This window comes from Juglans microcarpa x Juglans regia, chromosome 7D (genome assembly GCF_004785595.1).
Source record: "Juglans microcarpa x Juglans regia isolate MS1-56 chromosome 7D, Jm3101_v1.0, whole genome shotgun sequence".
Taxonomy (NCBI): Eukaryota; Viridiplantae; Streptophyta; class Magnoliopsida; order Fagales; family Juglandaceae; genus Juglans; species Juglans microcarpa x Juglans regia.
Window position 1 is genome coordinate 4,676,467 of NC_054606.1, and position 60,948 is coordinate 4,737,414.

At 34.9% G+C, this 60,948-nt stretch overlaps 7 protein-coding genes and 1 long non-coding RNA gene across 17 annotated transcripts; 5 read left to right on the forward strand and 3 right to left on the reverse strand.

The window, feature by feature from the left end:
• The first annotated feature begins 13,517 nt into the window (after nt 1-13,517).
• Nucleotides 13,518-15,100, forward strand: LOC121239947 (dCTP pyrophosphatase 1-like). The gene is made up of 3 exons (XM_041137361.1): nt 13,518-13,618; nt 13,817-13,966; nt 14,528-15,100. Exons 2-3 carry the CDS (start codon nt 13,844-13,846, stop codon nt 14,801-14,803), a joined length of 399 nt encoding a protein of 132 aa, XP_040993295.1. The 5' UTR covers nt 13,518-13,618; nt 13,817-13,843; the 3' UTR covers nt 14,804-15,100.
• Nucleotides 15,101-18,542: 3,442 nt separating this feature from the next.
• On the forward strand, nt 18,543-22,489 carry LOC121240054 (B3 domain-containing protein Os04g0386900-like). 7 transcript variants are annotated; one of them, XM_041137501.1, is made up of 4 exons: nt 18,543-18,710; nt 19,651-19,834; nt 20,323-20,593; nt 21,994-22,489. In XM_041137501.1, exons 2-4 carry the CDS (start codon nt 19,697-19,699, stop codon nt 22,050-22,052), a joined length of 468 nt encoding a protein of 155 aa, XP_040993435.1. In that variant the 5' UTR covers nt 18,543-18,710; nt 19,651-19,696; the 3' UTR covers nt 22,053-22,489. The 7 variants fall into 7 exon arrangements, with proteins under 7 accessions (XP_040993435.1, XP_040993434.1, XP_040993436.1 ...); XM_041137500.1 differs by having other exon boundaries at nt 19,666-19,834; XM_041137502.1 differs by lacking the exon at nt 18,543-18,710 and adding an exon at nt 18,723-18,979.
• Nucleotides 22,490-24,384: 1,895 nt separating this feature from the next.
• On the forward strand, nt 24,385-27,328 carry LOC121239722 (ylmG homolog protein 1-2, chloroplastic-like). The gene is made up of 2 exons (XM_041137024.1): nt 24,385-25,220; nt 27,050-27,328. The coding sequence occupies exon 1, from the start codon at nt 24,489-24,491 to the stop codon at nt 25,179-25,181; it is 693 nt and encodes a 230-aa protein (XP_040992958.1). The 5' UTR covers nt 24,385-24,488; the 3' UTR covers nt 25,182-25,220; nt 27,050-27,328.
• A 1,979-nt stretch (nt 27,329-29,307) lies between these two features.
• On the reverse strand, nt 29,308-33,164 carry LOC121238308 (abasic site processing protein YoqW). Its single transcript, XM_041135144.1, has 8 exons — nt 33,018-33,164; nt 32,637-32,793; nt 32,429-32,514; nt 32,117-32,229; nt 31,736-31,801; nt 30,803-30,912; nt 30,621-30,686; nt 29,308-29,874 (listed from the first exon to the last, which is right to left on the reverse strand). The coding sequence occupies exons 1-8, from the start codon at nt 33,110-33,112 to the stop codon at nt 29,467-29,469; spliced, it is 1,101 nt and encodes a 366-aa protein (XP_040991078.1). The 5' UTR covers nt 33,113-33,164; the 3' UTR covers nt 29,308-29,466.
• Nucleotides 33,165-33,396: 232 nt separating this feature from the next.
• On the forward strand, nt 33,397-42,624 carry LOC121238309. Its single transcript, XM_041135145.1, has 5 exons — nt 33,397-33,721; nt 33,815-33,975; nt 34,278-34,308; nt 40,160-40,262; nt 42,098-42,624. Exons 1-5 carry the CDS (start codon nt 33,410-33,412, stop codon nt 42,202-42,204), a joined length of 714 nt encoding a protein of 237 aa, XP_040991079.1. The 5' UTR covers nt 33,397-33,409; the 3' UTR covers nt 42,205-42,624.
• On the reverse strand, nt 36,482-55,417 carry LOC121238310. The gene is made up of 3 exons (XR_005935101.1): nt 55,407-55,417; nt 39,734-39,736; nt 36,482-36,574 (listed from the first exon to the last, which is right to left on the reverse strand). It is a non-coding gene; the product is annotated as an uncharacterized LOC121238310 (long non-coding RNA).
• Nucleotides 43,008-56,244, forward strand: LOC121238306 (AUGMIN subunit 3). Of its 3 annotated transcripts, XM_041135142.1 has the most exons (19): nt 43,008-43,337; nt 43,809-43,845; nt 44,324-44,427; nt 45,757-45,952; nt 46,907-46,973; nt 47,532-47,635; nt 47,931-48,012; nt 49,013-49,070; nt 49,534-49,665; nt 50,264-50,333; nt 51,162-51,219; nt 51,341-51,396; nt 51,649-51,801; nt 52,525-52,636; nt 52,753-52,894; nt 54,197-54,272; nt 54,797-54,892; nt 55,552-55,695; nt 56,105-56,244. In XM_041135142.1, exons 1-18 carry the CDS (start codon nt 43,162-43,164, stop codon nt 55,681-55,683), a joined length of 1,851 nt encoding a protein of 616 aa, XP_040991076.1. In that variant the 5' UTR covers nt 43,008-43,161; the 3' UTR covers nt 55,684-55,695; nt 56,105-56,244. The 3 variants fall into 3 exon arrangements, with proteins under 3 accessions (XP_040991076.1, XP_040991075.1, XP_040991077.1); XM_041135141.1 differs by lacking the exon at nt 56,105-56,244 and having other exon boundaries at nt 55,552-55,804; XM_041135143.1 differs by lacking the exon at nt 56,105-56,244 and having other exon boundaries at nt 49,016-49,070; nt 55,552-55,804.
• Nucleotides 56,245-58,364: 2,120 nt separating this feature from the next.
• LOC121238311 lies at nt 58,365-60,329 on the reverse strand. Of its 2 annotated transcripts, none has more exons than XM_041135148.1 (5): nt 60,145-60,329; nt 59,833-60,036; nt 58,833-58,997; nt 58,549-58,642; nt 58,365-58,516 (listed from the first exon to the last, which is right to left on the reverse strand). In XM_041135148.1, the coding sequence occupies exons 1-4, from the start codon at nt 60,148-60,150 to the stop codon at nt 58,586-58,588; spliced, it is 432 nt and encodes a 143-aa protein (XP_040991082.1). In that variant the 5' UTR covers nt 60,151-60,329; the 3' UTR covers nt 58,365-58,516; nt 58,549-58,585. The 2 variants fall into 2 exon arrangements, with proteins under 2 accessions (XP_040991082.1, XP_040991081.1); XM_041135147.1 differs by having other exon boundaries at nt 58,549-58,645.
• Between the last annotated feature and the right edge of the window lie 619 nt (nt 60,330-60,948).

The window sequence follows — 60,948 nt, forward strand, 5'->3', positions numbered from 1 at the left end:
GTCCCACTTGCCAAGTGTGTCACAAACAAGACCATACGACCCTTACATGCTACAACCAATTTGGTCATAGTTTTCAATCTCCTGCACCACCCTCTCTCAGCCCACTTTACCTCTGTTCCTAACCACCCTCAACCATTCCACTCATCTGTCGACAATCACTAATACCCTAACTCCGCTATTCCACATCACTTTGCACATGATTTCATTAACATTTCTCTTAATCCATCTGAATATAGGGGTGAAGAAAAGCTTCGTGTAGGTGATGGTAATTCTCTTCCAATTCATCATGTTGGCAGTTCAACCATTCCCTCTACAACTGGCAATTTTCTTCTCTCTAAACTTTATCATGTTCCATCAATTTCCAAGAACTTAGTCTCTGTAAGAAAATTTTGTAAAGATAACATTGTATTTTTTTAATTTCACTCTTCCTATTTCTATGTGAAGGATTTCCAAACTAAGAAAGTCCTCCTCCAAGGCCCTACTAAGATTGGAATGAATACTTTTCCTCAACCATCTCCACCTCCTCAAGCATATGCTCGTGAACGTGTCTCTCCTTTTCAATGGCATATTCGGGTAGGTCATCCATCTATGCAACTTGTTCACAAAATAATTCTCAAGTTTCCCTTCCTGTCAAATCGTCTTCTCCATCTGGTTTATGTTCCTCATGTTGCAAAGCCAAACTTCATCAACTTCCATATGATCGGTCATCATCTCGATCCACAGCTCCTCTTCAACTCTTGTTTTCAAACGTCTGGGGTCCTGCACCAGTCATATCCCGTGGTGGTTTTAGATACTATCTATCTGTTATAGATGACTATAGTCGGTTTACATGGATTTTTTCTTTGAAATGTAAATCTAATGTAGTCACTATTTTTCTCTCTTTTAAACGTTATGTAGAAATTCTTCTTAATACTAAAATTCAAGCATTACAATCTGATTGGGGTGGAGAATTTAGATCTCTTAATACTTTGTTACATTCTTTCGGTATTTCTCATTGTATCTCATGTCCATATGCTCACTCTCAAAATGGTTTAGTGGAAAGAAAACATAGACACATTGTTGAGACTAGACTTATACTTCTCACTTCTTCTACACCTCAAACTAACTGGTCAGATGCATTCATCATTGTTGTTTTTCTAATTAACAGACTTCCAACTCTAGTTTTACATAACAAATCACCTTTTGAAGTTTTGTTTCATCAACGTCCTGACTATACGATCTTAAAAAATTTCAGTTGCACATGTTGGCCTAACCTTAGGCCTTCTAATCAACATAAAATGAGTTTTCGGTTCCTCCCGTATGTATTTCTTGGTTACAGTTCTACTCACCATGGTTATATGTGTTTCCATGTTCCTTCTTCAAGAATGTATATCTCAAGGGATGTTTTGTTTGATGAAGATAATTTCCCCTTCTCCTTTTCTTCCCCAAGCCCATCCATTTCTTCTCGGCTCAACTCTTCTTCCAGTTACCTCATATTTTCCCTTTTCATCCATATGGGCCTTCAAGACAACTCTCTACAAATTCTATTCGGCCCAGCTCCCCAACAACCCACTACCCCTTTTACTTCATCCTCCTCCTCTCACACAAATCCAATTCCTGGCCCAACTTCTCATTCTTTTACACCCACTTCTATCATTCCCGAACTCACTCACGACCCAGGCCCACCTATTGCCTCATCTAAGGCACACTTTTCTTCCCCCTCATCTGAATCTCTTTCCCCCTTGAGCCTCCTCCCTCCTCAGTCCACCCCATGCAAACCAAAGCCAAATCCAACAAACATTTTCCCAAAATTTAAACTAACAACACCATTTACTGGCCTCTACCCCACGCCCACGTTATTTCCATTGATGTTCCTGATGAACCCACCTCTGTTACTGAGGCTTCAAAATTTCCCGAATGGAGACATGCAATGCAGCTTGAATTTGATGCCATAATGTCCACTAATACATGAACCTTGGTCCCTCATGCTTCTACTCATAATATTTTAGGCTGTAGATGGATTTTCAAGACGAAGCATCTCTCGGATGGCTCCATCGAATGGAGAAAAGCAAGACTAGTAGCCAAGGGGTACAATCAACTTGAATGACTGGACTGGACTATTCCGAAACATTTAGTTCTGTGGCAAAGCCTACCTCCATCAGGTTAGTCTTATCTATTGCAATTTCTTCTGGTTGGTCGATTCACCAATTAGATGTCCAAAATGCATTTTTGGATGGGACTTTGGATGAACATGTTTTTATTACTCAACCACCTGGGTTTATTCACCCTCAATTTCTCCAATTTGTTTGCAAGATCAAGCTTTACACAGCCTCAAATAGGCTCCTCGCGCCTGGTATGCACGTCTCAATTCTCTGCTCTTAGAATTGGGATTTATTGTCTTAAAGTCAGATACTTCACTTTTTATCTATCAACAACAATATGTGATCATCTATTTTTTTGTGTATGTTGATGATATAGTACTCACTGGATCACATCCGAATGCTCTAGCTCACATTATTTCTATTTTAAGTGTTGATTTTCCTCTCAAGGATCTGGGGTCTTTACACTACTTTTTGGGTCACGAATGTCACCATAATACTACTGGCCTTGTGTTGTCTCAAAGAAAATACATTTTGGATTTGCTTAAAAAGACCAATATGTTGAATTGTAAACCTGTAAGTAGTCTCATGTCACCTTCCACTAAGTTGTCTGCCTTTAACTCCACTTCTATGGAAGATCCCTCTTTATACAGAAGTGTGGTGGGTAGTTTGCAGTATTTGCTATTTACTAAACCCGATCTTGCTTTTTCTGTGAATCACGTCTTCCAGTTTATGCATGCACCCTACTTATCTCATTGGCAAAGTGTTAAGGATATTTTACGCTACCTAAAGCATACACTTAATTATGGCCTGTTCATCACACCTTCTCCTACTCCTCTTCTGGTTGCCTTTACCGATGCAGACTGGGCAGGATGCCCAGATGATAAAATTCACTAGTGGATATTGTGTTTTTTATAGCAAGAATTTGGTTTCGTGGAGCTCAAAGAAACAATCTACCATAGCAAGATCTAGTATGGAGGTAGAATAAAAGGCTCTAGCTCATGCTACATGTGAATTGTTGTGACTGCAATCTCTTCAATCCGAGTTGGGCATTTTCTTATCAAAGCCTCATACTCTTTATTGTGATAATTTGGGGGGCACATACCTATCAGTGAATCCTGTGATGCATTCCCGTACCAAATATGTCGATATTGATTATCATTTTGTATGGGATTGAATTCAAGCAAAAGCTCTTCAGGTCTCTTTCCTTTCTAGCAAAGATCAGCTTGGCAACATATTTACAAAGCCCTTATCCATTGCAAGATTTTCCGCTCTTACATCAAGCCTCACAGTTCTTCCAAACATGCTTGGCTCGCGAGGGCATATCAGTAATATCATCACCACACTTGATCAAGACTCAAAGGACAGCTCATCAAAGAATATCTTAGATGTGACAAGCTAGAATCATCCAAAATAATTACTGTTTCATATGTGTCATATTTCTATTGTATTGATGAAATCTGTTATAAAGAATATTCCCTCTTTTGATGTATAAATATTTTCCCTATACCGAATACCAAATCAATGAGAACCATGCAATTCCTTTTCAATACTACTATGCTGTACCGAATACAAAATCAATTAATGAGAATCATGCAATTCCTTTTCAATATTACTCTGCTGTACCGAATACAAAATCAATGAGAATCATGTGCTAAAGGAAGGGAAATAGAAGGGGTCATCGGAAAGAAAGAAACGGAGAAAATTTGCCCCATGAGGTATTCGATCAGTCGGCTAGTGGCTCAAAATTAAAGATAGGCACGCATTGGGTCTCAATATTCAACTTGACATTTCGTATTCGAGAGTGGTCCAGAGGGAAAGAGAATCTCTCCATGCATTCCCTTCTGCACTCCACCGACTACTGTCTTCTTACGTACAAGGAATTAAACACTCTCTCTTTCCTTCCCTTTTTAATTTCTTCCAAATCTCCAACCCTATTCATTCATTCTCTTCTGAAACAATCGAGTGTGTGTGTGTTGATGAATGTGTATCTACAAGATGAATGCAAATTAATTTGCTTTTGTGTCGACTCCGAGAGTCCAAACTCGATTTGTTCAGAATTTCTGCTAGAAATCATTCATTATGACCCGAAAACCATTTCTAACATGATCATAAAAACGCAATGTACTACATATTTTGTTTTGGTACTACATCATATTTGGACTACGAACGTACCAAGTTTACTCAGTATATAGGTGTAGTTATTGGCCACACCAAATGCTTTTTTTTCCCATCCTTTTTACCCTTTTCACTCAAATATTAATGCTGACCTTAGAATATATTCACCTTCTGCAACAAAGCCATTTCTTTCTTTCTTTCTTTAATTTTTGGTGGCAGATACAACGGCTTTACGGGAAACAAATTATCAGAACCATGCATGCACAAGTACTACTGATCACATGACGTGTTTCCTGTGAGCGAGGCACTGAAAAATATAGTATCGATCCTTTAATTTTTCCAGTTTCACGCGGTTTCTAGGGTCGAGTTCTGCATAAGCCATTGAACACAAAACTGTCCTGATCTTTGATCCTATTGATCATCTTCCTTCCCATGAGCCCCACACTGGCTACACGATTCGGACATGTCGAAATGACTATAATTCTAGCTGACATTGACGCATCTAGCTTGCCAGCCAGGGCTCATTGGGTCAACTGCCACCCTTGCCATGCAAATAATTTTTTAAGCTTTGCTTTTAACTACTACTTTTGTTCTGAAGCCGAAAATCAGTGTGTCGATGATCTCACATTCCTATATAGCTAGCCCCAACAGATAGGATCTTTGAAAAAATTTCTCACGGATACTTGCAATTCAATTAAAGTTCACTTTCGGCCACGATAACGTTTTAGATTTTGATAGTGACATGAAGATTTGATATCTTCCTTAAAGATTATGAGCGCAACTTTGAAAGGATACGTGGAATTAATATATAGAAAGCAGAGACAGCATATTTAGCAAAGGGCTAGTGGCTTTTTTATTTATTTTTATTTTTATTTTTTGAGGTATCTTCTAGCTAGCTAGTGTATGAGAACATGTCTGCATGATGACATTCTCGGTTTTACATATATATATATATATATATATATATATATATATATATATTATAGAGTGGTGCTAGATATTTTACAATTTTACTTATAAGACTCATTTTGTTAGTTTTCTTTTAAAATTTAAATTTTATAATTTTTAGCATATCAATAACTGAAATATAGAGAATTAAATTTTTTGTAAGTTTTTCTTAATTATATTTACTATTTTTCATATATATATATATGTGTGTAGGTTGGAATTAAAAGTAGAGAAAGTCAATTTTGCCTCCCTAATTTGACACCTAGTCAAAATTTATTTTTTTATTTTATTTTATTTTTACTTAATGGTTAAGGAAGTGATTTTAAGTGTATTGGTGTATTTTTTTTATTTTTTAAATATATTTAAATATGTTAAAAAAATATGAAAAAAAAAAAATTTACGCTGGGCGGTATGCCCAGCGGTCAAAATGGGGCGGCATAGTAGCCGCCCCCTTAAAAGTAATATAATTTTTCGAGAGAGTGATTCTATGCATAAGTCGGAGTGAGAATATACCATACATGATCTATATAATTGATATGGCACGATTGATTTATAAGATCGTTTAAACTTAAAAATTTAAATTCTTATAAATCAATCGTACGAACTGATGCAGTAATTTAAGACCGAATTGTGAATAGAACGATTTATTCTCAAAATTTTATAATAATCTCTCTAGTTTGATTTGTGTGTTGCAATGGGCCCGTGAAGTTAGGAAATTAATAAAGAATTTTGGGAAGGGACCACATGCAAGAGGTCCCCATTAATGGTCGGCCTTCTCAGATTTGCTAGTTCCCTTATAACAGCTTCTTGATCATAAAGATATTTTTATAGCTAGGTAGAGTCATTAATGTTCTTTATTTAATTTCTGATAGAAGGATTAGCAGTCGGCCTACGCACATTTGTTGAGTAAAAAAAAAATATTTATTTATTTTCTCTCAGTATGTGCGTGGTGTAAAATTATCGATTGAGTATATTTTTTCTTTTATTTATCGATTAATATGCATGCCTTATGAATAGGTTTGGATAGGTTTGAATAAAAAAAATATTTCATTTTGTCTCATTTTATCTCCCTCGATTAATTCGTAATGTCCCATTTTACATGCATATATACTGATGATCATCAGATGCCTGACACATGGCCGACATAATTATATTGTATTTTTTCAAAGTGGACCAAAATGATTATAATGTTATCGCCGAAAAGAAAATGGATCGAATTGATCATGTTATGAATCATCCAAGATCGATATGATCATTACTTAAGCATTGAGATTAATTAGGTTATATTATATATATATATATATATATATATATATATATGTACGTATGATTTTTTTTTTTTTTTCCATTGTTTGAGTTTTCCCAGCGATAGTGAATCGCTGGTAAAAGTGCCAATCCTTATAGTGCTATTTGGTTTTTTCTTCTTTCTTTTCTGCAATCCCAAAGGTATTGTTAAATATTTATGCATGTTTTAGTAAAGGTTTTGAAGATCCGTATGCATATCTTGTTAAATTATTAACAATGACAATAGTTTAAGGAAAATGCCTATCGGACTGATAGTGCATTTTGCCTCCTTTTTTTATATATTAAGCAGGTAATTATAAATGACTAAGAAATATTACTGTTTATTAGGAATGTATTGCTAGTCATACCAATTGATGTGGCACAGTGAAAGTAACTTTTTATGTCAACCATTCAAATAAAAAATTACTTAAAATATGTCATATATATTTATTAATGTGACTGAGACCAGTGACAAAATCTGAGATAAAAAAGAAAATCATTTCCATAAAATGAAGATTTAATCACGAACTTAATATTTAGTGCTCACTATATAGTCGAATACGAACCTTTAGTTTTTAGAAAAATAATATTCGTAGTCTTAAGATACTGTATATGTAATTAGCTTTGTAAATTAGAGCGCTAGTAGTGGAATAAACAAAATTTGAATAAATTAAATTTGGCTAGATAATTCATTTTTATAAATTTAACTAGTCACTTTTTAACAATATCAAATAACAGACTCAATAAATTTATCACTATTTTATTAAAATATTAATTTTGACATTTTCATTTATTTTAATTGTAATTATAATTTAAATATTTTTTTTTATTAAAAGAGTATACATTAATTTTATAAAATTTTAATAGCGGACATAATTTTCTAACGATAATTTTTTGTTTTAACAACGGTGATATTCTTTCAAAACTCTTGTCACACACTTATCATCTAATGAATTGAGGATGTGACCCAATTCAGTCAAACATGCCCACCACCAGTATTTCGTAACTAGGAATGTTTTCTAAAAATAACCATACAGTACATACAATTCAAGAAACCACGCAACAGATATTTCTTTGGTATACAAATAAAATTTCAGTATTATGTATAATCGAATACCACGCGGGAAAGATAAGTTTTTTATGATAAAATAATATTTGACTAGCAAGAGGGACTGGCTAGATTTAGCTAGTGAAAATAATAAAAGTTATAATTACTATTTATTTATTGAGTCTATTATAGTAAATTACTATGCAACCTAACTAAATCTTATTCAAATTTTGGCTAAGTTGAGTTTATTACTAGTACTCTTATTGTCGGATCCAACTGATTAATTTGGAGTCTATATAAAAAATTTATATTTTAATAATAGACTTTACTTTTAAAAAAAAAAAAAAATTGTATGAAATTATCCCTAAAACTGTTTGCATCCCATGTGCTTCCCAATTAAATCTCATCCAGCACAACGTACGACATTGAATCTGTACACTTGATCGAACATGTCTTGTAACTTTCGAGCCCAAGCATGATGTAATTGGTTTATACCCTTTTTCCCTACACCTTTGTCGTGAATGCTGAAGAAGAAAGAAACTTAAAAGTAAATAGCAATTAATATTGTCGTCGGTGTACATGCAAAAAGTGTAATCACCGAAAGAAAATTAATTGTCGGTCGATCATGTACTGTGTACGAGATTAATGGCAAAATCGTTCAACACTCTTGATGTATTAATTTTTTATTTATTTTTTCTTTGGTTAGAACAAAGATTTAAGCATTGCGGAAAAGCTGTACTGGATTAATTGTGCTAGCTAGCTTATAGGTCTTCGATCTTCGGCTCTCTGTTTCAAACATGCATGCATGTTTTCACGAATTTTTCAGTGGATTTAGGTATGGGCTATATATATCCTATATGTCGACCTTAATTTGGTTCTACTTCTACCAAAAAGTCACGGTCGTCTATGATTAGGTAATTATAGCCAAATTAATAAGTAATTGGAAGCAATCAGAGATCATGAAGATCGTCGATGATCTGGAGGGTGCATGCTGATCATCCCTGCATGCACATTCCAGCCATGCAAATAAATGAATGACATGACTGCACACAGTTCATTCATGCATATAATATATATATATATATATATATACACATAAAATCTATACAGAAAGGACTTGAAGTCTTCATGAAGATCGTCGATGATCTGTTAATGATAATGTTTACTTGTTTACAGCTTTGCACCAGCTAGCTAGCTCGCTAGCCAAGAACATTAACCGACCATTAATCAAATACCAACTGACCATCGAGACGAAATTCAACAGACAATTAATGCACAAATTTAACGATCGAGGTTTCGTCAAAAGTCAAATTACCTAGGTACGACGTCGTCCACAGATGCTGCACTGAGAGCTACAGCTAGCTGCTTGTTTCTTCTTCATCTAGTATTAACGAAAAAAAGTTATTCATGTAAGTTTTTTTCTAATCATCATTTTAACATTTTTTAGTTAATATCAAATGATTATAAAATCATTTATTATTTTCATTAAAGTACACCATTTAATTGATAGATAGTACATCAGAATTAATGATTAAAGTAATGATATTTGAAAAGATTACAGATTAATAAAATGATAGGATTATTATTTTCTTATTACTCTTTTTGTTTTTAATTTTTTTTTAAAAAAAATTATTTTACTTAATAGTTAAAGAAGTGAATATTAGTAAAATTATATATTTTTTTAATTTTTTTAATCATTAAGAATATTAAAAAAAATACTTAAAAGAAAATAATAAAAAACTTTCAAATACATATAAATAGTAAATAGATAATAATAGAATACTAACCCTAAGACTATCCTAAAAATTATATCATTCTTTGAGAGAAAAAGAAAATGTTATCCATAAGTCTTTTAAGATCATGATAATTATCCTTTTAACATCATTTGACGTGGCCGGATCGATATATAGTTAAAATACAATTTATTATTTTTCACAATTTGTTCTACGTTTCCTATTTCTTTGTCAAGTTAATTAACCTAGCAGCTTGTAGGCTTGTACTACTCTTTGGTATAATGTAAACGTCTAATAAATTAATAATTACGAGTAGCCTTTATATTTTTATAATTAACTTTCTCAATCTTGACGCTCGTGGTAAAAAAGGAACAATATCGATTCTTCCCGCTTGCTACAAAATTCTTCCATCGAATACTTTTACGCACGAGGTATAGGCCGCTCGTAGAACCATTTCAGCCCTCTAAATTCATGCGTGCACGATTAACGTCCGTTTAGATTGAAAGATGGGATGAGTTGAAATGATTTATAAATAATAATAAGATTTGTAAATTGAGATGAGTTGATATAATTTTTGATAATTTTATGTGTTTGAATTAGAAGTAAAATGAGATGATTTTAAGTTATTGAAGAGGAGATAGATGTAGATCTCACAAATGATTACATAATATTTGTAATAATTTTATTTTATCTATAAATATATTTATAAATAAATAATAATTTATAAATTATATATCCAAAATTTTTTATAATATATTTTATAATAATATAATAAGATGATAATATATATAAAAAATCAAATTATATAAAAAAATGGTATTTTTATCTGTTTTCAACATTGTAAGTTGCTCTCTCTCTCTCTAAAAAAAAATCAAAACCTACAGATCTGGTTTTCATAAGAGGGGGAGGAGGCCTCGGCTTCCTCTTCCTCCTCCTCCCTCTCGATCCCTCTGTTATTCATTCACCTACCTTGTCTATTAAGATTTCTTTTGGTTAGTTTTGTTTTGCTTTGCTTTCTTCAAGGTCGAAGAAGACAGATCTACAACTTTCGACAACTCCTGAGAGACACACGCAGCACAAACAGATTCACAAGTCCAAAATCGTTTAGAGGAAAGTGGTAATTTTGCGAAAATCACCGTGCGTGGTTCTCGCGCGCTGCCCACATCTGTGCGTGGTCCTCACACGCCACTCATCCCGGCAACTCTTCTGGACACACTCACCAGATCACCGAATTCACCACCACCAAACCTTTCAGATCTGACCTATGTGGCTGAAAAGATACAAGTATGTTACTTTCATGGGCCGTCATAGATTCCAAAGCCTACCATAATTTGTCCAAATTGTAATCTGTCCTTTTCATATCTATCTTACTACTTTTATTTTTAGTTTCCTTATTGTTAATTTTTTTAAAACAAAGCTCGTCTCTTGGACTTTTGTCTGTAGAGGTTGAGCCATCTCTTTCTATGAAGGGTGAGATTGAGTCTCTGTTTAGGTAGAGAGTGTTATCTCTTGAACGTTTGCCTGTAGAGAGTATCAACAATAGTGAAAATCAGATCAATCATAAAAGAAAATAGTGTATTAGTGAAACTTCAAATGCATTATTTTAGTTTATGATGTTATGCTTGATTATGAAGATATTCAGAATGTATCTGATCATGAATGTAAATTTTTCTCATAAATGAATGGTGATAATTTTATTTGAAAAAAAAAACATTAATGCAAGTCGCTGTTATGCACAAAAGTGGTAGCAAAGGTTATTAAATAATTTGCCTTTTCTATGTTTTCTAGTGGTATTTTTATTATTATATGGGGCATGGCAATCAATAGGGGCATATAGTAGGCAAAAAGTATCACTTTTGTCGTTAATGAAAACATGTGAAAACATCTCAAAATTGAAAAGGAAATGCTATTTTGAAGAATATTTTACCGTACGAAATGAGATAGATCTCAACTCATTTCAATTTAAATTAGAGCTAAACCTTTATTTGAATCTTAAGAATATATCTTATATTATCTATAAATAATAATAAAATAATTTATAGATAATAATAAATAATTTAAAAATAATAATAAAACAGTCTAAAAATATTTAAAAGTAATTATATTCTCACAGGTAAATAAATTCGATCTCCACACATAAATGCCACACCAGCTCGGTTAGCCATCACGTATATATGGAAACTTTTTTTTTTTTTTTCGAAAATATATTATATATATAGCGCACAAAATCTTCCAAATATGTAGTACTTTCTGAGATGGAATCATGACCATTCATTTCCTAGCGGCTAGCAAGGCAGTGGAAAATGGTAGAGTTATATCCTTGGAATTAAAGACAAAATAATAGTAAATGAAGAAATTTGGAAGGGGACGTTTTGGATTTTCATGAAAAAGTGATGCTATTTTTTTGTTTTGAACTTTATTATTCTTAATTATATTGACTAATAACTAATGTATCACGTCAAGTGTTATCTGAAATAATAAAATTAATAAAAAATGCTAATTTAGAAAGTCATCTTATAAAATTAAGCTTAAAAGTTAAAAGTTGATATAATTTCGTGTAATATATGATACTTACTTTACAACAAAAAAACATTTATAATAAAACGTGTTATATCAAGTTATAGTTTTTATTTTATAAAAGTTTATACGAAATAAAGATTTCTCTAAATTAGAAAAGGAAAGTATTAAATATACTTAAGAAAAAATTATTTTTTCATATGGTAGTTATTAATATGCTGAAAATCATGAAATTTAAAATTTAGAATGAGTTTAAAACAATAACAAAATGAGTCTTGTAAATAAATTTTTAAGTAAAATTGGAAGTACGTGGAGAAATCTTCTTAGAGCATTCACAATGTTTTATTTATCTTGTCCTTTAAAATATATCACTAAACTCTATTTTTTCTATTTTACATAATGATTTTTACAATATATCATATATCACCTTATCTATTTTTTCTTCATATCATTTAAATAATTTTTTTGATTCTTTTTAAATATTTCATTTCTACCAATAAATTTACATTTTTTTTATATTTGAAATATGTTTTTATATACAATGTAATATAATTTAGTCCTATACACACAAAATAAAAATATATAAACCAAATAAAATATAAAAAAAAAATCAAAATATAAAAAAAATGGTTTAAAAAGATTTCCAATATATGTTTTTAGAATAAAATGAAATATATGTGTTTTAAATAAAGAATAACAAAATGAATTTGTTTACATAATAAAAAAAAAAGTAAAAAGAAAAAAGAAAAAAAAAGAGAGAGTAAATAAAATATAAATAATAAAAAAATATTTATAGGATGAACGTACCCACTACATATAGAGGGTTACTGGAGCTAATTATATTTTATATTTCTTTTTACATAATTGAATGTAACTCCTTTTTAAAACAATTATTTCAATAATTTACATGCTCTTATTAGTGAAATACGATCAGCAATACTCTAGCTACCACACTCACAGGAATATAGTGATGACATGGCGGATACAGACGTCACCGAGTGCTTGGAACTTTCAGGAGGGAGCAGGGGAAGAGGTCCCACCTCCCAGATGGATGGATATATAGTAGAGTAATATTAGATATAAATTTTAAATAGACAAATCTCATACAAATTTTTTATAAAATAATAGGTTACATTAATAAATAATAATTTTTTTTACACTTTTTCAAAATGAGGTTATTTTTTTACAAAGACTTGTATGAGGCTTATCTATTTAGAACTTGTATAAATTATTTCTCTATATAATAAGACTGCATTTTGAATTTTGATGTTGAGCTGAATTGTATCAAGTGTTTTTTTCTTTTATAAAAAGTTGGATTAAATTGAATTCATTATAAATAGTAGTGAGTTAAAATGATAAAATAAGTTTTATAGAGTCTAAAAATAAGTTTAAATATATTTAGACGCTAAAATGAGTTTAAATATATTTATGAGAAATTAAAAAAAATTGTGAGTCTCACATATAAAAAAATATTAAATTAAAAAATTAAAATTCCATGTGTAAAAAGATTTTAAATTAAAATAAATTTAAAAATTTAAAAATTTAATATTTAAATATTAAATTCAATTTAAAATTAATCTAAACCCACTTATGAATTTAACAACCAAACTGAAACTCACTTGATGAATTTAACATCCAAACTGATGGTATATTCTACATTTTTTTAACAGCCAATAGAAGCAAAGAAGAGGCAGAACACGTGGTCCCTATAATCTACTTAGCCACAAGCCTCACCTACTCACCTAAGATCGAGCCGAGAATATATGGAAACTGACACGTGTCCTTCTACTTATGCGGGAGGTTAACCGGCAATAGGCGGTAGTTACAGCCCCAAAGAAAAGCGCAATTACCAATCTTCCGTTGCTCCTCCAAAGCAACCCTTTGTTTTACAGGTACTCTCCGAGGCTGCTCTTTTTATATTCAAAGTCCCCAAGAAAATTTGAGGGCAGCCTTGTCTTGGTTTTTGGGGTTTGAGCCAACCGTCGCCCAGTTTCTCTTTCTCTTGGTCCCTTTATTTTGCTTTCTTTTACTGTTATTTTCTTTTGTTTTTATTATTTTGCCTCGATTTTGTTTTGTTTGTTCTTGAGAAGGGAAAAAAGAAGAGAGATTATACAGAGATGACTGGGACTCTAGAAGGTGAAAGTGTTACTCTCGATCTTCTCAAGAAAAAGATGACTGAGTTCGCCAAGGAAAGAGATTGGGAGCAGTTCCACAGCCCGAGAAACCTCCTTCTGGCTCTGGTATGTGCAGTCTCCCTCAAACGCACGCAAAGTCCAAACTCTTCTGAAATTATCATTCCTCTCTCTTATGGCTGTTTGGTTTTTCAAGACCATTTCTTGCATGAAGAGGGATGATCACAGAGATGGAGAATCATTGCATATTTTTTTCTACTCGATTCTTGAAGATTTGACCCAAAAAAATACAACTTAAGTTAGTTGGATTGTCAGGGAAGTACTAATGATTTCATGTTTCCACCATATATTTTCTAATGGGGTAGCTTGCTGCTGCTTGCAAGTGGGCGAGCTTCCATTTTTTTTTTAATATATATTAATATTTATACACCTTCTCCTTTTAAAGTCTCAATTAAGTTCATCAGGTGAATGCTTTTTAACCAGAGTCAAACTTGACCAACCTTGCAAAACATATCTTCCTTTTTGTTTTGTTACCTATGATCTTTGGAACCCACTTTTTTTTTACAGTTTCCCTTTTGCTTTTATGTCGTACCATTTGCATAAGAAAATTAACGGTCAAAAAGGCGGTTTCATGTTTATGGGGTTGTGATTATTTATCGTCCTCGCTAGGTGGGTGAAGTTGGAGAACTCTCTGAGATATTCCAGTGGAAAGGAGAGGTTCCGAAGGGACTGCCTGGTTGGAAAGAGGAGGAGAAAGTGCACCTGGGTGAAGAGCTTTCAGATGTTCTGCTCTATCTTGTTCAGCTCTCCGACATCTGCGGCATCGATCTCGGCAAAGCTGCACTCAGAAAGGTAGAACTTAACGCTGTCAAATACCCAGTTTCGAAGAAGAAAAGCCAGACCAGCATCACATGCACCGACAATAATGTCACCGGGAGCTGTTGATTTTCTGTGCATTAAAAACACCCACACCCAGACACATATATATACCTACATATAATTCTTCATTGAGCTAGCTGTATGGGTGTTTTAGGTGCGGTAGGGGTTCATGATGCTAGGAGACCGAGGATAGACCTAAAAAGGAAGGGTTTTCAAGTTTCACTGCATGGAGACTAATGTTACAATGTATATGGGTGGCGTGTTTGGCATTTATTCTCAGAGTTTTTTCTTACTGTTTTGGCCAGGTGAATCGAATCCGATCTGACCAATGAGATATATAATATATATTCACGTTTTTCTTAATTTATTGACTTCATATTCAGAACTTATCCCATATGAATTTCTTTTACTTTTCAATAATGGTGTCCTTTCTTCGAACAAGAACATTATGGAGATCAGATGATGAAGTTCATCCACAGCATTGAAAGCTACAACTCACCTCTCCACACCATATCATGTAAGCTAATATACATTTTTTTTTTTTTGGAAAAAAAAATGCTTTTCCTTTTCCTGATCATCACTAAATAATGTGAAAGAAATATATCACTATAAAAAAAAAATAAGCATATGTGATGAATTATTTACGATAACAGCGATTATTTGAGATAAAAATAGACTTATTTTTTCAAGAAATAATCATTTTTCTTGAAAATAATTGATCACAAAATAAAAAGTTTTTTTTATAATAATATCGTGTCAAATTTTGCAACTTGGGGAAGCGTCTTTCCAGCTTCGACGGCCGCCGTCTAGCTCCCCAACATATTGGGTATCGGTTTTGGTTGCAAAATTATGGATGGAATCATGTCAATCCATTAATATCCCTCAATAAATATTCTCGAAGGTTTCAAAATATTAAATTATACGTATTTAATTTTGGTTAAAAAATTCAAAATAAAATATTAATGTAAGGTTTATCTCAAGTGGTTGTACGTTTATCTCATTGTAAACTCTCAAATTATTAAAACAAAAATTTACGATATTTTTTTCTTGAAATTAAGGCTCAAAACCAATATTTATAAAGTTATAAATTGGTCATAAGTTTCTAATAATAGGCCATATATATATATATATATATATATATATATATATATATATATAAGTTTAGATACGACGTGCCAAAACAAAAGATCGACCACTTAAAACGCTATCCGATCATTGTAGTTACAAAGTTGTTTCATTTGGTACACTTTTCATTCAATACCCTGGCCTTCAGAAACTTGCTATTTTTTCTTTTTAAAAAAAAGAAAGGAAGAAAGAAAGTAGAAGAAAAGGAAAAGAAAAATCTCATGAAACTTAGGAAGATTGGGTTGAGCTGACAATTGCACATGCATGCTCCACGAATCAAAGAGCTGGGTTGGTATATATCGCAGTACCGGTCATCATCATGTTGTCCTAACGATTGTGGAAATCAATGCAGGAATCATGATTCTTTGCTTGGCTGATTCAGATTGCCCTCTTCTACGTATGTACCCCTCTAGTCCTGTAATATAGTTCTCTCTTATAGTACCAGTGCTGGACAAATTTTTCCGACCCAATTTATAGGGTTTGTTCAGAAATTAAGAGACATTTCCTTCTTAAAAAATTAAATGGAGAAAGTTTTTTACAATTTAGATGGAGATAACATAATATGTGGACTCTTATTATATTAAGAGAAGTTCTACAATCACAAAAATATCTCATAAAAATAAACCAACAAACTGATACGACTTCATAAGATACGTACATTAGATCTACCTTACAATAAAATTCGCTTTACAATCTAATCATGTATCACATCAAGTCACGTCAGTTTGTGAGTTTATTTTTATAAGATCTAGTCGTTGTAACTAAAATATTTCTTTTATATTAAATATTGTATTAAATATAATAAATTTTACATGTTATGTAATTCTTTGTTCGAATTGTAAAAAGTATTTAAAACATAAAATTATAAGAAATCTCAATCCGTCCAAAGTTATATAGCAAAACTTGAAGTAGAGTAAGAAAATTATATAAAATAGCTCTATATATAATTCAACATGAGTACTAGTGCTAGCTTTAATTTGTTTTAAGGGTGTGCGCATTGATCATTGTGAATCCCCAATTAGACTCACCATGTCGTGTTAACCCAAATGGAGACAATCCTTTTCTGATTGACAATAGTGTTTAAGCCGGCATATTTGATTAAAATGAGTGTTTGAAAAGTTAGATATTGATCTACTCATCATGTTTTAAATTTTCGTCTTTTTTCTTCATCTTATTGATTCTTATTATCATTACAAATGAAAATTGGACTCGTATATATAGCACCAAACTTGGCATATATGCAATATGGACCGAAAGTCGATATATATTAATGTTGAGAAAATTAAAAAATAGTAGTAAGATAAGTAACTAATTTCTCGAATTCTTAAAGGCCTTTTTGAGGCTTTGACATTGGCACGAATGACCAGAAATAATAGACATTGACATGTATTTTAGAACCACAATGATATATCCTGATAAAAAATATTCGAAGAACAATGTCACAAAAGTGTGCAAAATGCAAATTCTTATATTCGATCTACAGTAGTACTACTAGTGACTAGTTTCCTGGTTTGAATCCCACTTAAATAATTAGCTGGTTTCTTCTTCCATTTTTTTATTTTAAAATAGAAAATCCGATTTAAGAGATGCATATATCGGAACAAGGCACAACTGGCTCATCTCAAGTATGGTAGTCAATAACTCTTCGCAATAGGGGTGTAGAACCGGATTCGGATTCTGATCTGGGTTTTAAAAAATCGGATGGTTATTCATCTGAATAAGCCCCAAAAAAAATGGCGGATGGTTGGATTGGATTGATCACCCCAACCGCCGATCCCTTGTAGCAGCAGCAATTGCCGCTTAAGATTATTTTTTTGTTTTTTATTAAATTAGTTACCTAGGTGTTTTGAAATATGCTATTTGATATTTGATTTTTATAATTTTTATTTTAATATTGACCTATATATCATGCTAGACACATGAATTATTACGCTAGTCATGTTGTGATTGACATGATAATGTCAAGTTAGTTTATAAAGCGCCTCGTAGTAAAATATATTTTTGTACCCTTCACATTTTTCATAGAACATGTTCTTTTGAATATTTCTCATATATGCTAATTAAAAACGTGAAGATGATGAAAATATGTTCTTAAAATTGGGAAAAATAAGCACTAACTTTTAGCAATTTGTACGTAAAAAGTGGAGAGCGTCTATTTATGATTTTTAGACTATGTTTGGGAGTTTAGATTATCTCAAACTATTTAGAAAAATTCTATACACCATATTACCATTCCAACTTCCTTCCACTAAGTATGATATGACATATTTATCACCATTAAATGATCATTTATTATATGCTTATTTATCATCTAATGATGATAAATGTGTCACATACTACTTAGTATGATCAAAATAAGATGAAGATGTGGTGTATAATATTACTCAACTATTTAATTACTATTCATAAATAATTTACTAATTATTTATTAAAAAATAATAATTTACTACTATTTATAAATAATATGAAATACTCTTAACATCAAACGTACGTACGTTACGGAATTTCTAATAAAAGCTAATAATAAGACCATAATGATTAGAGAATCATTAGTCATGAGAATGAGTATGAAATAATAATTAAAAAAATATTAATATTTATAATACAAAGTGTTAAAAGGTTTACCCTAAACTAAGCGAAGTGTTTTTTTTTTTTTTTTTTGCAAAGTGTTAAGCTGCTGGGTTGGGTTCCTTTTTCTCGAGACATCAATCTAGGACCCAATAGGTCAACAGATTAAAGCCTGCTCGCTCTGTGTGCAGATGTCCAGAACAAAGCCCTGAACTCGCAGCAGAGACTAGAGAGAGAGAGAGAGAGAAGAGAGAGGAGCCATCTCTATCAAGTCTCATTGGTGAGGGGACCGTCCTTCACTTGACTCCCTGTTTGGTTTCCCAGAAACCTGAGGAACCCCTCATTATTTCTATTTCCTATATAATCAACCCTACAAATTTCTCTTGCTTCCGCTTAATTATTTTCTTTAAACGCCTCTGATTGGATCCTATTTTCTCTTATATTCTCCATTTGGGTGAAAACATCAGGTTATGGTTAATGCAACTGATTGACATGTTGAAGAAAAGGCATTCGATACACTGCAGAAATTGAAATTTCGTTATCTTACTTGTAAGTACTCCTTTTAGGTCTCTATCTCCTTTTAACGTCAATATGGTTGACCAATATGGAGCAGGACATTCCCTTTCATGGTTTTTTTTTTTAATAATGGACAAGTAATCGATTCTTTTGTTTATGCAAGATCATTCTAATGTCGCGTTTTTCACTTGGAATCATAATGCTCCTTTCGTGGGAGAACTCGTAGGTTTCTGTCTATGACCGGCTCTTTCAAATAAGATTGAACTCATTCGTCTGGGTGCTCTCAATCTTCCTTTTTCCTCGTTAATACTTTGTTATTGCCCATTGAGCTTTCCCGATTAATCCATATTTCATTTTGTTTTTCCTTCTGTGACGACTCATCTGTCTGAATAATATTGCCATTCTGCATTGATGCTATATATCGACTAACTAGCCCGAATTTTTATGTAACTTTCTATACGCAGTGCTTGATTTTGAAATTTCGTTTTCTCTGTTCTCATGGATGCTATTGAATTTGGAACTATTTCGCGCGCCTTGTGTGCTATCTTTGTATAACGAGGAATAATATCAGCCACTATTCACTTCCACCTACATTTTTTTAGTGTAGAGTAATGAATAGTATCTGATGAAAATAATTTTTTTTGTATAATTGAGTCTATGTTTTATCTGGAACATAGTCAACAGCTTAACATACATTTTTCTAGTGGACTCTTTGGCAGGTAACCCAGGCGTCGAAGTAGCATATCCCAAATGGAGGATCCACCAGAACAACCTGAAACAAGTCCAATGACAACTAAGTTGCAAGGGGATGAATGTTTGCCGCTTTCAGGGAAGCCATACTGTGACATCATTCTTGCAAAATCTCATGTCAGGCCCCGGTATCAAATGGTAATTAGCCCCTTCGATTATGTGCACTCCTAATTTCATTCGTTTGAACTATCGAGCTGAAAAAAAATAACTAGAAGCGAAATGAATAGATCAACTACCTTCCACTTTTGTGTTACAGTTGACCAAATTCAGTTCCCACCTCACCTTTTAATCTCACACTTCCTATAAAATTAGGAGAGTTGGTTATTAGAATGTTAAAGTTTTCGATGCTGTAGACAAATTAGAATTCACCTGAAAAAATGTAAGAGACAGTATAATAATATGATTGGCAAATGATAGTCACTCTGTAGGGTTGCATACTCAACGTTTTGTGAACACTCTTGAGATAAGAAAATCTTGGTTCCTGCCAAACCCTTCTTTTATCTTTTTAGTGGAGGGGGATTCAAGGCTACATTCCGTTTAATAGTTGTAGTCCCTTTATTGAGCTCGGTTATTCATGAAATTAAGTTCAACTCAATTCGTTTGAATCATTGTCTGTTGATTTATAGGCACTTCCAGTAAAATTAAATCGAATAATTCCTCCTCTTGTGATCCCCATGGTTCTGACCTATCGGGGAAAGAACTGGGAGATGTTATATAAAGGAACACACACTGTGAAATGGCTTGGTTCTGGATGGAAAGCGTTTGTGGATGACAATGATCTCAAGGCTGGAGATGCATGTGTGTTTGAACTCATGGAGTCCTGCAGAACGAAAATCATACTCAGAGTCCACATTCTCAGAGGCAACATCCCGTCCGAATTTCTAGACAAGGTTGAGGGTGAGAGTTTGGCAACTCCTATTGTTATTGAATAGCATGTCTCATATAAAGCCCTTTCCTATTTTTCGTCAATCTATGTTAGGAATCATATGACTTGAGAATTCAGGACTACTAGAATCTGTAGCATTAGTGTAAATGTGTTCATAAATTCGAGCTGTTGAAGCAAGATAATATTTTCATTACGCAGCATCTTTTGTTTGCATACCTCGCTTCGTTTTGAACAAAAAATTTCCTTAGTTTCATCACTGATATGACTGCTAGTCACTCAGATTATCTATGTGTTTGTGTTGCAAATAACTGGTAACAAGAATGTAATATATTCTTACTATTTCAAAAGTTTCCTCTTCCAAAACGTTAACCATTAGGCGAGCACCATATTTTAGGGAATTCTTAAGCTGAGGTTTTAAAGAACTGCAGAAGTTTCTCTCTTTCATATTCATCTTTGTATTTTAATATCATCTACAGGCAAATGAGAAAATAAAACTTAAAAGAAAGGAAAAGAGGAAAAGGAAAATCTAAGGAAACGTTCAAATACTTTGTTTGCAATACTTTAAATAATTGAGAAGCAATTATATTTTACATCCTTGAAGGTGCAAGTTGAAACTTATCTATAGTTTAGGGTCCATTTTATAATTTTTCTTTACAATTTTTGCTATTTATGATGCTTATTTTAAAGGCGTGGTAAATGGTTTTGGGCCAGCAGAACACCTGAAATTATTATCCACAACAATTTTCAGATCTTCACCGGACAACAAAAAAAGAGTGGGTTCCTTCAAAATTATTTTCGATCAAAAGTATTTTCTCATTTTATGTCAAAACAAATGCAACCAAAGCCTATTTTATTTTGAGAAATTCTATTTGCAGTCCTGAGTGGAGAACTGCGTGTGCAATTCCATTTGGAGAATGTACGTAGACTAACTTTTATTTTTTATTTTTTAAAATATTAAATGCCAGTTAGGAATCTGATTCTTTTATTTATGTCTCTTTCAACTTATTGTTTATTAAACTAAGGGGGTGTTAGTAAAGTTGAACTTGGTTATCCTTTCAAGTGTGCCACATGCAAGAATAGTACACCTCACCTAAAAGGCTCAATTTCTCTCATTTTCATATGGCCAGAAGCCCGTCTCTTGTAATCATGACAACCACAAGCTCAAACAACAAAATGGTTTTAAAAATCACTTGGCAAATACTTTATTGCATACTAAATTGTTATAATTGCTGCCATTATGAGCCTCATGATTAACATCAATGATTCCATTTTTAAGGCACACTATATATAAACAGTTGGGCATGAACAAAGCACATACAGCCTAGCAACAACACAAGTTAGCAATGTTGAGGAGAGGCTCTGCTCTTTAACCAATCATTTCTATGTTACCAAGATCTACCATGATGGTCGGGTGGTGGCGGCAACGCCGACGGCCGCTTAGGCAGTGGAAGGGTAGCACCATTCGACTAGGAAATAAGCGGCGAGGGTTCTGCCTAGGATCAAGGCCGGTGGTACAATGGAAGGTCATGCCGGGTTCTCTTAAGATGCTGAAGAAGATCATTATGGAAATGGCACCAAATGAGTTGTTGATAGAGGCTTATTATCGATCTTTAGCACCCTTTCTACGTCCCCAACTATTTCTTCCCTTGTGTTGATTACCGACGGCATTTCCTTTGGGTGGGGTTTTGTTGTTTTATTGCTTGCTTTTTTCAGTTCTTGTACCTTTTTCTTTTCTTGTAAAGTTGTGTAATGAGGGGCTGCGCAATCCCTCCTAATGGAGCAAGCAAATTGCATACCGAATGCAGTGATTAATGAAAGAAGAAAACCAAACAATGTTAGATAAAATAAAATTTATGTAATATTCTAGGTTTTGTAGAGGAATGTAGTGAATGTATTGTTAGATATGACATTATTTGTTTATGAATGAGAAGTCTTTATTTTTTATAATAATTTTAATGAGTTCTAATTATAATATTGTTGGTCCTTTTAAAATATAAGTTCATTTGAATCATTATAAAGAGTAAAAATTCTTCGTTTTTAAACAAACAGCCTATGATTCGGTTCATCGCTACATTTTTAAACAAAGACAATGTCCTTACAAATAACCATCATTTTGGGTAATTTTCTTCTTCTTATTGCATCTTTTGATTTCCTTGCAATAGTGCATTGCATAATATTGGCTACCTTATACATGCTGATCGAATGAATTGAACCAAGACACATACACTAAAAGAAAGCATTGGAAAGAGCCACCCTAATTTAGGCAGCAAAAAGGCTAGTGTTCTCGGTTATATCCTAACACCTAAGACTAATATGAGATAATATACAGGTTGGTGAATTTAAGAAAAACATGACATATAGTTCCACCAACAAGCATTTATTATTATTATTATTGGGACTAATGTTTAGAACATGTAAAAAACACCCGAAATATACAAGAGAATTGCATTATTGCAATTGTCTTAGAAAATTTGTAAGATTCAAATTTTAAAATTTATTTTCTAAATTAAATTTTGCTATTAGGACATGGTGTGTAACTTAAAAACATTCAAATAAAATTATTCTTGAACTAATAAACAACTGACAAATGATTTGGGTTAATGTTCAGAGATAAACATAAACATCTTGTTAGTATAGGCCAAATCAGGACTTTGGGTTTTAAATTTTGCCCATTAAAGGATCATGTGTCTAATATTACACATCCCACCAATGACTCTAAGACACTAAACGGGCCATACATTTGATGCTTAGAAATATTTTACTCAGCAGCCTTACATCACATATATGTTGATGTGCATTTTTATTTTTTCTCATCAGTAAACGTGTGGTGTACGACTGTTGAGTAGAATTTTTCTAAAAAAACATATATATATATAAAAAAACATCTCAAATTATTTGAATTAATATATTGCACTCTTGATCTTATAATAATATGCAGTCTTTAAATATTCTATTATCAAGATTGTATTATATTGCTTGTCAATTATTTATCTAAACGGTTAAAATTAGAAGTCAAGTTTATTTATCATTTCTTTTATATAAAAAAATAGAAAATGCAAAGCATATTTTCCCCCCACTAGAAATAAGATATAATGAAATCATAGAGGAATGAAGACTCAATTAAATTCTACGAGGAATTATATTTTAAGGTTTGATTAACCGCTGATACTTAGAGGAAGTAGGATTAAGGCAAGCATCCTGATGAAAGGCCATCTCTATTTGTTTCCAAAAACTAAATATTTATTTATTTTTTGTATTTTTAAGTTATATTTATAAATTGTAAAACATAATTTTCATGTCGTTGATATGAAAAAACTAAATTTACAAAAAAAAAATTTAAAAATCTTATAAATTAAATTATACCTATCAATAATATGTTTACTTATAAATAGAAGAGAAATGATAATTATATTCGTGAGTACGCAAATATTGTACAGTCATTTAAAAAAAAAATATAAGATTTACATAAAAAAATAATATCTTTTTAATAATAAATTTTATTCTTTTTTAAAATGATTATATAATTTGCACACTTCATTATTGTATATAGCTATAGCATTACTCGATAAAGACTAAAAATTATAGAGTGGGGCTATTATGTCACTCCACTCTTACCGCTAGGCGTATCGTCCAACATTTTTTTTTTCATATTTTTTAATATTTTTAAATATTTAAAAAAAAAAATATATCAATACTTTTAAAATTATTTTCTTAATTATTAAGTAAAAAAATAAAAAAAATTTTGTCAAACGGTGAAATGGAGCGGTGACAATGAGGTGGCATAGTAGTGTTACTTAAAATTATAATCCAATTACTCTCTGTCTCCATCTTCGTTGTTATTTAGGTATCCGTTATCCTTGTTTTGCGATATACAATCAGGAAATCTCTTTTCCTAAGAAACAAACAATGGCTACTCTAATCACCTCCCAAGCCGTTCTCGTCCGTACTCTCCTCCCACCGCCAAACCTCAAACCCTCCTTCCATTCCCCTCGCCGCCATCTCCTCTCTTTCCACAACCCCACCCCAAACCCCAACTCTCTCCGCCTCCCAACCAAACGCAACCCTACCCTTGTTGTCGCTTCCGCTTCCTCTGCGTTCCCCACTCTTCCCCCCAAAACCCCACAGCTCCCTTCTCAGTCCCCGCTCACCCAAACCCTCACCACCATCGCAGCCATAGCCTTATCCTTTTCGACCCTTTTCAATAAGCTCTTCGAAAAATTTGCTCCCAAAATCACCGAACAAGCCGTTCTGCAGGGGAACTTACTCCGCACTGTCGGGCCGCTTTTCTTCGCGGCTCTAAAGGGCCGTCCGACTGGGTACCTGAACACGCCGCTGACGGTGGTGGCCGCGGGATTGGCCAAGTGGCTCGACATCTACAGCGGGGTTTTGATGGTTAGGGTTTTGCTCAGCTGGTTCCCTAACATTCCCTGGGAACGTCAGCCCTTATCGGCGATTCGGGACCTCTGCGATCCTTATTTGAACCTCTTCCGGAATATAATCCCACCCATCTTTGATACGTTGGACGTGAGCCCGCTTTTGGCTTTCGCGGTGTTGGGCACTCTTGGGTCCATACTTAATAGCGCTAGGCACGTATACTGAAGAAGAGAGGATTGCTGGGGTTCCTTGGTTCATGATAGGGTAAGGAATTTTTTTTTTATCAGTAACAGGGTATGGAATAATAGTTTACTAGTCTTCCTTCGTTTTGTTTGGGGTCTGCATTATGTATAATAGAATTAAATATGCATGTATTTTCACAGCTTTAGATATTTTATTTTGGTATGTATCATTACGTTTTCTCATCTTGGTTGCTCATATTGGCTTCAACTTGACTGAAACGATAGCATTAATCTTAACTGCTCAATCTGTGAAGCTATTGATATTAACTGCTCAATCTTTGTCAATATTTGGCATTAATGTTGTGCCCGTGCCGTTCTAACTTTCAAAATCCTGTACAATCCATTACACGAATCATATACAATTAGTGTACTCCTTTATTTGATACGAAACTGGAACTTGGAGTAGCTAATAGCATAGCTTATCTACATCAGATGGCATATCTAATTCTATCTGGAAGTAAGATCTCGATTTATGGGAATCCCTTACATGATGGGGCTTCTTAGAGACAGAAAGAGAGAGGGAGGGAGGGTAATTCTTAGAGCAACTGATAGTGTAATTTTTGCATTCACTTGCTGGTTTCTCTGTCAAGCCAGATTGGGCTGTAATCGAGTCGAGCCGAGCTGGTCTTTGGCTTGCCGAGCTCGGCTCGACTCAAAATACTCGAGTTCGAGCTCGAGCCCAAGCTCGAGATTTTTTTTTTATTCTTTGTTCAAGTTTGACTCGGTAAGATAAACTCTCAACTCGAGCTCGAGCTCAAGCTCGTCCTACAAATGAGTTCGAGTCGAGCCGAGCTCGAGTTTGAATTGTTTATTTTTTGAATAAGATATAATAATTAATAAATTAAATAAATAAAAAAATAAAAGATCTAATATTGAATTTATACAACTAACAAGTAGAACCTCTATTGAATTATGCAATTTTAAAAAATTTATAAATAATTAATATCTAACTAGTTGATATTTATTCAAAATAACAATATATTATATGCTTACATATATTATTAATACATACACTTAATCTGATAACATATTTCTATTTCATATATGGTTCTCACATACTAGTATATGAAATTATTAAATTTTATCGACTAATTATTATACAAATGATAAAATATACTTATGAAGTATATTCACTCACTATATAGACATAAGTAATTATATTACATATTATATATTTAATTATAAAAGGTATGCTTATATTATTAGCTAATACATATATATATGTATATATACATAGGTGTATGTATATATTTATCAATTTATGAATGAGTTTTAATTGAGTTGAGCTAATGAGTTGATTTGAGCATAAAGAAGTGGGCTTTAACGAGTCTCAGTCGAGTCGAGTTAAGTCGAGTTTTGTCGGATATGTATCATTTACAAATCGAGCGGATATCTGCTTTCACGAACAAGCTTTTTTTGTTTTTTTTCACGAGTCGAGTTCGATTTGAGTTTAACCGAGCGAAGTACCGAGCGGATTATCGAATAGATTGGTTCATTTACAGCCCTATGCCGGAATGATTAACACTGCTCATATTTTCTCACTATCTAGGACTTCCGTACTAGCACATTCTAGTAAGAACTTCCCATCCTAAATGAGTTAGGAAGAACTACCCATCCTGAAAGAATCAAGTTATATCTTCAAAATGGTAAATCTAAACTCACTAGCTAATTTAGTTATATAGGGCCGGTTTAAACTTATTTGCTTTGGATGAATGAATAAATAATGAGGCAATTTGAGATTTTCTTGTTGCCAATTCCCTGAAGAGTCATTGCTGCTTTAATGATTTCCAACACTGCGATATTCTGTATGGATTCCTTTATAAGTAATCATATGTCTCACTTGGTTTGCAGGGAAAAGTGCTTGTAAAAGGATTTAAGTTTTCAGATGAATTTCAAATCCTTATGGGTCGCAGGAATATCTACCATATCAATCTACCAGCAATATCTCAAACCTATTCTTCAGAGTGTTCTTTTTCATTTGTCAGTCTCTCTTCTGAGAGTAGGCACTCCATGCAAAGAGTTTTTCATGGGGAAAAAAATGAGATCAGACTTCTCCCCATGTGAATGGTTTCGGCTTTTATTATTAATAGTTATTATTAAATTTACAGTAATAATACATTAGACTAATTATATCGATCTTCTTGCTGCAGAGCAGCTCCGTGCTCTTCTTGTGGGCATGACCTCCATCTACTTTTTCCTTCCAAACATTTTTTGTTCCCCTTTATTTTCTTCATTCGATTTTGCAATTGTTTTTTGATTGGTAAACAAGATTTTATTGATGATAAGTGTGTAGGCAAGAGCTCAAGTATACGGGACATATACATGAGCAATGCTCAAGTGTCCTAATTTATGAATAACATTAAGTTGCGTTTGGATGTTGAATTCAGTTGAGTTGAGTTTAGAAGATAAAATATTGTTATAATATTATTTTTTAATATTATTATTATTTTGAGTTTTGAAAAAGTCAAATTGTTTATTATATTTTGTGTTGGAATTTAAAAAAATTGTAATAATAAATTGAGATGTGTTTAAAAACCAAACTAAGCCATCATGCATGTGGTACATTTCATTTTGAGCATGGGAATGCCCATGAAAAGGCTACCCTTGTTGCTGCGATTTTAGATTCCAGGCAAGCAGTTTAGGCTGGGATGACAATAAGTTGTAAGAACTGCCAGAAGTTCTCCAATTGATGGATCGGACAAAATTATAGTGTAGATGGTGATATGGCAACATAGTTCAATTTACGAAATTGCTATCAGGGAAATTGCAACTATTGAAGTTGGCTTTGGTTCATGCCTGGAATCTTTGTTCAAGGTTGGACTGCTTTTTCGACCAAAAATAAATGAGTAAAGCTACTCATCTGCCGGCTTTTCACGTACACCACACGAATTGATGATTTGACTTTTATTTTTTTATTTTTTAACTCAACTAACCCCTTCCATACCCAAATCAGAGCAGAGCACTCGGTAATGGTTGTCCCCCCCCTCCCCCGGGTTCTTCCTCTGCCAGCCTCTATAGTCACCGTCTGAGATCTCTAACGAGAAAGCTCCGACCGATCGAACTCAACTACGACCGACTCACACATGTTTTCTTTTTCTTTTTTATTCCTAAAAAATCTGTTTTTTTTTTTTTTTTTTTTTTTTTCCTGTTTATCTTATGCCCTGTATTTTTCTTTCAAGCATTCATGGCCGAAGAAAAAGGATGGTTATAGGCTTCCAGATCAGTGCTTGTTTGTTGAATAAAGTTTGGATATTTTTTTTTTAATTTTTATCAAGCACCGAAAATCACAGTTGTGAAAGCTTGATTTTTTTTTTTTCTTTTGTATTTTTTATCTACTTCCTGTTGAACATGGCGACCTCCAAAATCGGAATTCATTGCATCAAAAGAAGAAACGAGAAAGAAGTTTACGCGGAGAGTAGTTCTTAGATGAGAAAGATGAAATCGTCGTGGGACGAGAGAAATTTTTTCTTAGAGATTCACAGGGAAAGAGAGAAGATGGAGATTTAGCCACTGACCGGAATGTAAATAAACCGGACTTGCCACATCAGCCTTCGTGTGACGTGTGATGGTAAAACTGGCTGAAGGGTAGATTTATTCAAAATAAAATATGTAAAGGAGATGAGTCAATTACTTTTTTCTTTTTCACAAAAAAATAATAAAAAAAAGAGATTCAAACAAACAAAGTATCAAAAGAAAACAGGAAGGAAAAGTCCCAACTAAATTAGACGGGAAATGATAGCCTTGCATTTCTTTTACTACTTATTTATTATCCAATTATTTTTTTTTCTTTTGCTATTTTTTTTTCTTTTGCTCTTTAAATCTGGATTACAAATCTCATAAAATGACATTCTTGCATAATTTAGAAGAATATAAATTCAATTAACTAACATAATCATATAATTTAATTAAAAATAAATTCATTCTTTTGCTTTTTTTAATAAAATTGAATTAAATTTGTTTTCTTCTAAATTATGCAAAAAAAATCATGTTCTAGGATTTTTAATCTAGATTCAAATAACAAAAAGAGAAAAAAAACTAGATAGTAAAACAGTAGTAAATGAGGTGTAGGTGTATCATTATCCATAATCTACGGGAGAGAGATGTAATATCAAAAAGCCATCGGAGGGTTTTCTACATTGACAATTTGACACAAACTGAAAACTTTGCTTCCTTGAAGAACAGGTTTGTGAGAAAGCATTACAAAATTTACAACATTTGTTTACGCGTTGCAGCATATACATAGGAGGTCCGTAGAGAGATCCAAAACATTAGTTTTTACCAAAATAGGAGAGTAGGGTGGGCTGTTTGTCACCGGCACTCTTCACGTTTCCCTTCTTCCTTGCTGGAGTTGAGCACTGCTTAACAGTATTATCAGTCATTGGCTCTAAACCAGCTTTAAACGCCTCATAGTCTCTCTTTATCTGGCACTTAGCTGTCTCATCATCTTCAGAATGTATAGTAATAGATTTTGAGTCTTGGCCTTCTTTATCAGCAATGGACGAAATTGCTGTGTTGTCCTCTGTATCAGTCTCTCTTTTCAAGCTCTTAGTTGGATCGGTCCTGAAAGTTTCGGCTGAAGAGTTTTTCTCCTCTATGGTTGATTCTTGCTCTTCTTTAATTCCCTTTTTCGAGAAAAATTTAGAAATTAAATTATTCCCCTCCGCCTTCAATTGTATCTGTACAGAAATGGTACAAATCACCAATTAGAGGTTTTCTTCTGTCATAAATAAAAAATCACGAATATTCACACAGAAAGAAGTAGAAATAATTCTAACACGAACAATTATGGAGTTCTTTCCCCCAGAAAACCAAGTAAAATGACAAGGCATGAGCAAAACAATTCACAGCATACTACACAATAATAATAAAAACAAAAAGACTCCAAAATTATTGACACCCCGGGTTGAGTCCTAATCTCATGGATTACCGATTGACCTTGGTCATCAGATCACATTCAACTCTTCACCTACATACATTCACGCAAGACCCAAAAGAGAAAGAAAAACAAACAAAAAAGCAGAAAAATCTCCATGAGTTCCACTGCCAGAGAGAGTAGGAACACAAAAATCATTGATACTGAATGAAAACGGCTGATCGAGTCTTTTCTTTCTCTTTGATAAGTAAAAGATTTTATTCATAATGGCAAAACATAACCCAAGTACATAGGAAGCATTCGAGAGGAAACCCCTAATTAAGAGGAAGAAATAGATACATCAACTCCAAACACCTAATCGAGTCTTTTAATGGCAACCATAGATATTGGAGATCTAGATTGGATTTATCCAAATCCCAGACTGCATACACATTATGTGAAACAACCCTTTAAAATACGTTATTTTGAGATCTTTATTCTTTAAATTACAAATTTATCGACTCCAAAATGATAAGACTACATGTTAGTGACAACACCGAGTAGCCTCACCTCCTTAATGCACTCTGGTCCATCAAAAGATGACTTACCCATTGCAGGTGTTACTGGGTACCAGACCTGGAGATAGCCAGAAAAGAATATACATTTGAAATATTTGTTCCATGGATACTTAAAAAGTGGTGAATAATTAATATAAAAAATCTTGTTATTTCTTATATTTATAAAGCTCTTACTAAATCTGGATCTTCGTATGGCTTAAGCACATCATCAAACTTGGAAGATGAAGAACAATTTAGCCATGTATTGATTGATCCCTTATCACCCAAAATAACAGGCATCCTGTCTGTAATGTTAGATCAATAAAAAAAAATTAGTATACTACCACTCAACTCTGGCAAAGTCTGGCAACATGGACAGAGATGGAAAGTAAATATCCCGCTTCACACTCTTAAAAGAAAGAATTTGAAACAAGTAGGTAATCCAGCTTAACACCCATATTGATACTGTAATCTGTGAACTTGTCTACGGCAATTTTCTTGAAATTAAAAAATAATAATAATTTCATCATTATCATCAGCTTGTGCAATCAAGGAGCAGGCCTACTACATGACTCCTACTCATTTTGTTAAAACTTCAAACAGCAAAAAATTGATTAGCGCTTTCCCCATATAAATGTCAGATTCTTCTTATATATATTTAATTTGGAAAGATAATAAATTCAAAAGGTCATTCTTTATGGTAGTAATATTAATAAAAGGGAGAACTACAAGGATACTGACAGTCCATTTATCTAAGGGATTCAACTCGGCCAGTGTCGCAGAAGGCAAAGTAAAAATGCACCACAAATACATCTTTTGTAGGAAGCAAGCACCGCTCGTTATGCTCCAAACTGCTTCAAATTTAATTGTTCATTTTGGAAATAGAATTTTAAAGAGTCTACACAACTTCCAATTGAACATATCTTGCATATTCTGATTTTATGAAATCTGTGGATACTTCAATTGTAAATGTAATAAACCAAAAGAAAAAAAAAAGAGAGAGTTAGTGTGCTGTATTTTAATTGACATTTGAGTATCTTTTTAATAGGTATCTTTTTAGTAGAGTAGGTATGACATATAGACAGGAAAGAAAAAAAAAAAACTCAGTTTGAAATAAGAAGGGCTTACCATGCAGCCAACGTAAAGCTGAAGATGAAGAACTTGTAAGAATAGTAAATGAGGAGAGTATCTCGCCTGCAGGAAACCACACGCTTATACAATTATCTGAAGTGAGTGTATTAAAACATTAGGCTTCATTGGAGGGGAAAACATGAAGGCAACTAAAGCAAACAAACACCAACAATCAGTGACAAATGGAAGGCATAAAAACCAGAGTGACTCCTTCTGTTGAAAGCATAATAGACATCTGATTCACTAATGAATTTGAAATCAATCTAACACATGGAATATATCAATTATTAGAGCTAAGCATACTAAAATTTTTAAATTACGGTAGTCTTCCAATAAGTACATCTCAAAGATGTGAAAGAAACAGAAAAAATGGTTTACCTTCAGAGTTTTCCCATGAATCATACAGAGCAGCAAAAACGAGAGGCCGACCATCCTTAAAATGGATGTAGTATGGCTGTTTTTTTGGCCCATCTTTTTTCCACTCGTAGAATCTGGAGGACGAATTGAAGTCAAGTTATAGCGTGGAATGTCTGAAGAAATATACACAGATTAAACTGCAGAAAACAAATGTAGATAGAGATACAAAAGGTGAACATTTCTAGGTAGATGACCAAAAACCATATCACAGGAAATCCATTCAACAAAATAAAAAATTCTCTTGAACGCTATGGATATGAGAAAAGAGAATACCCTTCTACTACCACAAGGCACCGACTCTTCGGGACTAAGCGCCGGAAAGAAGCCTTTTCATATATGGACTCAGATCGGGCATTAAACTGCAATGCAAGAAATCAAATTGTAAGGTTGCAGAGAAAAATAGGAAAAACATGTTATTCAAAAAGAACAATTCGATAGAGCATTCATAATCAAAATTTTACGCTTATTTAACTATAATTACCATTTTGTAGTGATCGGGCTTCTCGGTCTTCTTAGTGAAACTGGGAACGAGTCCCCATATCATGCAATGAAGAACGACGCCATCACCGTCACCTCCATCTTCCCGACGAACAACAGGAAAATTTTGTCCCGGTGAAACATTGTAGGATGGACGGTACCTATTTCAATCAATGAGAAACAGCAGCTAAATACACCTCAAGTCAAAACAGCCATTTGGTTCCAGGGAAAACGCAAGAACATAGTGAAGGGTATAACGTTCACTAATTCCAGAACCGATATTTCAAAAATCTACCAGCGACTTGCAGTTAAAACCTTTCCTAACAACAGAGAGAAAATCGGTGCCAATCGAGAGAGAGAGAGAGAGAGAGAGAGTGGGGCCAACCGGTCCATGTGAACAGTACGTACGGGCCCATTGTTACGGTGGCAAGCCCTAGGGATGTCATCAGCCCTGAGCGTACAACGAGCTCTCCCACACATCTTTTTCCTTCCTCTCTTTTCAGTTTTCTCCCTCGAATCCCTTCCCTTCCCTCCCGTTCTCTCTGATTCCGCCGACTAAATAAGAGCGTGAAACGAGTAAGCTGCAGAGGGACACTTCTTGACCGTTAGATTGAGATCGTCTTGAGATTAGGGGTTCCTCCTCAAAATTCGATAAACTCTAGACCGGTTCGGAAGCGGTCCTCCAGAAATAAACCGGTCTAGTCACTCCAATCTCCTGCCGAAATCCAAACTCGCCCTCAAGACTGAAACACACTACCACCCCGTAGGCTAATCACCATGCTCTCCCTCACGAAACGACTTCAGCACTTAGTCCCGCGCCTCCGCTCCGCGGTCCGGCAAATCCGTTCGGCACGCCCCGACGGGGGACCCTCTTCGAGGAGGCGGCGGCCTGCCTCGCTGCTGGCTCTGTCGAAGAAAGGGGAGGCGAAGTCCGAGTGGTGGATAGTGGACGGTGAGATGCACGAGATAGGCGATCACGTGCCGCCGCGCGAGCGGTTTGTGATACCAAGGGACAATATCCCCAACAAACGCCGCAAGCAGCTGCGCGAGCAGTTCATGCGCCGCACTCGCCTCGTCCTCAAGGAATCGGTCTGTCATAGTCCTCAGATTTCTTCTTTTCAAGGCTTTCTGATTTTCGTTTCCATACACTAACATTTTTCTGGAATTTATTGTATTGTGAAGGAGCATGAACCTTGGTGCAAGAGGTACATGGAGTTGTATCAGGAGCTTAGAGAAAATTGGGAGAGGCTGTATTGGGATGAAGGCTACTCCAAGAGAATTGCTCAAGATCATGCTAACTATGAGTCTGCTGAAGATGATGATCAGGATTTTACCCCATACAGGTTTCTAGTTCCACGCTCTATGGCTGTTATGGGCAATGATAAAAACAACTTAGTTCTTATAGAGAACTGAGGGAAAGAGAGGAAGAGAAAACTGTTGTTCTCTGACTGATGGATGGAGATTATTTCACAGTCCATTGCGTGTTTTCTGTGGTTTTGGATCTTTACGTCGTTCGCTTTTTTGGTTTATGTTTATTTTTCTTTTTTTACATTCCAGCTGTTATTAAGTCAGTCTTGATTTGCCTATAGTGAGAGTATGTGAAGTTTGTCCATGGTGATTTTACCTTCTTTTGATTGTGTTTCAGGAGCAGGCGATCTGCTGCTGAGCCAATGAAGGTATGGGTTTGAATTTGCTTATGTTTGCTTCTTGTTTGCATTTTTTTGAGGTTTAGTTTGAAGAATTGGCTATGGATTACGACAGGAACCCTTCAATATGCTTCTTGCTTTTTTTATTGGTAAATAGTAAATACTGTAAGAGATTAATGGGCAAGAGATTATCTATCATTCTTTGAGAGATTATTATGCTTCTTGCTTAAAAGCATACTTTGAGAGTATGCGTGTTTTGGCTGTAAGTAGATTTCTGTAGACAGAGTTCCTAATGATCTGCTGACTTACAACTTCTGAGCAGACCTTCAAGCTCTTAACACTTAATTGCAAGTGCTATGTTCTCTACAAGTTCTCTGGACATAGTCGTATCATTGCATGCGAAGAAGTATACACGAGCAGACCTGAATGGATTTTCTGAGCTAGGAGTCTTGGGTCTATGAAAATATAACTATGATACATTTTTTTTTTTTTTATCAGACCACAATTTATTAATAGTAGTAAATAGGCATAGCCCAAGTACACAGAAAGTATACAAACAGCATACACCTAGTTACCTAAAAAGAAGCCAGAAAGAGAAAGTCGTTGAAACAAGCTCCATTAAGTACACAAGAGGATGCCCAAAGAAATAAAGTATGGAAGAAGAAACTTCTTAGCTCGTCCGGAGAATGCTCCTTGTTTTCATAACTTTGACCATTCCTTTCAATAAGCACTGCATCCTCAATATTTGAATTGGTCCTGCACCTTTGCCAACAAGCAAATAAATCAACCACCCTCTTGGGCACTACCCATTCTATAAAAGATTTCCGCCCATAACATTTTTGCTACCTCACAATGAAGTAAAAGATGGTCAACCAATTCACCACTCTTCTTACACATATAACACCATTCCATAAAGACAAGACCCATTTTTCTTTTTTTTTTTTGATAAGTAATATTATTATATATATATCAATAGGAGTTACCAAGTACATTGGATGTATACAAGAAAAACACCTAACCCATACAAGAAAGCCCCTAATGACTCAAAAACCCATGAAAACCTACCCAAAATACACAAAGCCCGAATTGGAAAACTATCGATACACCTCCCCTACCCCATCCCCTAGATTCCGTGAAAAAATCCTTTACCCAAACATCCCACGACGAGAACATCTTCACAAAGCCCCCCCTTTAGCCTTCCCTCGACTTGAGCTAGCTCCCTTAGTATTGTAGTTGATTGCCCAAGATAGATTCTTTAACTCCTTGCTTTTCTTAAACTTAGATTTGGTTTCAAGCGTGTGGCTCGCCTCGATTGCAGTGAGTAGTGCTTTAAATTGGTCTTCATATTCTCCCTGTTCTCCATATGAAAGTCCCAGAGTTTGTAGAAACCCATTATCTTTATTCAGAATCCAATCCGTTGTTGAACCCGCTATATCATTAATCGGAGGAAGAGAAACCAAGGGAATGACATTATCCCCAGCCACAGTACCCGATTGCACTCCCGACTCTAAACCTTCCCGAGGCACCAATGACAATTCTAAACTTTTCCTCACACGAGGCACCAATGACAAATCGATAATTTCGTTCTAACCAAATGGTTGCTTGACAAGTATATGGTTGTTTTCCCCTCCATCTGTTACCATTACAGGTTCCTCCCCTCCATCAACATTTTGCTCCACCCCTCGACGATCCTTGCCGTGCCACTTTGTTTGACCCTACTGCTTCCTCAAGAGGGGAAGTACTACCATTTGTTGCCCCCTTTTTAACTACAAATGAACCCTGGACAGAAGGACCAACTACATCTGTAACTGGTGCATGAGACCCTACAGCTCCCTCATAAGGCATAGTGACATTGGCATGAACAAAGATGCCAGCGTCCAATGACTCTATCGTTGACACACCCTTTGCCTACACACTTTCTGGCACACTTGCTGGCACACTTGTACCCACGACTAGGTCCAGCCCCTTATCCACCTTAATCATTAGATCTCTTACATAATCCATAACTCCCTTCAATTGAGATTTGACATCCCACAAGACCCATTCCAACTCTCCCAAAGTCACTTGAGGTCTTTTGTCTCCAACAAGTGCCTTGCCCTTTCTTTCTACCACTGAGCTGGTATCGACTTGACTACCCGCCAGTGACCTCAACACCGCTGCGTACGAAGCACCTTTGATTGAGGAAGGCCTTCTCACTGTTTTCCCATCAACAAACTCTCCACTTCGAGAAGTGGCTTTGGATTCGGTGACACTTAGAATGGACTGCAGAAAGCCTTTCCATCCAATGTCATTTGCGCTTTGCGAAATCACCAACAAACCTTTCCTCCTTCCATTACGGAATTCTGAAAGCTGCAGAAAACTGCCCCTTACATTAACATGATGTTGAATGCTAAAAACTCCATTACCCATCCTTAGCTCTCTAAAGAAACCTTCATGGCGGTTAAGGTCTAAACAATCCTCAATCCCCTTAGCCACCCACGAAGTTGTCGTCCTCCCTAGATATATGAACTTAGCTATCTTTTTGCTATGTTCAGAAATACGTGAGATATTTCCTCCCTCTTTCGTAAAAATGAAAGTTTTTTATTCCACTTTCAACCACCTCTCACCTTCCAACTGGGACAAAACCGCATCGTGTTTCGTCTTCATTGTCAAATCCCATTGCAAATCTGTTCCTAGTGCTCCCTACTGCTTCCTCTTTATCCTAAGGTAATACACAGATTTGTTGGAGGCCTTGAGTTCACGGATTTTCTTGCAAAAAATCCTTGAGATAACGGAGAACTTCTAGTCGGCAGAGGATGACGTCGGATGCCCACAATGTGGTCACCGGAGTTTGTCGAAACAGTCTGTAGCGATGGCTAATGGAAAAGCTCAGATCGCAGATTGTTGGAGGAGGAAACGAAAGAGCAGTAGAAAAATACCAGTCGTTGGAGAAGGACTGACGTTGGAAGTCCCACCACGGAGACGCCTGGGTCTGTCTATCAGTTCTGTGATGGATTCAAAGTGCACAGAGACCGACGCTGGGGGCTCGTCGGCCTCGTCTGGGACTGCGGTGTCCTTTTCTGATCGATGGTGGGTGGGGGCGGTGGCGGGATAGGACGGTTAGGGTTTCTCTCGAATCACTGTTCACACACGAGTTAGGCTTCGTACGGAGAGAAAACTGTTCACACACAGGTTAAAAATACAAATAAGACAAGACCCCTTTTTCTCAAATTATCCAACGTCCAAATTTTCCCAAGAGATGCTGTCCACCCAAAGAAGGCAACCTTAGGTGGCACCATACTTTTCCAAATAGGCTTCCAAGGGAACGAAGTATGATTTTGGCTTGACAAAGCCTTATTCAATGAACTAACAGAAAACTTCGGATTCCCAATCTTCATCCACAACATCCTGTCCGCCTCCTAATTACCGAATTGCAAGGACTACAATAAGCTGTAAAAATCAGAGATAGTTCCAATTTCCCAATCATGAACAGTTCTATTGAAATAAACATTCCACAAAAGGAACCCCCTAGAATGATCCAGCAACTCAGACACCGAAGCCTCCTTATTAAGAGCCAATCTAAAAAGAGAGGGAAATGTGGTCTTTAGGGCTGAATCACCACACCATAAGTCATGTCAAAAGTTGATCCTCACACCATCACCAACCTTGAATTTAATAAACCAAGTAAAATCCTCCCATCCATTTCTAATATACTTTTACAAGCCAACACCATGCACACTTCTCACTTCATCTGAACACCAACCCCATCGCAAGCCCCCATACTTCAAATCAATAATAGTCTTCCAAAAAGACCCCCCTTCTCGATGATACTTCCATAACCATTTCCCAAGAAGTGCCTTGTTAAAGGTTCTCAAATTACGAATTCCCAACCCTCCACTAGAGATTAGTGTACATACCTTATTCCATTTGACTAGATGGAACTTAGTCTCCTCACCAATTCCACCCCACAAGAAGGCCCGAAAAATCTGCTTAATACAATTAGCCCACTTGCTGGCAAAGGAAAAAGAGATAAGAAATATGAGGATAGGTTAGAAAGTGTACTCTATCAAAGAGTGGTTTATTCCCCTCTAGACAAGTACAACTTTTTTCATTCAGCCAATCTCCTCTCAATCTTCTCCACAACCCCATCCCATATGGCCTTAGCCTTGAAAGAGTCCCCATGAGGAAGGCCCAGGTAGTTCATTGGGAATAAAGCAACCTTACAACCTAGAATATTTGCCAACTTGCTAATATTCCTAACATCACCCACCGGCACCATTTCAGATTTCCCAAGATTCACCTTAAGACTAGAAATAGATTCAAAACATATCAATAGAGCCTTCATCGTCTGAATGTAAACCGTGTCCGTTTCACAAAATAATAAAGTTTCATATGCAAAAAGAATATGGGACACATTAATGAAGCCATTGTTCATGCTTCCCCCCAAGAAGCCTGATAGAAAACCAGTGCCAACGATAGCTTCCAACATACGACTAAGTGCATCCATAACAATCACAAAAAGAAAAGGAGAGACTGGGTCCCCTTGTCTCAAGCGTTGCGAACTATTGAAAAATCCAGTAGGGGTTCCATTAACCAAAACAGAAAACCGAACCGTGTTTACACTATGTTTTATCCACAAACACCATCTCTCCCCAAAACCACATCTCTCAACTAAATAGAAGAGAAAATCTCAATTCACGTGATCAAAAGCTTTTTCCATATCCAGCTTACATAAAATGCCTGACACTTCCATTCTCTATCTATTCTCCAAACATTCATTTGCATTAAGAATTGAATCAAGAATTTGACGCCCCTTAACAAAAGCATTCATACGGTTAGCAAGAACTTTGGAGATAATCTTGTACATCCCTTATTAATAAGGCTAATAGGACGAAAATCCTTAACATCCGTTGCCCCCGCCTTTTTAGGAATAAGAGCAAGAAAAGTCGTATTAAGACATTTCTCAAATTTTTTATAGGCAAAGAACTCATGAAAAACACTCATAATATCTCCCTTTACAACATCCCCACACTCTAGAAAGAAGGCCATAGAGAAACCATCTGGCCTTGGGGTTTGCACCTCCTCCTCAAACTGTCTCTCCAATCAATTTGCACTCGGAATATCTATAGACTCAAAAGCCAGCCCATCAAGTTTTGGCCTGCACGATTGTTGTTCTGATAGAAGTGTTTCATAATAATGAACCACATGGTTCTTAATATCAGCTTGATCTTCAATAACACGATCATCAGAATGAAGTAACTCTATAGCATTGTACCTACGATGAGAATTGGCAACCCAATGAAAGTACTTTGTACATCGATCGTCTTCATTCAGCCACAAAATTTTTCTATTTTCTAGTTATGAAATGCACAAAAGTTTCAGATTTTGTTTTTTAGCATTTTTTTTTTTTTTTTTTTTTTTTTTTTTTTTTTTTTTGTGGAGGGTAAAGTTACAGAACTGACTCTGTGCTTTACACCCCCTCTTTTTTGCAATTGCTAGTGGTTATGTGGATTGGATTGGAATATCGCTCTATAAGAAGAAAGAAATAGCTTATTGTTAGTTGTGGTTCATTTAGGTGATATTACTGCAGGAGCATTCAACTGCCACTTGAAAGTAGTAATATCTACTGCTATATGGTCATGGAAATGACCTGCTTGATCATGTCATTCCCTTGTTTTACAGGGAGAATATTTCAAAAGAGAAACAATAAAATTTTCAGTCTATAGTGTAACTGTTATTTATGCAAGAATGGTGCAGTTTGAGTTTTGTAAATTCTGCTACTAGACTTATGGATGTGTCCGTGCTTGAAGTATGCTTTGATTGAGATGAGCATTTTGATCACTTTCATTTTAAGTCTACTTACTTGTGACAGTATCGCACAAATGATTGAATTTTAATGCAGGACCAAGGTTTCAGGAGGAACAAGGAAGGTGATACCTGGGAAAGGGTCAGCCAAATTCGGGATAAGTTTGAATATGACAGAGAGAAAAGAATGAGAGAAAAAGGTAGGCTCAATGTGTATGAGCTATGTTTTTTTCTTGCTTATAATCTTATTCCCCGTTTTGGTCTCATTGACTCCTTGTACTTGGTTAATGGACCATCAATAGTCGGCTTGAGCTAGATTTGTTTATCAGCTTGTTAACGTGTAGCCAGTCCAAGCTCAAGTAAAATATCTCATTTCATTTTGTGGGTGAGCTTGCAAAATTTTCTTTTATGCAACTGAGGTTAACTGTGTACTTAAAAAAATAAATAAATAAAGGTTAAGTGCCCCTTGACTGTTTTGAGTGAGCTTGCCACTGATCGCCAAATAGTTGTAAATTTTTGGCAAAATAAATTAGCACTAGGTTTTGTTAGAATCTGTCCTATGAGATTCCCAACATAGGTGAGCTAATTAGATACAATTCTGGATCCAATGCAAATTTTTTCTAGTACCTACATCCGGTACACACCAATGTGTAGTGGCTAAATGGATAAAATAAAAAATTTGTCTAGGGGAGAAAGGGGTGGTGGGAGCAGAAAAATTATAATGAGAAAAAATCGAAAGCTTTTGAACTTAAAAAGGGCATGAGATTCCTGACTTGGCTGATTAATTTTAAAACACTCAGACTACCAAACATTTCAAATTGATAAAATTTTGTCCCAAGCCAAACCTGACCTACAGAAACTCATTTTCATGAGTTACAAAATTTCATAAGAGAATGATTGCAACCTTGTATGGCTGAATGTACTGTACTTCTTCCTAGATTAGTCATGCTCCAACGGGAATGGCTTAATGCTTCTGCTGGGATTTATACTCTTATGGACTTCATTTCCTCTGGTCATCAATCTGTTTCATTTTGCTGAAATCTCATTGTAAGTTTTTTGGGTTGATTACATTTTCCCTATTCGTGGTTTGGATCAAGTTGCATTCATCCAGCTGATGTCTGATGGTATGCTTTTTTTTGTTTGGGTTTACGAGTTTAAGCTATTTAGATTGTAATGAGGTTGCTATTGTGTTTCATGGAATTCCTTTCGAGGCATATGGGCTAGGCCTAGGAATTCCAATGATTTAGGGTTGAAAAGATATTATGTGACCTGAGTTGAGTAAATTTCAACTCTTTTTTGCCATAATTTGGCAAATCAAACTGGACCCAAGTCACAGTTAGATAACATGTAATTACTCCTTTTTCTGTCCTGCAAATCTTTATAATTGTAAATTGCTGGAAGAACATTCAACTTTAGGGTTTTATCAAGCTATGTTCCTCTGTCAAATGAAAATGATTGATACACTACTCTTGGCATGTTCTAAAATGTGTATATAACTCCATGGCTAAACATACTACTCAACTTCCTCTAGTGTCTGCAAAGAAGCTATTTTTTTTTTTTTTTGCACCGCACCTCTAGCTGTAATACGCTTAATTGCTTATTTCACTTGCTCTGCAATCTTATCTAGTAGAATAAGATATTTTTGTGGTAGAAATAGAATAATTTGATTTTGGTTTCCGTTGCAACCTTGGGCTACACTGTTCCTTATGTTGGAGCGATTGGAGTTGTTAGCGTGTGCCACTGCAAAGAAAAAGTTGGTGAGTATTGAAATGAAATGTTGACAGTGATCCAACACATCAGCTAACTTACATTTTCGGGATATAGAACCGTCGTTAGATGCCAGTAGAAACAATATGGATGGTATGTTATGTAAAACAAAGAGGAAGGATTTTGTTATCATGTGACATCTAAAGGCGTCGTGGATGATTGGGCCTTTGTTCTTTCTGCACACTTTTTTTTTTACTCAATCCTTTTGACCATTCAAGCTTCTTGTGCAATGCTTATGCATTCTTATGCTCTCTTTTTTTTCCGACAGCATTTGCACCTATGAATGGAGGAGCTGCTTCTGATTTACATGATACAAACTCATTGAAGCAGCCATTCGATGCTCAGAGATACTTCTCCCATAGTGAAAGTGACTGACAGGAGTACCATTATCTAAAGAAGGGAAAGGAGGGGCTCGGGACAATTTTCCTTAAGTTCTCTCTCGAACTCCATTCCATTCCAGCTGCTGTAATTGCTTCTGCCACTGACTGCAGTTGGAGCAGCGGGCACTGTGGCTGCATAGCCATTGCTCAGTTCTTTTTCTCCTTCCACACAAACCTGCGGTTACTTCCTCACCGTCTGATCTGTTACAATGAGTCCTGGCTGGTCCCATCCAAGAAAGAACGAGGAGGAAGAAATCATGTTGTGCAAATATCAGTCTTTTGTTGTGTTTTTTTTTTTTTTTTTGGAGATCATGATATGAAAATTTTTGTATTAATAACATGAAAAAAAGTCTGCTGCAACGACGAGGCTGGCATCTAACCAAGTTTATTATTGAAGTGAAGAAGATACATTTCTTTAAGTAATTCAAAATGAGTTATGTTCATCGTATCTGCTACACCACCCACCGACTAATTCTACCGAGAAAAGCCACCAAGTGTGCAAATTTTTATTTTTTAAATATTTTTTTAAACCCCTTAATATAAATTCATTAAAAAATACTTATTTAATTATTAAGTAAAAAAATTTACAATGGGTGACTTTTCTATATTCCTCGATGAAATATCATTTCCCATATTTATATCTCCCGACATTGAGTAAATGATGTTTAAATCAAAATAAGTACTCTTTGAATTTTCTTGTTTTAAATTAGAGAAAATAAAATAAAAAGAAACACTGAACCGTGAACACAGTAATATCTATCATTTGACTGTTCTAAAGTTAAAGGGCGGTCCGCCCCGCGAGAGAACTCTTGATTAAACTTTAAATTTATTTGAAAGATACGTTTGGCCTTCCGTTTCTTGCCGTCCAAATACCAAACAACTGATGAACATTCGTGAAATTGAAATGAGGATCTGACTGAGGGAGCGATCAGATTGGCGATTGGCGCACAGAATGAGTGGAGCGAGACTGTGCGCGTTGTTGGGCGAATTGGGGTACCAAGGGGCAGAGGGACTAGACCCTGACAGCTTCGAGTGGCCCCTCCAATACGACGACGCACGCCCCATCCTCGACTGGATCTGCTCCAGTCTCCGCCCCTCCAACGTCCTCTCCCTCTCCGAACTTTCCCAGTAACATTCGTCTCCTTTTCTCTCTCTTCGCCATTTGATTTTTCCTCTGTTATTGGTGAATTATATGCCTATATGTATCTATATGTAAATTTCTGCTTTATACTAATTTAATTAATTTGGAGTTGAGTTGGTGCCGCCATTTTTCTCGATTGCCAACTTAGATTAATAACTTCTTCTTCTTTTATTCTGCTGGCAATTCTCTTTTTTCCTGATGGTTTCTACACTTATTGTATCTTGCTAATGTAACTGAGTTGGAGCATCGCTAATTGTTGTTTTCAGTTCGCCGTAGATAATAGTACTGTGGCATAAAATTTGGGAGATCTATGAAGTAATAAATAAAGTGAAAGCATACTCAGTTACTAGGTTTTCAAGTTATAGCCACTCTTGAGTGAACGTAAATCTTACATCATTGCAAACGACGTTGTTATATTGATTTTCCCTCGAGTAACTTCTTGAAAATGTGGTGTCCAGGTATGAGCGATTTCTGCAAGAAGGCAAGCTATTGGAGGTAAATTTCTCATGTCCATCCTGTCAATTGCTCTCCTGTAAATCATAAACACTTGTTTGCTTGGGTGTTTCGCTTGTGAGCTTTTATTACTTGCTGCATGACACACTGAGTTTAAACTGGGTTTTCCCTGTTCCAATCCAAAATGACTAAATAGCCATGCAGCAGTATGAGCACTAGGAGGAAAGGGGCAAAGGTTGAGAGGGGTCTTCTTTTCAATTAATTTTTTGGTATTTTTTGTCCTCAGAAATTGTGTTGAGGGTGATTGAATTATGTTGAAAGAAGTTTGAGAAGAAAAAGGTTGAAAGAAGTTTGGCCATGCTTTTTGAAGGTCAAGGGGGGATGTTTTGGCTACAGGCTAAACAACTTTGCTAATATGGGGCTTTGAGAGTTTATCCATTTGCTGTAATCTTAAGTATGGACTAAAAGTAGTACATCTTTACACAATGCACATATTGATTACTCATTGACTGCTTTATAGGGGGAGGACTTGGACTTTGCTTATGATAGCATTTCAGCCTTTTCTGCCAGGAGAGACAACCAGGAGGCACTTTTTGGCGCTGAAGAAGGACTGAAAGATATACGGTAATTCAATTTGTTGCTCATTGATGTTTAATCCTTCTTGTTTCCTTAAGATAGACAATAAGGTGTGCCATAGGAAATCGTTGGTGATTACTTCTAGTTTGTATGTTTATCATGTTGTAAGTGGGTAAAGAGGGAGGTTACACAGGAGGAATAACTATTTATTTCCCCTCCATATTCTTTTTCTTTGTAGGCAAGTCTATAAAATATTTGAACTCATGCATCTCTCGGGGTCAAAATATCATTTTCCTTTCCTCAGTTTCCCTTCCAGTGCATCCTGCATATATGTATATTTTTTTCTCTTTTTCACGTATCTAATTCATTTGAGGTGGGCTTTTAAACTGTCAGACCTCTCACTTTGGAAAAATATCTGCAAATGATATTCCTCCTAATCAAACCACCATAAGGCTTGTGGTTGTGTATGGCTATGGACAAGTTTTTTTACCTTAAAGCTTGATTAATTGCTTATGACTTGAGGAATAATTTGACATTTCTAATTTGCTGACAGTTGCTAAAACGCCTAATAATTTTTTCCTTTTTTTTTGGATATGTAATATGATTGTCTCAATAAAGGAGAAAAGCCTAAGTATATAGGCAGTATACCATGGAGCCCCAAAGAATTACTATTGAATATAGTGAATAAAATCTACAAAAGAAATCAAAGAGACATTATTAAGAACATTAAACTAACCAAGTTTCTTCTAATGTTGCCCTTTTTATATGCCAATGTTCTTTGAGCCAAATGACTTCTCCTTCATTACGTTTTCATTCCTGAACTGGGTACTTTAAATCATGTAAATTCTATTTTTTTAATCATTAAATTTCTTAGCATCACGAAGTCATATAGTGTTTCATTTATTTTTGTGCATAGAGGCTTGTCACTTGAAATGCTATGCTAGGGGCAGCATGTTGCAATTTTTCCCCCCACGGACATTTGTCTAGAATCAGGATGTATAATGGGGTATCTTTATTACAATTTGATGTTGAATTCAATAATTAGCTTTTCGGTTGCATTTGGTTTATTTTACATTTTTTCAAGGTCATTATGACATGATTCTTTTGATGTGGCCACTTTTTATGGAAAAACATAATGAAGAGTAAATCCTTATGGAAGCCACCCTTCCCAGGATCCCACTTAAGTGGAACTGGCACATGGCAATAAGCCTTTTCTAGTGACTTATGACTAATGTTCTATCTTTTGGCTCAAGAAGGTTAATTTGCTTGCTACACTCCCTGGTATCTTTTGAAAATAGGCTTGTTTGTGGTTTGTGGTGATGAATTTTGGTATTCAACTTCCAATTCTGATGGATTATTTTTAAACTTGACCTTTAGGGATGCAACTTTGGCATATAAAGCTGAAGCTTTAGAGTTGCAGAGAGAGCTTAGGCATCTGCAGTCTCAATTTGATATGCTCAGTGGCCAAGCTTCGGCTTTGATCCAAGGTAGACGGGCACGAGTTTCTGCAACATCTATTGTAAATGGACACCTTTCTGTACTAGATGATAGTCTATCGGCAAGAAATTTACAGGTATATATGTTACAACTATTTGAATATAAATATTTAACTCATCCGTTCTTGTGATAGTTTGAAATGTAAAGTGAATAAATCCTGAATAAAAATTGATTGGTCAGTTTCTTGACATGGCTGGAAAGCATACTATTTAAAAATGGTGTCTGTACATATTGCAGGCAGTGATTGTTGAACAAATGAATTTTCCTATTTATTTGCAGTGATCACTTTAATATGGCATACATTTCCATATGTACCTGCTGTAATCTTGAAGCTAACATGATATGCATTATAGGATGACTCTGCTCTGAAAACATAAGCTGATATGATGAATTCGTACCAGTACTGTTAATGAAACTTCATATTGGATCTTGTGGACTTATGTATATAACGACTGCAAGCATTATTTGCTAGCTAATACAGTTCATTAACAATTTCTTGGCGTTTTCCCAGATACAATGTCCTGTAGTACCTAAGATTGAAGCTTGAGAGAAAAGCCATAACTTGTTAAACCTCAATGGAAAGTATCTTCATCACGGAATGGTTGGCCCTTGTTGCTAGATTTTATGACAAATTGTAATTGTTCCTCTTTTAATCCTAACGTCACTGTTGTGATATGTGTATATAAGGATATTCCTTTCTCTTCACTATTGCTATAAAAAAAAATATTATTTACCTTTTTTTTTTCCATACAGCAATTTCCTGTAATATTCCTTTACTTTTTCTAGTTCTGGTTTGTATCACCTCGAACTGCTCCTGATTATGAGCTTCTCATGCTACTGTCAATGTGTTTGTTGTGTAGCATGACACAGAAATGCTTATTTTCAAGAATGTCAAGTTGGATTTAATCTTTTTGCTTTATCTGGTTGATCAGGGGTTTATTCATTTCATTTAAAGAGATAATTACTTGTGAAAATGTGGTTGATGCTTGTACATCTCAGAAATTTCTTGCATTCTTTAATTGTTACTTAGATGAACGCGGTTCTTGGAAGGATTGCTGCTACTGCACAGGAGTTGGCTCATTATCACTCCGGTGATGGTATTAATTTCATTTCCATTCTTGTACTCTTACTTTCATTGGCTGTTTGAAAATTTTAAATGCGCCTTCAATGTTGTGTTCCCTAATTCTCCATCAAACATGTATTTTTAAATCAAATTCTTCATTTTTAAAATAATTTGTTGTTAGACTCTTTTTTTATATGATCACTTGATCGCATTTGGTATTTTGTTTGGCTTGCGCCTGACCAACCTAAATCCATTTCAATTATTACTTTCAATTTTTTTCTTCTTTTTCATGGAAAATCTTAATTTGATGTTGAAATTTTGAACTTATCACAGTTCATAGCCGAGTTGTTTTAGCTGCACATCTTGATCTTGAACAATGCATTCTCTGCTATGAAACTTGATTGATATTTAGCTTCATGGATGTTGGTTGGTCAACAATATGTAGAATTGGAGATAATGGGGCTGACTCATTCTCAGCTGGAAAAAAGAATTAAAAGCACTTTTTCACGTGACAATATAGGCTCTGATTTATTTCATGAAACTTACAAAAATATAAATTTTTTATGAGCTTATTGCACTATTTGACGTGCAGAGGATGGGCTGTATTTAGCATACTCTGACTTTCATCCATACTTGGTTGGAGATACATCTTGTATAAAGGAGCTAAATCAGTGGTTTGCTAAGCAATTGGACACGGTATGTAGATAAAACTCCCATCTTTTTTTTTTTTGGTTTAAAAATTTGCTAATCAAATAATATATGTGACTTAATCTTGATTGTGACAATGTGTTATTGTTAATTTTCAATTACAAATTATTCGTTGTAACATGTGGGTGGTTTTAAGTACTTAATGTGAGATTTCAAATTTAAATTCTGTGTTGTAATGGTCCCTGTTTATATGCACTGTACAGTGTTTTGGTGTCATATACTTGTACATCTTGTAGGATTACTGTTGTAAATATTGATTATCTTCTTGTATCATTATAATTAGGGTCCTTTCCGATTAGTTGCTGAGGGAAAATCCAAATGTTCTTGGGTGAGTCTTGATGACATCTCAAATATCTTTGTACCAGGTATCCTTTACTGTTGCTTATGGCTATTTTTTTCCTTCATTTTTCCCGCCTAGATTTCAATACATCTGGATTTGTTTGCATTTCTTCTACATATTGTTGGTTGCCCAAATGTATCATTGTCATTGACTCATTGGATGGTCACCTCTGTGTGTAGAGAGAGGGAAGGAGGGAGGGAGCATTGCATTGTATTAATCACCTACCATTGTATTCTATTGATCACCTGGGATGGAACAATAAGTTATTGGCACTTGATTTTTTTGTAAGTCTTCAATGACACATTAAAATTACTGAAGATCAAAGCACATGGTTCATATACTGCAACTTGGTCTGTGCGCTATCCATAAAATTGTGATTCTAAGTTCTAACTTTGCTCATATGGTGATCGAAGATATGAAACACATTGCAATTGGATGTGGTCTCTTTGCTATCCATAAAATTGTGATTTTAAGTTCTAACTTTGCTTAGATGGTGATGGAAGATATGAAACACATTGCCATTGATTCTGAAGGAACTTATGTGTGTCTCTCTTGTTAATTTCCAATTGACATGTTATATGTTATATGTAATATTTGTTGGGTTTTCAATTGACACGTTGGGTTTTAACATGTAACCTGTGATTGAAAATTAACATTTTCAATTATGATAGTTGCTATAAAAGGCAAAGAAAATAGAAATAAAACCCAACGAATAATTAACAATAACACATTTTCAATTACAAACACATTGCCTTTGTTAAAACTATTTAACAAAGGGACAAAATAGTTTTATGTTTTAGCTTCTTCTTTTCTTTTCTTTTTTCCTTGGGTTTTATTTCTATTTTCTTTGCCTTTTATAGCAACTATCATAATCTTATACCTCAATTTCCCTAAATTTGATGCATTTTTCTAGACAGCTATGCATAAATACAAGTTTTTAATCTGGAGTTGCATTGCATCATATATGTTAAGCTGCTATATATTGTAGATTAAAGCAACTTGTTTCCTTTGTTTCAACAATGCAGCAGATTTAGAAAAATCCCAACACCAACGTGTATCTGAATTGCAGCGGCTTCGTTCTATGTATGTGATTTATATCTAAATAACTTTCTAGATTACTTTTGTCCTTTTATCCACACTCTGTAAAATTTTATCATCTTCTATTGGGACTAATGTTAATAGTATACTGGAGGAGTTTCTAATTTCATGGAAATAGGTTTCCAAATTTTTGGTCAGGACAAGAGAAATATCACGTGTTTTAATCTTGTAGAAAGAAACAAGCTACAATGTTTCTTTTATATTAGACTGAAGTTTTAAAAGTTCTTGTTTTCTGGTCTTTCTTTTCCCTTGTATACCTCTCCCATCTCTCTTTGATGTGTGATGGGTGTGGCTGGTGGTTGCACATATTGATGATGAAACGCACACACTATCTTGAATGTGACATGCTTACAATTTGGCATCTCTCTTGGTTTGGTTTCTTTTCTATGGATTTTGTGATGATTATCTAACTTCTGGAAGTACCATTGGGTGTTGAGTGTTGTGACAGATTTGGAACAAGTGAAAGACAATGGGTAGAGGCCCAAGTTGAGAATGCTAAGCAGCAAGCCATTCTAGTTGCACTTAAATCTCAAGTATCATCAGATGAAGCGCACATTCATGTTGATCTTCATTCGCTTAGGTACATGTTTCATATTTGACTTGTCAAGTCATCATGCTATTTTAGACGTTTGGATTTTTAACTTTTAGGTTCTGTATCACCTTTATAAGATTGATGTCTAGAGCATAGGTGATATGTATGGGAAAACTTTAAACTTGCTTCTTTCACCCAAAATAATGGAGCAAAATATATGAATGAAAATGATATTACATTCCAAGCATTGGAAGTATAAACAATGTGGATTATTATTTTTTAAATATTAGCAAGCATGGTATTCTAAGTATTAAAGTCAATCTTACGAGTTATTCAATACATATTCTTTCACTGCTGCAGTTGTTCCATTATCGGAAAATTCTTTCTAAATAAAAAATGGCTGCCTTCCCGTTTCTAAAGATAGCATAGGCACATCCACAGAATCGAATCAAGCGTGCTTGCTCAATGTTTGTTTCTATATAAAACTATCGCTGACTCCCATTTAAACTTTTGATCATCCTTATTGACGAAACATTGGTATCAATAAAAGATATCAATATGGTAAGTGAATGAGTTCCTCTAGAAATGTATTTTTACTCAAAGCACATGTTATATTCTTTTATTGAGTATGTTCCATAACATGCAGGAGAAAGCATTCTGAGTTGGTGGGAGAACTATCTAATCTTTTTCACAAAGAAGAGAGGTTGCTATCGGAGGTTGTTATCTGTATTTCTAAATTTTCTACATCTGTGCATCATGCCCTACATTTTGCAAATTAGTCTTCAATGCCAAACATGTATACCTAAATGAGTGTAGTATGACCTGTTTGAACTTTGCTATATTGGAATCAATTCCATCCAAGGCACTTTGCTCTCTATTAGATTTGTATGGATTTCAAACAGATACTTGTTTCTTTTGGTTTTTATAATTTGTGGTGAAGCCATGAATGTTGATTGTGTTTTTACTTATCTGCTACCTTTCAAGTTGACATAATACTGCTCTGATGTTGGAAAATGCATTTAAGGAGAGCGAAACACATTAGACTCCATGCATTGTTTGATCATCTTGAGTTGGGTGTAGCATTTCCTAATTGCAAATAATGCATTTTTTTCAAGTGCAACGACTAAACATATTCTTCAATTTGTTTCTGGATATGTGTGTCCATGTGATCTTTATGAGTTTGGGCTTTCTAATAATGTGCTGGTTTCTCATTCTTACAAATACATATGCCAATACCTACATGCACATATTGATTTCCTTGAGTTCAGGGTTGCATTTATGACGTCCTGTTATAACTGAACGTCCATCACATCAAGTCATGTCTCTTGCACTTTGTTTGGAGTTCATCAAATCTTTAAATGTGGAACTAATATTCTCATTATGTTCTCTCCTCCCTCGCCCTCTCTTTTCCAGGGTTTTCTCTTGTACACTTCCTAGTTATTTGGATGCATTCCCATGTGCTTTAAAGATTTCTTACTCTCCAGATATGCTTTGTTTGGTTGTATTTTCTGTTGTTTACTTTCTACTAAGTTCTTATTTTTCAGACTATTCCGGATCTTTGTTGGGAGCTTGCTCAACTCCAGGACACATACATTTTGCAGGGTATTTTCCTTTTTCAGATTTGTTAGAAGAAAGAAAGTCTTTGTTTCCGGCTTAAATTTTTTAAAAGTATTATGCTTCAAATAAACCTTGCTGTTAAGTTAATGTAGTTATTTTTGTTTAGGTGATTATGATTTAAAGGTCATGCGCCAAGAGTACTATATTAACAGGCAGAAAGCTGTATGTGCAGCTTCTTTTTTAAATTTCTGATTATTCACCTTTCTCTCTTTCAAGAAATGTTGATGAAACATGCAAAGGAATAGTGTGCACTATGCCAAGTTTGGGGTTCTTTTTATATTTTTTATATAACATTCTTAATTTCTTTTTGCAGTTCATAGTGCATACTATTCATTCTTTTTGCAGAAGTATGCGTGCTATTTATATTGATGTATCTATTCCTAGGCATATAACATTCTTAATTTCTCTTTGCAGTTCATAAATCATCTGATCAATCAGCTTGCACGGCATCAGTTCTTAAAAATAGCTTGTCAACTGGAAAAGAAAAACATGCTTGGAGCATATTCATTGCTTAAGGTTATTGAGTCAGAGCTTCAGGCATACGTGTCAGCAACCAAAGGCCGAGTGGTACATATGTTTGTAGTTCTTGTTTTGTTTAGTTTTGTCTTTTTGTTGCTCTCTCTCTCTCTCTCTCTCTCTCAAATGTTACTTCCATCCATTGCTTCAGCAAGGCATATGAGCAGGCATGCAGACACTCATGCACGTGTGCACACACAAACACGCTCTATTGGAATATACCAGTCTTCATTTTGTGTTGCTGGATGCCATGCTATAAATTGGAGTGTGACTCTAGATCTAACTGAAAATGTACTTTAAACCTTGGGGGTTGATGTACAAGCAAAACTTTTTGCATGCAAGTAATGTTACCCTATTCCAGTTAACCACGGATGCTATAGCTAGTTGATTGCACTTGAAAATTGTTTATGCCTCCATGTTTGTTAGATAACTGCATATATTAGTGTTTTTTAGTTTGCTTCCTGTCAGTCGGTAGTTCTAAATTGGACATTTTGATGTTTGGCATCGAACCATGCATGCATGTCCAATTGTGAAGCTGTACCTAAGATGAGGAATGGAGTCTGGTTTTCTTGGTAGCCCTCATCTCTTCTTCCTGTAGTCGATGTTTAAATATCTCACGAGTTTTTTGCGAAGTAAATATTTGTTATATTCTACAAGTGCATATGATTTTTGTCAAAACTGGGAAGATTGTGCTTCGGATTCCCCTGGACTTCTTCTTTCCTTTTTTGATTTTCAAGATTGTTTAAATTCAAGGTGGTTGTATGACCATGACAGGGTCGTTGCCTGGCTCTGATTCAAGCTGCATCCGATGTACAAGAACAAGGAGCAGTGGATGATAAGGATAATTTTCTGCATGGAGTTAGAGATCTTTTAAGTATCCATTCAAGTAATGACCGCAATGTTCTGTTTTCAATTACCAGATTATCCTTTCAAGTGATGACTATGATTTTTAATTTTTCAGCCTGTATATTAATTGTATTCTTGCTTTTACCATTTTCTTAGATGCTCAGGCTGGCTTTTCAACATATGTATCAGCTCCAGGCATTGTTCAGCAGATATCTAGTCTTCATTCAGATTTGATGACCCTTCAATCTGACCTAGAGAGTTCTCTTCCAGAAGACAGAAATAGATGTATCAATGAGCTGTGAGTTATACCATTTTGTTTAAGATTTATCATATATTTACTAAAGCAGCCTTCCATACTAAGTTGATACTCTAATTGAATATCTGCTCTATATAATTGTGGTTGATTATGCAGGCTGACACTCTATTTAGCTTTCAGCTCCATGCAAAAATATAATGTTCATGAATTCTTTTGGTTCCCACGTAACTAGGTGTTTACTCTTTGTGTACTTGGGCTTCGCCTAGTCTTCTATTGATATTAATAAAAAGAAATTACTTCTAAAACAACAAATTTTTTAGGTTCCCACTAAAGTACTGTAAGCTTAGCAGAGAAAAAAACTAGAAGTGAGGATTGTACTCCTCCATGAAGTAATTCTGCCACATCAATGACATCATGTTTATGATTGTTGTTTTATGATTGCATCTTAATCATTGTTGTTATCATCTTCCTCGACATAATCCTTTTGCTTTTTCCATATATCCTTGTGTGCATATTAAGATCCATGTATGTATATAAGTAATCTTGGCCCATGCTATAGCTCTAATCACAAAAGATGCAGTCATATTTTGTGTACTCTTTACTATCGAGCTCATCAACTTTGGACATTTTCATTCGCATCTACAACATTATGCACACATGGATACAATGATGCTCGCAAATGCTCTATCGTGCTGAATGATAAAAAATTGGATTACAGGCCTACTGTTTCTCCGAAACACTTCTAATTGATAATGAAAATTAGAGGAGCATTAAGTAATAAATTCTTGCGTCTCTTTTACACAACCTAATGTGCTTGATTTAAAATGCAATTCTCATTTATGTGCACAGTAGTAAACATAACGAGATAGAAGAGAACCTTTCTCCACCAAGCACTTCTAAACTAGTTTGATATTTGTTGCGACTGTGTTAGGTGATGTACTTGACATTTGTAATAGATGTAATAGGATTATAGTAGTCACAGTTGTCAAATGCTTGAACTAGGGTTAGTTCAAATGAGCTCTAGTTCAAACGGCACCTCCTCCCTCCAATAAGAAAAGGGTGGAGAGTGGTTTTGAGCTCAATAAAGACTTGGGGTGCGTGTGTAACTTCCCAATTAATAAAAAATATTGGGACAACTAGTAATTCTCTTAATCGATTTTACCACTCTCTATTCGCATCTGGCATCGTGGACGCATATTTCCATAGCCTTTTATTTTCAGTGATTTGACCACTTTTTCGAATAAACAGCTGGCTTCATGCAATGTCCTTTTTGAGACAACAAAAAGTAATGTTGAGCAAAATTTTCAATTCTTAAGTGCAACAAGTTGTGTTGATTTTTTTCAGGTGCATTCTGATCCAAAATCTGCAGCAATTACTATTTGCATCTTCAACAACGGCACAACCAATACTGACGACTCGGGTACATTTTTGTTTCTGTTACAATGGGTTCTTGTCTGTGTTCCACCTTATATTTTGCTATTCCCTTCTGTTTGTTTTTATTTTCCTTTGTTGTTATTTAATTATTGGTTTTGGAAACAATATGGTGGAAGTTTATAAGCTTGCAGAACACAGAACCAATCCCATTTATTTCGACTTGTGACAATGATTTCCCACATTTTCAAAAATGGTTTTGCATGCCATCTCATCTAATATTAACTAACCTCTGACTAGAAAATGAAACCAGCACTTTGATTTGGAATCTCTTCAAACTAACAGTAATTAAGAATTGAGAATCTTCAAAAGGTGACTGTAGTGATTGCACTATGTTTTCCAGCAGCTTATGGATTTTTTTTTTCTCACCGAGTCAAAGTCGTATTTAGCAGGAGTGTTAGTTTTTGTCCTTCACCTTCTAACTGTGCCTTTTATAGCCATGGTCTCTGGGTTTTGGTGTTTCTTCAGTTTTCTTTATCTATCTGGTCTTGTGACATATGGTCCCTTTTCCAGCCATTAATGAAAGAGCTGGATGAAATGGAGAAGATAAATGCAAAACTCTCTGCTGCCGTTGAGGAGGTGACACTTGAGCACTTGAAGAAAAATGAGGTAATCTTTTGATTCTTTGACTATTGATGAGTTCCTCCTTGGATTGTGAATTCCTAAAGCGATAGGTTCCTGTCAATAACTATAAACGTATGTCTTGAGATAAATATCTTGGCCCCAAGTGGTTCAGGATGCATTTCAATGATCTTTTCAATCAATAAGTTTTAGTAAGTCTGATGCTTTAATTGTGGTAATCTGTAGTTTTAAAACTTTATGAAAAAAGTTTTCCTTCATAAAATTCTTTAAATATCTGTTACATGAATAGTGTAGGTGCGTCCAGGAAACCCAATGCATATGAAAATTGGAATTTTTAGTTACAACTATGTATCTTCTCTCATGACAGTTGGCCTTTCCTCTAGCTGGAGTCTTTTAGGATCCTCTAGCTACGAGAAAGCATGCTGTCTTCTTGTGCTAGAAGTCATACATGTGCAAATAACCGTTCTTGGACCAAAAGTCTTTTCTTTCCTTGGCATTCTTGGATCTAAAGTCGAACAATACATCAATACTTTTTAAATACTTAAGAATCACAAAAAAAAAAAAAATGATTAGGAATCACGATTATTCAATATCCCTTGGCATATTTGTTGTATGTTTCCCAGTTTCTGAAGGTGAATACTTTTACTGAATGTATGAATTTTTCATCTTCATCCTGTGGCACCCAGATTGTAAAACACCATTCTCAGGAAGTTGCACTTCAAAGGCGGGTGTTCGTTGATTTCTTTTGCAATCCTGAGCGTTTGAGGAGCCAAGTTAGGGAACTGACTGCCCGAGTCAGAGCTTTGCAAGTTTCCTAGTTCATGCTCATTGTACGTATACATTTTGATTATTGTGTGTAGTAGTGTCATATAAAGATTCAGTTATTGTAACCAGACTTGGAATCAGTTCTGTTATTTATGCATATGCTCTTTCTACAAATAGGATTGCACTTCTTATTTTGTTTATACAGAGCCACAAAACCATCAATGCATGTTACTCTGGTTCTCGTCTAAACAAGCGTACACGCATAACATGGGCATTTTACTAATGAAGAATTCAAAATATAACAAGAACTAGAGAATTCCCCAAGCTTCTTAAAGAACATTTGGGTATTGGCCTCTTAAAAAAAACAGAAAATCCAACAACTAGATAATATATATCAAAAGAAAATCTCCAGAGAACTAGTTTTCATGTACATCTAAAGCTTGACAGAAGCCACTGTTTGTGCCTGTCGTTCAGTAAAGGCGGCACTACCGAACCTCGACAGCCGGGCTTCCCATGCATTGATCTTCTTGGAGTCGAAGTTCCAACAACTGCTGTTTGTGCTGCTTTATTAGGCTGTGAAGATTTGTGTGGTGCAGTAGTAGTACTTCTGTGTAGGTGGCACTTGAATGAGCCTGCATGAGTGGTAGGAGCACAAATGCAAATCTTCTTATACCCAGCAGGGCCAGCACTCGGTTTGCTTTGTGTAATGTAAACCTTTGCAATCTTCTTTTGCGCTGCCATGACTACTGATTCCTCTTCCTGAATCTCTGAGCCCTTAAAATATACGAGCTGAGGCCTGAAAAAAGGACAATTAATTAGGCGATTGAGCAAGTGGCAAATTCATTGCGAGCTTGACCCCATAAGCATTCACATGATATCCCGTACAAATACTTTTCGAGTCACCCAATTTTTTTGTTAATCAAAGGCACTACGTACAATGAATTAGGAACTTGATTAAATTAATTAAAAGCGATTTAAGTGGTGTAATATTTACAAAGAATTACAGTACTGCTAGTCTTTGTAGTCTGCAAGGAACTGCAGGCAGATGCAAAAACTTTTCTAAAACCAAAAGTACGTACTTGTTGTACTACATGCTCATCAACTTTCTAGATTCAAAGGGAAAGATATGAAAAAACAAAAAAAACAAAAACAAGAGATCATACAAGTAAAGATCAGACTAAAGAGAAGATGAAAAGTAACGTCGTACGTACGTACCAGCAGATCAGAGTAATGGGTTTGGAGTACCGATCAGAATTGTGCAGGTTCTTTGTCTCTGCAGGCGTTGTTATTACTTCAGATAATTGGACGTACTGGGAAATATCGTCAAGAAATTAGTGGAGAAATAGATCATGATGGCATTGCAATTGAAATTCTGAAATATTTATAAAAGGAGCTGAAAGAATACTTTGCGGTAATTTCTGAGACTGGTTATCGTGTCCTGCATGGAGACGGAATTAGAGACCTAGCTAACACGTTTGTCTACCGATATTTTCTGGATAGCAATAAACCCTTGATCTGACTGATCCAGTACGTAGTACTACGTACTCCATCATGCTTGAGAAAAGGAATAAAACTCGTGAGGATTATGGATTCTTAAACGAAGTAGTACTTGTCCAACTGGAGATGGACTTTTTGAACGACGTCGTAAATTAATATTACTACAAGCTTGCCAATTAATTACACTAGGGAACACACTTCTTGTCAAGAGAAGCATGCCACCAAATGATAATTCATGTATGACATTAGTTTTCTTTTCTTTTTTTTCTTCCCACTTTTCCCATGTATCAACTGGTATTATTATCTTGCCGTAATATTCTTGCCGATCTTCAGTATTCCCAGTCCCAGTGGCAGCCAAGAAAGAAACAAAAGCACAAAACTTTTTTCTTACGAGACTGGCCTTACACATGACAACCTTTTTATTTTGTCGCATACCCAGATCCTCCAATCTTTCCCGAAAGTCGGAGTGGTTATCTCTCTCTCTCCCCATTAACATAATGTCTAATTATTACTTTCTCTCAAAAAATAAAAATATTACTTCTCTAATATATATATATATATATATGCATGTTTCAAGTTCCAACATGATGATATAAGCCTTTCAGTCTTTTCAGAAGTTGTCGCTGACTTGCTGTTGCCACCCATTAATATTTCTTTTCCCTTTTTGTTTTTTGTTTCTGATCAGTTCTTACCTACCAACCAATCGGTTAAGAGTTCGTCTGTTTTTAAAGATAAAATGAGATGAAATGAAATTAAAATTAAAAAGTTGAATAAAATATTATTAAAATATATTTATTAGTATTATTTTTATTTTAAAATTTAAAAAAATTAAATTATTTATTTTATTTTATATAAAAATTTAAAAAAATTATAATAATAAAATAAAATAAAATGAGATAAGATATTTTTTAAAAACAAACGGTGCTTCAGAAATTTTAACAGTCAAAAATTTATGAAAGGCATAAAGTCTGTTTTCTGTGTTTATGTTATATATAATGCAATTCTCAAATTCAGATAAGTTATTTGGATGAGATCATATCAAAGATATATATAGACTATTCCAACCAGCATTCTGTTTTAACCTTTAATGGCTCCTTTTCCAACCCTAATTCTCGACCTAGCCTAAGGGGCTATGCATCGTCAAAGAAAACGAGACCAAAGGTTGAAAATGGAAACCAAGCAATGGATGGGTACACATAAAGAAAAATATAAACGACCCTTAATTTCGAAATTAGTCTTTTTCCCATAATTATAAAATGATCATAGTAATGATCTTCTTTGGACCGACATTCACCTCCGACAATATCCATCAAAATAATAATTCCACAAATACATAGACACCACCATAAGTATTAAAATACTATATCTTCTATTAATCCTCTCTCTCTCTCTCTCTCTCTCTCTCTCTCTCTCTCTCTTTCATATGTACACAGTCCTTTTAAGTCTTCTGGCATCTTTTCACGCAACACAAGTAGGCAGCAAGCAGCTTGTAAAGAACAACCTCAACCCTCTCTTCTGCGGAAAGAAGACAAAAGGTGGATTAAAATACCATTCAAAAAAGAATATCCATAAACAAGTGTGAATATAAGAATACAAACGAGTTACAGAGTTTAGTGGATATAAAAGCTTGCAAATTTTCTAGTTATTTTTAGGGGGGGGGAAAAAAAAAAGATTTCCAGGTCCAGGTCCAGGTCCCAGTATCTACCTTTCTGGGTTTTGCATAAAGGAGCTCGGGTGAGATTTTGTACAAGTCTTCGTCCACAGGTTTCGGGGTTGGCCTCGGCAAAGGAGTGGGACTTGCAGGTGGTTCCTCCACGTCAGCACTGACCCAGCTTTTCTTTTTGTCTTCTTTGGGCTCACGAACTTTTGTCTGCAATTATCACACCCAACAATAATCATCATACTCAGTATCCTTGTAACTACCCTAGCTCAGGAAAAAGAATGTAGCTATATAATTGCACCTTTTTTTCTAATCAAGATCATGCACTAATCAAGTTAAAAACACCTTTAATTTCAGAGGGTGTTTTCTTTTCTCATTCTCTCAATCGGTACTGTTCTTTCACATGTCCCCTTCTTACCCTCATAATGTCGCATGGGAAAATTTGAAAGCATTTCTCTCGATACTGTTCTTTCACATGTCCCATTTCTAAGTTTTTGAACTATTTCTTCTATTTTGGGGAGATGAGGGGTAGCTTCTTTTATAACAGGCATGCATGAAAAGAGGATAAAGCCATTAGCTACAAGGGTGATTGTAGCTAGTTTTTGCACGCATCAATATTTCCACACCCCTAACTAGTCTTCTACATGTTTTGTAAAGCAGACCAATGTTCATGATTTGATAGTTTTCCCGACGCATTGGTCAACCATGTACGATTCACCTCCACGCTCAAAGATATGATGATCAAAAGAGAAAAGCAAAAACTATAACATTTCAAAAAGTAAAACTCCACATCCAGTACGTACGTACGTAGTACATTTGTAGCCCCATGCTCTTATACAATACAAGACTAGCTTTTCATCATCCATCTTGAAATACAAATCGAATTCGCAGCTTTTAATTACTAGAATTGTAGGAGCAGTACTTTTCATTTTTAGAGAGCAAGTTTTGCATATCTAGTCAAAACATTGAACTCCTAGCTAGGAAAATAAGGAATATGGTACTACTTTCAAAGAGAAAGATAAAGGCATGCAGATTTAAAGCTTACCCTTCGGCGAGGAACAACAATCATGGCAGGGGTGACGACATTATTGTCGTACAAGTCACCAGCAACATACAAATCACGCTCTTCAGAGTAGCTATAACGAAGCAACCCGGCCTGCCTCGCTGACTCAAAGCACTGAGTGAATGGAAGGTCATCGTTCCAATCCCAGCTCCCAAAAGCCGGAACATGACTTCTCTTGTAGTATTCCTACTCACAAATTAACCACAAACACCATGTTAATTGTTAATATAGACGAAAAGAAGACCATGAATTTTGGATAACTAGGGAGAACAAGAAAATAGGCAAAAGGCTCACTTCCATCAAGATATATGAAACCGTGGAGAGGTTGAAGAATAGATGGATCGATTGACCTGATCAGCCTCTCTTTAAAACGTGCAATATTTCTTTGTTTCGTTCTTGGTGCAAGGTTGAGCGTGGGCTTACCACCAATTTAAGGAGAAAGATAGGAGAGAGAGAGAGAGAGAGAGAGAGAGGAGGTAAAGTGGGGGGTATGGGATCCAACGCAACACGACCTCGTTGGTAAAAAAGAAAGCAACCCCCAGATACCGATGTTTCACATACAGTAGTAGACGGTAGGACAAAGAGGTGTGAGAGAGGGAGAAGATGCAACTCATTATTATAATTTTTTTAAATTTTAATATAAAATATAATAAATAATTTAATTTTTTAAAATTTTAAAATAATAATAATATTAAAAAATAATATTTTATTATCTCAACACAACTCAATTCAATTCAATTCAGTTTAATATCTAAACACAGTCTTAATATCTCGTTTGTAAGTTTGTTTAGCAATATATCATTTTATCATTTTATTTTTATGTCATTAAATATGATGTGATATATTTATTATTATTAAATAATTATTTATTAAATATTTTTTTATTATTTAATTATAATAAATATGTCATATATTATTTAATATAATTAAAATAAGATGAGAGTTTAGTATATAATATTATTTATATTTTTTAATATTATTATTTTAAAATTAAAAAAAAATCAAACTATTTATTTTATTTTATATAAAGATCTTAAAAAATTCTATCCTTTGCTTTACGAATGGGTTATTGCTTTGCCCTGATTGTCGCTCAACAGT

What these genes read in the sequence shown, in the direction of transcription:
- LOC121239947 (XM_041137361.1), top strand. Translation starts at nt 13,844, where the DNA reads ATGACTGGGACTCTAGAAGGTGAAAGTGTTACTCTCGATCTTCTCAAG. An exon ending in GAAACCTCCTTCTGGCTCTG is followed by an intron (nt 13,967 to 14,527) that starts GTATGTGCAGTC and finishes CGTCCTCGCTAG; the next exon opens with GTGGGTGAAGTTGGAGAACT.
- LOC121240054 (XM_041137501.1), top strand. Translation starts at nt 19,697, where the DNA reads ATGGAGGATCCACCAGAACAACCTGAAACAAGTCCAATGACAACTAAG. An exon ending in TCAGGCCCCGGTATCAAATG is followed by an intron (nt 19,835 to 20,322) that starts GTAATTAGCCCC and finishes GTTGATTTATAG; the next exon opens with GCACTTCCAGTAAAATTAAA. An exon ending in ATTTCTAGACAAGGTTGAGG is followed by an intron (nt 20,594 to 21,993) that starts GTGAGAGTTTGG and finishes CATGATGGTCGG; the next exon opens with GTGGTGGCGGCAACGCCGAC.
- LOC121238308 (XM_041135144.1), bottom strand. Translation starts at nt 33,112, where the DNA reads ATGTGTGGGAGAGCTCGTTGTACGCTCAGGGCTGATGACATCCCTAGG. An exon ending in CGTACTGTTCACATGGACCG is followed by an intron (nt 32,794 to 33,017) that starts GTTGGCCCCACT and finishes TGATTGAAATAG; the next exon opens with GTACCGTCCATCCTACAATG. An exon ending in CATACGAAGATCCAGATTTA is followed by an intron (nt 30,687 to 30,802) that starts GTAAGAGCTTTA and finishes GGCTATCTCCAG; the next exon opens with GTCTGGTACCCAGTAACACC.
- LOC121239722 (XM_041137024.1), top strand. Translation starts at nt 24,489, where the DNA reads ATGGCTACTCTAATCACCTCCCAAGCCGTTCTCGTCCGTACTCTCCTC.
- LOC121238306 (XM_041135142.1), top strand. Translation starts at nt 43,162, where the DNA reads ATGAGTGGAGCGAGACTGTGCGCGTTGTTGGGCGAATTGGGGTACCAA. An exon ending in TATCGGCAAGAAATTTACAG is followed by an intron (nt 45,953 to 46,906) that starts GTATATATGTTA and finishes ATTGTTACTTAG; the next exon opens with ATGAACGCGGTTCTTGGAAG. An exon ending in AGCACTTGAAGAAAAATGAG is followed by an intron (nt 54,893 to 55,551) that starts GTAATCTTTTGA and finishes TGTGGCACCCAG; the next exon opens with ATTGTAAAACACCATTCTCA.
- LOC121238309 (XM_041135145.1), top strand. Translation starts at nt 33,410, where the DNA reads ATGCTCTCCCTCACGAAACGACTTCAGCACTTAGTCCCGCGCCTCCGC. An exon ending in GCCTCGTCCTCAAGGAATCG is followed by an intron (nt 33,722 to 33,814) that starts GTCTGTCATAGT and finishes TGTATTGTGAAG; the next exon opens with GAGCATGAACCTTGGTGCAA. An exon ending in GAAAAGAATGAGAGAAAAAG is followed by an intron (nt 40,263 to 42,097) that starts GTAGGCTCAATG and finishes TTTTTCCGACAG; the next exon opens with CATTTGCACCTATGAATGGA.
- LOC121238311 (XM_041135147.1), bottom strand. An exon ending in TTGTTGTTCCTCGCCGAAGG is followed by an intron (nt 58,998 to 59,832) that starts GTAAGCTTTAAA and finishes TGATAATTGCAG; the next exon opens with ACAAAAGTTCGTGAGCCCAA. An exon ending in TTTATGCAAAACCCAGAAAG is followed by an intron (nt 58,646 to 58,832) that starts GTAGATACTGGG and finishes GTCTTCTTTCCG; the next exon opens with CAGAAGAGAGGGTTGAGGTT.